Here is a 72,089-nt window from a genome sequence, read left to right as displayed (position 1 = left end):
ATTAGTATTAGTTATTTTTTTCAAAAGGCCACCATTTGCCATGGTTCAAAGGCAGCATTTGGTATCCAGCCTTAGCCCAGCTTTCTCTTAGCTCCATCTAGTGAAGGGAAGGATTTTGGTTAATCAGATTTCTCTGGCATTTGCTGGTGTACATGTTGGGAAGGGAGGCATTTCCTTTGGTTCCTGTCTTTCTATTACATTTGCAGATGGTTTTCTTCTTGGCTTTACTGGGGCGAAGGCAGAAACAGGAGCTGGTTATTTTTGGGTCTCTGTGTAGATGTGAGAGATGCTATCGGAATGTGCCAAAATCTTATCACGGACTTAAACATCACCTGAGGAAGGAAACATGAAGCTGACTTCATCCTATTCATTGCAGGGTCTATTGTATGTTTTGTATTAATTTAGGATTTTATAGTATCACCAAAGTTGACAAGTTCTATGTTATTGCTAGGTGGGGTGAGAGCTGTATGTTGATTATCATACTCCCTTTAAGGCTTGGCTACATTTTACAGTTCGTGTGGCGAGGGAGAACCAACCAGAATAAATGCTCTGTGGTAGCTTCCTCATCATTTACTAATGAAGGAGGTCTGCCAGGCTTATCAGGGGAATTTGCTATGCTTGAAGTGCTGAGAAAACCCTTGGTACAGCTGCAGGCTTCCATCCCATTCTTCAGCTGCTTTCTGGAACTTGTGGTGCACTGCCCTTGGTACACACCTCTCCTGTATTCAAGACATTGTGTTCTCTCTCAGTTCACACTACCTTTTGCTGGACTGTGACCTTCTATCGCCACATCCCACTGTGATGCAGACAGTAGTGGTGAGAGCCTACCAATGTCATAGAAAAACGCCAGTATGGTTTGTTACATCACAGATGTTTACTGAGTAAACGTTTAACACTTTAAATTGTATTTGTGCCCCTCGCCCCATATCCTATCCCCGATCCTTTACTTTTAGCAGTCAGTAGTTATGGAGGTTGGGGACTAAGCTGGCACTTAGTGGGGATTAACTCTGTAGCTTTTAAGTGAAAGTTTCTTAAGGTTTCTTTAATATTTTGTGGGTTAGTCTTTTCTGCCCAGGAATGCACTGGAGGAATCAAGTATTACAGAGAAAAAATAATATGCTTAGTTGAGAAGACAATGTTCATCTCCAAGGACATAGTTTTTCTACCTACCATTTATATATAGATATACTATATATTAAGATATATTAAAAGTTGGAGAGATTTTAAATAAATTCATAGACCTTAAATGCTACTATAAAAATATTTTGTTCCTCTCTTTGTCTTTAAACATGAAACTATAAAAGGTTTTCAGGAGACTGATAACGCTCGAGAATCAGTTGAGCATCAGAAACAAATAGGCTTCACAAGTTATCACAGCTTAAGGAAACATATTCTTTATCCATACCAGAAATGGCAAAGGAAGAAAATGATGGGCATTTGCAATGAACTCTACAAATTAGCTGCAGATGCTCAGGCTTGCAGTGCACCAGACATTCAGCCATCTCAAAGGTGCTACAACTCCTCACCACATCGGAAGCCAGACATGGTATTCAGTCTCAGGCTTACTCCTCTTTCTGTGTCCTTTTCTTCAGTGAGCGACGGCAGTCTGCTTCAGAGGAACATGGTTCTATTATGTATAGAAACATGAAATTGTGATTTCTTTTCCCTTCATGCCTCTCTTAATTTTTGTTTTGAAAACAGATCACCATTACTTAATGAGAATTTCTCAGTGTGATTCAAGACTTTCTTAATGACATTGTCTGGCCTTAGGGTCTCGCACCACTCTTCGCTGTCAGAAGTTGGGATCATGTGGGTGATGTCAGCTCCTTGATCACCTACCCTGATGCTAAGCTGAGATTCCCTGAGTACCTTCACAGAGGATTCAAGCCAAAACATAAGTCCATCCCAGTGGGCTGAAGGTCCCCCTGGAGTCAGGGAACTTTGTGAGTACCATTAATGAGCACTATCTTGGATATAACCTCATTGCCCAAAGTTGAGAGACAGGTGGTAGACACTGCTCCTTGACCACCAAGAGTATTGCTAAGCTGTGTTTCATCTGTGTCTTACACAGCCTCAGAATGGTGGGTTTAATTCACAAGTCCTTTAATGCAAGATGTGATTCAGGATTGAATCTGTCCCCTAGGTGTACATATACCATGATGAGGTACATCATCATGAACTGTGTATATGGCCATTGTTCTACTGAGTGCTGCATCTCATGGACTAGGTAATGTGCTATCAGTCTTGTTGTAGGTCACCTTCCATGCTCTTTGGGGAGTAGATTTTACTCCTGTGGGAGGTGTGGTTGAGGCTAGCTTGCCTTCATCTACAGCACCCAAGCAGCTCTGCTTATAGCAATTCTAGCAGCTCTGTTGGCCTGGTATTAGTGATGGCGCTTTCCCCAGCACGGGGTTTCATCCTAATGGGGCCATATTTTTTCAAGTCCTCTGTAGTGAGGCACTTTTCTGAGTTCACACAAGTAAGTGATACCGGTCTCTACCCTCAAGGGGTCACCTCTGTCCTATTTTTGCAACTCAGAGTTCTATTAAAAACTTTATAGTTGATGGCATATCACCTGAGATTTGGTAATTGCTAATTCTCCTTAGTAAAACACAGATCTTGGTAAAACAATGAGATTCCCAGGAGTACCTTGACTTCCTTGTCTTTTTAACTTGATGATGATGATGATGACGATGAAGACAACAACAACAATGACAACTATGTTTAAAACAACACCAACACCAAAACAAGGTCTGAGGATGTAAGCTTGTGGTCAAGAGCTCTTATTGTTCTTCTGAGGACCTGTGTTTGGTTCTCAGCATTCCTGTGGCAGCTCACAACTTCCAGGGGGAGTTGGAAATCTGACTTTTGAAGATTTCTGCACATACACAGACATGCACATATACCTAGACACATACACATAAAACAAATAAATACTTTTAAAATGTACCAAATTAATTTCTACCACTGCAGTCCAGGGGGCTATGTCACTTCCTTGGCTTAATGCCACAACTCATTGAGCCCTTTAGGATACTGCTTCTTCTCTGCTAAAGAACAGGTTTTGTTTTGTTTTTGTTTTGTTTTGTTTTGTTTTTTGCACTGACAGTCTCTGCTATCCTAAAATTTCTGTCCAATGTCAAATGTATGGCATTATATACTCATGGGATTATTCTTCAGAACTATGGGGAGTCCCAAAAGAAAATGATCAGTCTGGGAGCAGCTGTTAGAACAGGTACAGCTCTTGTGGAGGGTCTGGGTTTAGTTCCCAGCATCCATCTCTGGTGGCTCACAACCACCATTTCCAGTCTCCAGAGATCTAATGCTAGCACTAGCAAGCATGTGTTGTGTACACACACACAGATGCAGACACACATGGACAGAAACACAAATAAGTTAAAAAAGGAAAGGGAAACCATGAAAAACTATCAATATCAAGTTAGTAAATTGCCTTTTGTGTTTTCTATGGTTTGCAACCATGTGACTGAAAGGGAGTCTTTAGCTGTGTTTTCGCATCAGTCTCCAATGGCCTCCTTTTGAAATCTCATTTCCCTTTATCTCAGAATGTTCATCTAGCTTTGTTGGTTGACCTTATCAGGACCTTATATGTAAAGACAATGGATTGACATTAGCCCCTCACTACCTCTTGAGCTTCTGATGTCTTATGAATGTTGTCATAATCACTGTGCATTTTTATATGAAACTGCCCCATTGTGTATAGAAAACAATGTTTCCTTATAGCCATCTCTACTTCTGGTTCTTGCTATCTTTCTGCCCTTTTTTTTGCAATATCCTCTCAACCTTGAGGGTAGGATATGAAATAAATTTCCTATTCAAGGCTGAGTATGCCAGTTTCTTAATCTCTTCATAATGAGCAGTTGTATGTCTCCATGCTCATTTTCATCTACTGCAAGGTAAAGCTAATCCAACGAGGGTTGGGAGATGCACTAAAACATGGTATAATAATGAGTCAGTAGGAGTCTGTTTAATACTATGTCTATTCATCAGAACAGTAGTACTAGACTTCCCTTAGAGCCTATGGTCTATCTAACCACAGGTTCTTAGCCCTAGTAATTATATCAGGTGTGAGCCTCATCTCATGTGAGCCTTAAGTCCATGCATGATATTGAGCTTTAAGAGTTGCATGACTTGGGGTTGGGGGTTTAACTCAGTGGTAGAGCGCTTGCCTAGCAAGCGCAAGGCCCCAGGTTCGGTCCCCAGCACCAAAAAAAAAAAAAAAAAAAAAAAAAAAAAAAAAGAAAAGAAAAAAAAAAAACAGAGTTGCATGACTGTCCAACCTTTTGATATTGTGAGATGACCTGTCATTTACAAATACATTGAACCATATTCATAGTTATAATGCAACTTATGCAGTCCATGGACCACAGGTCAGGCATACTCGATTATGGAAATCACTTTATGGTATAAATGGAGATGAAGTCATTGGTAACTTACTGCCTACTCAGAAGTGGCACTTTATCATTTAATACTCTATATGTACAACCATGCATTTAAAACATTTTAAACTATGTATCTAGGATGTAATTTTTCATGGAGAGATGGCTCAGTGGTTAAGAGCACCAACTGCTCTTCCAGAGGTCCTAAGTTCAATTTCCAGCAACTGCCTGGTGGCTCACAACCATCCGTAATGGGATCTGATGCCCCTTTCTGGTGTGTCTCATATACATAAAATAAATAAATAAATCTTTTAAAAAAGGCTCTAAAGGTTTAATTAAAAAACAAATCATATTTTCCTTTTGTTAAAAATAGATTTCTTTTGTCATGTAATATGTCCCGGTTATAATTTCCCCTCCTACTTCTAGTTCTTCCTTCCTTCCCACCCCTCCCCTCCAGATCCACTCCTTTTCTGACTCTCACTGGAAAACAACATATTTCTAAGAGATAACAACCAAACATGGAAACCTAAAAGGACGAAAAGAGTCCCAAATGGAGGTACAAGAGTCAGAGACACATTTATTTCTCACAGTCAGGAGTGCCATAAAAATACCAAGCTATTTCCTCTTATTTATATGCAAAGGACCCATATAGGCCCCGTGCTTGGGCCTCAGTCTCTGTGAGTTCCTATGTGCTTTGCTTAGGTGATTCAGAGGGCCCTGTTCTCCTGGTGTCCTCCATCCCTCCTGACTCTTACAATCTTTTTGCTTCTTCTTTCTTGGAATTCCTTGATCTCTGAGAGGAGGGATTTGATGGAGACTTCCCATTCAGTGTCTCTCTCTCTCTCTCTCTCTCTCTCTCTCTCTCTCTCTCTCTCTCTCTCTCTCCATGCATTATAAAGCACTGATCTAAGAGTATAAGAGAATGTCATTGGGAATCATTTTATTAGTTTTTGTTTTTTGAGACCATTAGTGTTTTATCTTACCCAAAGTCTCTGTGATACCTAGTCTCTGGTTCTTGGTTATCCAAGCAGTGCCTAGTATAGGATCCTTCTCTTGGAGTGGGCCTTAGTCAAATCAGACATTGGTTGGCCATTCCTACAATTTCTTTGCTGCTGTTGCCCATGCATATTTTGTGGAGAGGGTAGATTGAAGGTCAAAAGTTAATGGGTTAATGTCTATTTCTTTTCCAGTAGACTGCATAGTGTCTTTTCCTATCCCAAAGATACTAAACCATAAGGGTGAGGGCTCCATGTGAGCACCAGCTTGTCCTTTATATGTTCAATGGGCTGTGTGGGTATTGTCTTCGATAATGGGACTGGTTTGTAAGTTTGCAGAGAACAACTTTTTGTCTTAGCCTGGGGTGTTTGGAGGTTCTCATAGGGTACCCCCTGGTCACCAATTCATCTGAATGCAACCTAGTCCTGTCACTGGAAGCCTGGCCTGGGTAGAAGAGATGGCCAACTGGGACTCCATATCTCCCATTACTAGGATCAGCTTCATAGGTTCCATGAAGTTTCTACTTCGCTAGGTTTTCATACTACCCACAAATGCTCCCTTTTACCAACTGTCTCTCCCTGCACACTCTATCTCTACCCCACCTTCTCCTCACCTGGCCCTGCCCACTCATGTCGTCACTTGCCTCAATCCCCCCATAAAATCTATTCTATGTCTTCCTCCCAGGGGCCTTCTTCCACACCTCTTTACCTAACTTTTGCCTACAAACTGTAGTTTGTTTATTATTTACTTATTGGCTAATATCTACTTCTGAGTCAACGTTTTTATTGCTGGGTCTGTATCACTTTGCTCGGGATAATTTTTTCTAGTTCCATATATCACTTCTCGGGCTGGGGTTTCAGCTCTCTGTGAGGGCAGCAACCAGAAGGGTCTGTCCCGCCTTCTCCAGGGTCCCTGTGCACAGGTTCCTAGATAACGCTAGGTATTTTCCTCTAGAGTCAGAAATAGGGGCAGAGAGTAGTCTCCTCTGGCTTCCCAGGCATTTCTGCCCCTCTGAAGACCTAGCTCTCCCTCCCACGGGATTTGGGTGCAGGGAGATGTTTGACCGGGTCCCTTCAGATCCGGGCCGCAGTCTCAACCGCAGGGCTCCTGCAGCTTGAGTGCCCCTATCTTCCTGTTCCCAGAGGCCCTATACAGTTTCCTCTTGGGCCAGGGATGTGGGCAAGGGTGGGCAGTACTGGAGGTCTCTCCTGCCCTGCAGTCTCACGAATGACCACCTGTCTGGGCGATGAACTCCCTCTCACACTGGGTTTGGGAGTGGGGAGCTGTGGGCTGGGATCAGCAAGGTTCCAGCTCCAGCTAGAAACTTGAAGTGTCCGGTCCCAGAGGAATTTTGCCTTTGTGTGTCCTGAGTCCACCAGGCAGGTCACTTGGAGCAGAAAAGTTGGTCTTACCTCTGGTCTCGGGCCTGCTGGGTTTCAGCTCTCCGTGAGGGCAGCAACCAGAAGGTCTTGAGTCCTTTATATATTTTGCATATTAGTCCTCTTTCATATATAGAGTTGGTAAAAATCATTTCCTATTCAGTAGGCTGTTACTTTGTCTGATTAATGGTGCCCTTTGCCTTACATAAAATTTTCCAGTTTCATGAAGTCCCATTTATAGTTTATTGATCTTAGTACCTGCACTCTTGTTGTTCTGTAAAGAAAGCTATCTCCTGTGTGAATTCATTCAAGGCTATCCCCCAGTTTCCCTTTTATCAGGTCCAGTGTCTCTAGGTTTATATTGAATTCTTTGATTCACTTGGACTAAGTTTTGTGCTGAGTGAAGTATGGCTGTTTGCATCTATCTATACGCAGATACTATTCAGTTTGACATTTTTTTTTTGAAGATTCTGTTTCCTTTTCTAGTGTGTGTTATGGCTTCTTTATAAAAACTCAGATGTCTATATGTGTGTATTTATGTCTGGATCTTCAATTAAATTCCACTGATTAGTGTGTCTATTTTTATAACAATACCATGTGGTATTTTATTACTGTATCTCTGTAGTATAACTAGAAGTCAGGAATAGTGATACCTCCAGAAATTCTTTTATTATTCAGAATTGTTTTAGCTATCCTGTTTTGTTTGTTTGTTTTCTTTCATATGAAATTGAGAATTGTCCTTTCAAGATCTATAAAGGATTGTGTTGGAATTTTGATGGGGATTGTGTTGAATATGTAGATTGTTTTTGGTAGAATGGCCACTTATACTCTGTTAATCCTGCTGATCTATAAGCATGGGAAATCTTTCCATCTTCTGATACCTTCTTCAACTTCTTTCTTCAGAGACTTGGAGTTCTTCCTACAGAGTCTTTTACTTGACAGTTGGAGTTACTCCAAGATATTTTATATTATTTTAGGCTATTGTAAAGGATATTATTTTCCCTGATTTCTTTCTCTGTCCATTTGTATATAGGAAGGCTACTGATATTTTGAGTTAATTTTGTATCCAGAAATTTTGGTGAAACAGTTTACCAGCTATAGGAATTTCCTGGTAAAAATCTTAGGGTAATTTATATATCTTATCATATCATTTGCGTATAAGAATACTTTGAGAGTTCTCGCCGCCTGGTCGGGCGGGCACTCCTGAGGCAGCAGAGCGGAGGAGACCACCAACGCTGCCCACCCCTGCCCACATCCCTGGCCCAAGAGGAAACTGTTAACGGCCTCTGGGTACCCGTGAGAGGAGGGCCCAGGGCAGCAGGTCCACCGGCGTCTGAGACACCGCACCTGAAGAGACCGGCCGGATAAACAGTTTCTCTGCACCCAAATCCCGTGGGAGGAGAGCTAAACCTTCAGAGAGGCAGAACACGCCTGGGAAACCAGAAGAGACTGCCGCTGCACACAGTACTGATCCCAGAGGAAAACACCAAAGATATCTGGAACCCTGGTGCACGGAACCTCCCGGAAGGGGCAGATCTTCCTGGTTGCTGCCGCGGGAGAGCCCGTGGGCAGCACCAGCGGGAACTTGAGTCTCGGGTCCACAGGTAAGACCAACTTTTCTGCTACAAACGACTTGCCTGGTGAACTCAGGTCTCCAGAGGCGGAGTTCCTCTGGGACGGACACTTCCTGTGTTTGGCCAGACTCAGGGCGGATCCCTGCCCTCAGCAGCTCTCTGCTCCCAGGCCCCCTGGAGGGAGTTCTCGCCGCCTGGTCGGCGGGCACTCCTGAGGCAGCAAGCGGAGGAGACCACCTGCGCTGCCCACCCCTGCCCACATCCCTGGCCCAAGAGGAAACTGTTGCGGCCTCTGGGTACCCGTGAGGAGGGCCCAGGGCAGCAGGTCCACGCGTCTGAGACACCGCACCTGAAGGGACCCGACCAGATAAACAGTTCTCTGTACCCAAATCCCATGGGAGGAGAGCTAAACCTTCAGAGAGGCGGACACGCCTGGGAAACCAGAAGAGACTGCACGCTGCACACAGTACTGATCCCAGAGGAAAACACCAAAAGATATCTGGAACCTGGTGCACGGAACCTCCCGGAAGGGGCGCAGATCTTCCTGGTTTGCCACGCGGAGAGCCCGTGGGCAGTGAGCGAACTTGAGCCTCGGGTCCACAGGTAAGACCAACTTTTCTGCTGCAAGTGACCTGCCTGGTGAACTCAAGACATAGGTCCACAGGAACAGCTGAAGACCTGTAGAGAGGAAAAACCACACGCCCGAAAGCAGAACACTCTGTCCCCATAACTGGCAGAAAGAAAACAGGAAAACAGGTCTACAGCACTCCTGACACACAGGCTTATAGGACAGTTTAGCCACTCTCAGAAATAGCAGAACAAAGTAACACTAGAGATAATCTGATGGCGAGAGGCAAGCGCAGGAACCCAAGCAACAGAAACCAAGACTACCTGGCACCATTGGAGCCCAATTCTCCCATCAAAACAAACATGGAATATCCAAACACACCAGAAAAGCAAGATCTAGATTCAAAATCATATTTGACCATGATGCTGGAGGACTTCAAGAAAGATGTGAAGAACTCCCTTAGAGAACAAGTAGAAGCCTACAGAGAGGAATCGCAAAAATGCCTGAAAGAATTCCAGGAAAACATAAATAAACAAGTAGAAGCCCATAGAGAGGAGACACAAAAATCCCTGAAAGAATTCCAGGAAAACATAAATAAACAAGTAGAAGCCCATAGGGAGGAGACACAAAAATCCCTGAAAGAATTCCAGGAAAACACAATCAAGAAAGTTGAAGGAATTAAAAATGGAAATAGAAGCAATCAAGAAAGAACACATGGAAACAACCCTGGATATAGAAAACCAAAAGAAGAGACAAGGAGCTGTAGATACAAGCTTCACCAACAGAATACAAGAGATGGAAGAGAGAATCTCAGGAGCAGAAGATTCCATAGAAATCATTGACTCAACTGTCAAAGATAATGTAATGCGGAAAAAGCTACTGGTCCAAAACATACAGGAAATCCAGGACTCAATGAGAAGATCAAACCTAAGGATAATAGGTATAGAAGAGAGTGAAGACTCCCAGCTCAAAGGACCAGTAAATATCTTCAACAAAATCATAGAAGAAAACTTCCTAACCTAAAAAAAAGAGATACCCATAGGCATACAAGAAGCCTACAGAACTCCAAATAGATTGGACCAGAAAAGAAACACCTCCCGTCACATAATAGTCAAAACACCAAACGCACAAAATAAAGAAAGAATATTAAAAGCAGTACGGGAAAAAGGTCAAGTAACATATAAACGCAGACCTATCAGAATCACACCAGACTTTTCGCCAGAAACTATGAAGGCCAGAAGATCCTGGACTGATGTCATACAGACCCTAAGAGAACACAAATGCCAGCCCAGGCTACTGTATCCTGCAAAACTCTCAATCAACATAGATGGAGAAACCAAGATATTCCATGACAAAACCAAATTTACACAATATCTTTCTACAAATCCAGCACTACAAAGGATAATAAATGGTAAAGCCCAACATAAGGAGGCAAGCTATACCCTAGAAGAAGCAAGAAACTAATCGTCTTGGCAACAAAACAAAGAGAAGAAAAGCACACAAACATAACCTCACATCCAAATATGAATACAACCGGAAGCAATAATCACTATTCCTTAATATCTCTCAACATCAATGGCCTCAACTCTCCAATAAAAAGACATAGATTAACAAACTGGATACGCAACGAGGACCCTGCATTCTGCTGCCTACAGGAAACACACCTCAGAGACAAAGACAGACACTACCTCAGAGTGAAAGGCTGGAAAGCAACTTTCCAAGCAAATGGTCAGAAGAAGCAAGCTGGAGTAGCCATTCTAATATCAGATAAAATCAATTTTCAACTAAAAGTCATCAAAAAAGATAAGGAAGGACACTTCATATTCATCAAAGGAAAAATCCACCAAGATGAACTCTCAATCCTAAATATCTATGCCCCAAATGCAAGGGCACCTACATACGTAAAAGAAACCATACTAAAGCTCAAAACACACATTGCACCTCACACAATAATAGTGGGAGATTTCAACACCCCACTCTCATCAATGGACAGATCATGGAAACAGAAATTAAACAGAGATGTAGACAGACTAAGAGAAGTCATGAGCCAAATGGACTTAACGGATATTTATAGAACATTCTATCCTAAAGTAAAAGGATATACCTTCTTCTCAGCTCCTCATGGCACTTTCTCCAAAATTGACCATATAATTGGTCAAAAAACGGGCCTCAACAGGTACAGAAAGATAGAAATAATCCCATGCGTGCTATCAGACCACCACGGCCTAAAACTGGTCTTCAATAACAATAAGGGAAGAATGCCCACATATACGTGGAAATTGAACAATGCTCTACTCAATGATAACCTGGTCAAGGAAGAAATAAAGAAAGAAATTAAAAACTTTTTAGAATATAATGAAAATGAAGGTACAACATACCCAAACTTATGGGACACAATGAAAGCTGTGCTAAGAGGAAAACTCATAGCGCTGAGTGCCTGTAGAAAGAAACAGGAAAGAGCATATGTCAGCAGCTTGACAGCACACCTAAAAGCTCTAGAACAAAAAGAAGCAAATACACCCAGGAGGAGTAGAAGGCAGGAAATAATCAAACTCAGAGCCGAAATCAACCAAGTAGAAACAAAAAGGACCATAGAAAGAATCAACAGAACCAAAAGTTGGTTCTTTGAGAAAATCAACAAGATAGATAAACCCTTAGCCAGACTAACAAGAGGACACAGAGAGTGTGTCCAAATTAACAAAATCAGAAATGAAAAGGGAGACATAACTACAGATTCAGAGGAAATTCAAAAATCATCAGATCTTACTATAAAAGCCTATATTCAACAAAACTTGAAAATCTGCAGGAAATGGACAATTTCCTAGACAGATACCAGGTACCGAAGTTAAATCAGGAACAGATAAACCAGTTAAACAACCCCATAACTCCTAAGGAAATAGAAGAAGTCATTAAAGGTCTCCCAACCAAAAAGAGCCCAGGTCCAGACGGGTTTAGTGCAGAATTCTATCAGACCTTCATAGAAGACATCGTACCAATATTATCAAACTATTCCACAAAATTGAAACAGATGGAGCACACTCAATTCCTTCTATGAAGCCACAATTACTCTTATACCTAAACCACACAAAGACCCAACAAAGAAAGAGAACTTCAGACCAATTTCCTTATGAATATCGATGCAAAAATACTCAATAAAATTCTGGCAAACCGAATCCAAGAGCACATCAAAACAATCATCCACCATGATCAAGTAGGTTTCATCCCAGGCATGCAGGGATGGTTTAATATCTGGAAAACCATCAACGTGATCCATTATATAAACAAACTGAAAGAACAAAACCACATGATCATTTCATTAGATGCTGAGAAAGCATTTGACAAAATTCAACACCCCTTCATGATAAAAGTCCTGGAAAGAATAGGAATTCAAGGCCCATACCTAAACATAGTAAAAGCCATATACAGCAAACCAGTGGCTAACATTAAACTAAATGGAGAGAAACTTGAAGCAATCCCACTAAAATCAGGGACTAGACAAGGCTGCCCACTCTCTCCCTACTTATTCAATATAGTTCTTGAAGTTCTAGCCAGAGCAATCAGACAACAAAAGGAGATCAAGGGGATACAGATCGGAAAAGAAGAAGTCAAAATATCACTATTTGCAGATGATATGATAGTATATTTAAGTGATCCCAAAAGTTCCACCAGAGAACTACTAAAGCTGATAAACAACTTCAGCAAAGTGGCTGGGTATAAAATTAACTCAAATAAATCAGTAGCCTTCCTCTACACAAAAGAGAAACAGGCCGAGAAAGAAATTAGGGGAATGACACCCTTCATAATAGATCCAAATAATATAAAGTACCTCGGTGTGACTTTAACCAAGCAAATAAAAGATCTGTACAATAAGAAGTTCAAGCCCCTGAAGAAAGAAATTGAAGAAGACCTCAGAAGATGGAAAGATCTCCCATGCTCATGGATTGGCAGGATTAATATAGTAAAAATGGCCATTCTTCCAAAAGCGATCTACAGATTCAATGCAATCCCCATCAAAATACCAATCCAATTCTTCAAAGAGTTAGACAGAACAATTTGCAAATTCATCTGGAATAACAAAAAACCCAGGATAGCTAAAACTATCCTCAACAATAAAAGGACTTCAGAGGGAATCACTATCCCAGAACTCAAGCAGTATTACAGAGCAATAGTGATAAAAAAACTGCATGGTATTGGTACAGAGACAGACAGATAGACCAATGGAACAGAATTGAAGACCCAGAAATGAACCCACACACCTATGGGCACTTGATTTTTTGACAAAGGAGCCAAAACCATCCAATGGAAAAAGATAGCATTTTCAGCAAATGGTGCTGGTTCAACTGGAGGTCAACATGTAGAAGAATGCAGATCGATCCATGCTTATCACCCTGTACAAAGCTTAAGTCCAAGTGGATCAAGGACCTCCACATCAAACCAGATACACTCAAACTAATAGAAGAAAAACTAGGGAAGCATTTGGAACACATGGGCACTGGAAAAAATTTCCTGAACAAAACACCAATGGCTTATGCTCTACGATCAAGAATCGACAAATGGGATCTCATAAAACTGCAAAGCTTCTGTAAGGCAAAGGACACTGTGGTTAGGACAAAACCGCCACCAACAGATTGGGAAAAGATCTTTACCAATCCTACAACAGATAGAGGCCTTATATCCAAAATGTACAAAGAACTCAAGAAGTTAGACCGAGGGAGACAAATAACCCTATTAAAAATGGGGTTCAGAGCTAAACAAAGAATTCACAGCTGAGGAATACCGAATGGCCGAGAAATACCTAAAGAAATGTTCAACATCGTTAGTCATAAGGGAAATGCAAATCAAAACAACCCTGAGATTTCACCTCACACCAGTGAGAATGGCTAAGATCAAAAACTCAGGTGACAGCAAATGCTGGCGAGGATTCGGAGAAAGAGGAACACTCCTCCATTGTTGGTGGGGTTGCAGACTGGTACAACCATTCTGGAAATCAGTCTGGAGGGTCCTCAGAAAATTAGACATTGAACTGCCTGAGGATCCAGCCATACCTCTCCTGGGCATATACCCAAAAGATGCCCCAACATATAAAAAAGACACGTGCTCCACTATGTTCATCGCAGCCTTATTTATAATAGCCAGAAGCTGGAAAGAACCCAGATGCCCTTCAATAGAGGAATGGATACAGAAAATGTGGTACATCTACACAATGGAATATTACTCAGCTATCAAAAACAATGACTTTATGAAATTCGTAGGCAAATGGTTGGAACTGGAAAATATCATCCCGAGTGAGCTAACCCAATCACAGAAAGACATACATGGTATGTACTCATTGATAAGTGGCTATTAGCCCAAATGCTTGAATTACCCTAGATGCCTAGAAGAAATGAAACTCAAGACGGATGATCAAAATGTCAATGCATATCGCTCCTGAGAGACACAGCCAGAATACAGCAAATACAGAGGCATATGCCAGCAGGAAACCACTGAACTGAGAACAGGACCCCCGTTGAAGGAATCAGAGAAAGAACTGGAAGAGCTTGAAGGAGCTCGAGACCCCATATGTACAGCAATGCCAACCAAACAGAGCTTCCAGGGACTAAGCCACTACCCAAAGACTATACATGGACTGACCCTGGACTCTGACCTCATAGGTAGCAATGAATATCCTAGTAAGAGCACCAGTGGAAGGGGAAGCCCTGGGTCCTGCTAAGACTGAACCCCCAGTGAACTAGACTGTTGGGGAGAGGGAAGCAAGGGGGGAAGGGTTGGGAGGGAAACACCCATAAGGAAGGGGAGGGGGGAGGGGGATGTTTGCCCGGAAACTGGGAAAGGGAATAACACTAGAAATGTATATAAGAAATACTCAAGTTTAATAATAAAAAATATAAAAAAAATGAAAAAAAAAAGAATACTTTGAAATTTTTCTTTTCAATTTGCATCCCCTTGATCTCCTTCAGTTGTGTTAGCTAAAACTTTAAGTAGATAATGGAGAGAGTAGGTAACCTTGTCTTGTTCCTGAATTTGTGGAATTCCTTTGAGTCTCTCTTCATTTAAGTTGATGATGGCTCTAGGCTTGCTGTAAATTGTCTTTATTATGTTTAGGTATGTCACTTTTATCTCTAATCTCTCTGGGACCTTTATCATAAATGGGTGTTAGATTTTGTGAAAGGATCTTTCTGCATCTAATGAGATGATCATGTGCTTTTTTTTTTCTTTAAGTTTCTTTATATAGTGGATTACAATTACTGATTTTCATGTACTGAACCATCCCTACATCTCTAAAATGAAGCCTACTTGATCATGGTAGATGATCTTTTCGATGTGTTCTTGGATTCAGTTTGCAAGTATTTTATTGATAACTTTTGCATCTATGTTTATAGGGGCTACTGGTATGCGGTTTGAGTAACAAGGTAACTATGGTTCATAAAATGAATTAAGCATGCTCCTTCTGTTTCTATTTTGTGGACTAATTTGAGAAGTATTGGCATTAATTCTTCTTTTAAAGTCTGGTAGAATTCTACATTAAAAACCTTTGGAATTGGTTGGAAGATCTTAATGACTGATTTTATTTCACTGGGGATTAAAGGTCTATTTAAATTGTTTGATTAATATTGATTATATAACCTTTATAAGTAGTACTATTTATAAAATTATGAATTTCTTTTACATTTTTCAAATTTTGTTGAGTATAAGTTTTTAAAGTATGTCCTTATGAATCTCTGGATTTTTTTTTTTTAGTGTATGTTGTTATGTCTCCATTCTTATTTCTTATTTTTTCAACTTGGATAGTCTCTTTCTGCTTTTTAATTAGTTTGGATAAGGGTTTCTCATCTTGTTGGCTTCCACAAAGAACTAACTCTTTACTTTATTGATTCTTTGTATTGTTCTCTTTGTTTCTATTATATTAATTTCATTACTCATTTGATTATTCCTTGACATCTAATCCTCTTGGGTGTGCTTACTCTTTTTTGTTTTAGAGATTTCAGGAGTGCTGCTAAGTTGATAATATGAGATCTCTCCATTTTTTTTTTAATGTAAGCACTTAGTCCTATGAACTTTACTCTTAGAACCGATTTTATTGTGCCCTAGCGTATAAGCTTTGATATGCTGTGTATTCATTTCATTGGATTCTAGAAAGTCTTTAATTTGGTGTTTTATGCACCAGATTTCCTGGATATTTTGCACCAGGAGTTTTTAGATTAATATTTCTCTTTGAGCAACAGTTTAATTTTTCTTTTTTATCTTTAATGCCTGACATTCTCTTCCATCTCTTGTATTCTGATAATGAAACTTTCCTCTGTAGTTCCTGTTCAAATTCCTAAATTTTTCATTTCCAGGACTCCCTCAGTTTTAGTTTTCTTTCTTGATTCAATTTCCAATTTCAGGTCTTGAACAGTTTTATTTACTTCCTTACAGTGTTCCTTTGTGCTTCCCTAGATTCCTTTAAGGGGTTTATTTATTTCTTCTTTAGAGACCTCTGTCATAGTCATGGTCTTTCTTTAAGGTATTTTTATTGTGCCTCAGCTATACTGGAATATCCAGGACTTGCTGTTGGAGGATAGGTGGGCTCTAGTGGAATACTAGGATGAGTTGAGGGAAAGATGGCTGGAGGAGAAGGTCTCTGTGATCCACTGGAGATGGAGTCAGAGAGGAAAGAGAGACCTCTTTTTCCTGCTACAGAACTATGGATGAGACTTGGGGGATTGGATCTCAGGACTTTAGGATAGGTGTGGGCTTACCTTTAGCCTAATTGTCCTGGGAGAGCAGCCCTTGGGTTAGCAGGGATGCCTGCAGGAGTTGGAGTCTGGGACAAAGGAACAAGAGGGAAGGGTGTTGGAGAGCATGGTCTATGGGATCCCCAAGAGATGTGGGCATTGGGGAAGGAAGGCTGCAGCTGGTGTTGTATTTCAGTGCTTGGGACAAGACTGCAAGATTGGGCCTCAGGACATAGATTGAGAGGAGGAGGTCTCTGGGGAGTCTACTTGGTTTTCTGGCAGGTGTGGCTTGTAGATTATGTAAGATATATTTTTAACTGAACATATAAATGTGCCTCATTTAAAAAATATCCCATATACTTTTTCACTGGTCCATTTAATTATCAATTTATCAATACAGAACATGCAGGTTTATTTCTAATCACTCCATGCCAGATAATACTTTAACAAACACCTATATTTGATTCAGACTTTGTGTAAATATTATTTTAAGATAGACTTTTAAAAATATAATAGAAGGATTTCACCTTGTATTGACAAAGTGTGATCTTTAAGCCTGTACTGATTATAGGGAAACCATCTAAGAAAGTAGAATCTCTGGCTTGGATGGAGACATACTATTCCAAGAGTGTCCCAATAGAATAACAATTGGCTTCTGATGGAGACTCTGAAAGCCAGAAGGACTGGATAGATGCCAGACCAGACTATTATACCCAGCAAAACTATCAACACACAGAAAAAAATTATAATAAAAACATTTTAAAGCAATTTCTGTCCACTAACTGAGGTCTACAGAAAGCACTAGAAGGAAAACATATACACAATGGAGTACTACACAGCTATTAAAAACAATGACTTCATAAAATTTGCAGGCAAATGGATGGAACTAGAAAATATCATCCTGAGTGAGGTAACCCAGACACAAAAGAACACACATGGTACGTACTCACTAATAAGTGGATATTAGCCCAAAAGCTCACAATACCCATGATACAACCCACAAATCATATGGAGGAGCTTAGAAGGAAGGAAAATCAGGGTGTGGATGCTTCAGTACTGCATTGAGGAGGGAACAGGATGATTGTGGGAGGTGGAGGTGGGGAGAGAGGAAAGGGAAGAAATAAGGGGGGCAGCATCAGGAACTGGAGGAACAGAGAGAAGTACAGATTGTCAGGAAATAGAACAAAAATATGTAGCAGGGGTATGAGGAACTGGGAATAGCCACTGAAGGGTCCCAGGCACCAAGGAAACATGAGGCTTCCAGGACCCAATGGGGACAATTTTAGCTGAAATACGCAGAGAAGGTGGGGGAATAGAACCTGCTATTCCCACCTCCAGTAGATAGGCATGGCCCCTGGTCAAGGGATGGGGCCAGCCATCTATTTCAAAGTTCTTGCCTGATATCAATGGGAAGGGGAGGTTTGATGCCCCAGTGTAGGGAGATGCTGGAGTGGTGGGGCAGGAGATTGTAGGTGGGTGGGGGAGCATCCTCATATAGGCAAAGGGGAGAGGGGAGGGTGGATGTGGGATAGGGGGTTGGGGAAGGGGTAACTGAGAAGTGGGATATCATTTGAGATATAAATGAATGGAATGATTAATAAAAAAAGGGCACAAGTAATACATAATCTCAGAACTATTTGTTAGAAGGGGGCACACTATAACAATAATAATAATTTTTGGTATTAATAATCTCAATTCTGCAATAAAAAGATACAGACTAACACATTGGGTTATAAAACAGGATTCATCTTTCTGTGGTATCCAAGAAGCATACCTCACCTTCCGGGATAGATACTTCCTCAGTGTAAAAGAATGGAAAAGGTATTGCAAGCAAATGGACCCAAGATTCAAGAAGGTGTAGCTATTTTAATATCTAACAAAATAGAACTCAAACTAAAACCAATCAGAAGAGATAAGGAAGCATACTACATACTCATGAAAGGAAAAATATAACTCTAAAGATTTATGGACCAAACACAAAGGTACTGGAGTTCATAGAAGAAAGGCTACAACATCTAAGATCACATATTAACCCTCACACTATGATAGTGGGTGACTTCAATAACTCACTCTCACAAATATAAAGTTCATCTAGATCCCACTCTCACAATAGACAGATTATCTGGACAAAAACTAAGCAGGAAATCTGGTGTTAAATAACATATATGAAATGGACCTAACATCTATGTACATCTACAGAACATTTCTCCCCCAAACTAAAGAATATATTTTCTTATCAGAATCTCATGGAGCTTAAAAAATATAGGGAATATAGGAAAGTTTGAATCACACCCTGCATTGCATCTGACCAACATGGTGATTTATAAAACAAATGACAACACAGGATGATGAGTGTGTAGGGAAATGAGCAAGTTTATTGACTGTGAGAGTGAAAACGTATACAGCCCCTATGGAAATCAATGTAAAGTTTCTGTACTGAACATTGATCTACTACAACTCCAGTAACATCATTTGTGTGTGTATGCCCGAAGGACCATATGTCTTATACCACAGAGCTACTTGTTCATTTGTCTTCACTGTTGCTCTAGTCATGATAGCCAGAAACTGGAAGCATCCTAAACGTCCATCAGTGGATATTGATGGTGCAAATATGGTCCAAGATAATAGACTGTGATTTAGCTGTTAAAAAAACCAGAAATTATAAAATTTTTAGGAAAATGGAAGGAGATAGAAATGACCATCCTGAGTGAGGTAACACAGACTCAAAAGACAAACACTATGTTTTCTCTTATATGTGGAAGTTAGCTTTTAAGTTTTAGATATGTTTATTTCAATTTGTTTCAGAAGCAAGGAAGGGGTAGAGTGGATGAGGGAATCATGCAAGGAAAGGGAAGTAAAATACAGTAGTATAAAGGGATAAGGAGGATACTAAAATGGGGGGGGTAAATGAAGTGGGAGATGGGAGAGCAAAGAAAAGGCAGACTAAGGTGAGGGACTACTAATTCTAAAGGCTTTTGAGAAACAATAGGACCTACAACCCTCCAAACTCAAATCCTGCCTGGAGAGAGCTGGTTTCACAGGAGTGCTCTCCTAAGCCCACAAGTGATACCCCAATTTCACTCCAATAACTGTCCAAAGAGGGATCCACTAGGAGTGCACAGGGCACAGGAACCTTGGAGCAGCCTGGGACAGCGTCTTTCCAGTCTCCATCTACACTCAGTGCTAAAGCCGTACCTCAGCCTTCCCAACCCAAATCCCGCCTGCAGAGAGCTAGTCTCCCAGGAGTGCTCTCACTCCTATCACAGGCCCACAGGCCCACAGGAGGGACAAGCTCCAGTCAGAGACAGCAAGACCAACTCCCATCAGATATAACCAGATGCCCAGAGGTAAGCACAAGAACCTAAGCTACAGAAACTAAGGCTACTTGGCATCATCAGAACCCAGTTCTTCCACCACAGCAAGTTCTGGATATCCCAACAAACTGGAAAAGCAAGATTTGGATTTAAAATCACATCTCATAATGATAATAGAGGACTTTATGAAGGACATAAATAACTACCTTACAGAGACAAAGGACAATGCAGGTAAATGGGTAGAAGCCTAAAAGAGGAAACACAAACATCCCTTAAAGAATTACAGGAAAACAAAACCAAACAGATGAAGGAATTGAACAAAACCATCCAGGATCTAAAAATGGAAATAGAAACAATAAGGAAATCACAAAGAGAGACAATCCTGGAGATAGAAAACATACGAAAGATCTCAGGAGTCACAGATGCAAACATCACTGACAGAATACAAGAGATAGAAGAGAGAATCTCAGGGGCAGAAGATTCCATAGAAATCATCGACTCAACTGTCAAAGATAATGTAAAGCGGAAAAAGCTACTGGTCCAAAACATACAGGAAATCTAGGACACAATGAAAAGACCAAACCTAAGGATAATAGGTATAGAAGAGAGTGAAGACTCCCAACTTAAAGGACTAGTAAATATCTTCAACAAAATTATAGAAGAAAACTTCCCTAACCTAAAGAAAGAGATGCCCATAAACATACAAGAAGGCTACAAAACTCCAAATAGATTGTACCAGAAAAGGAATTCCTCCTGTCACATAATAGTCAAAACACCAAATGCACAAAACAAAGAAAGAATTTTAAAAGTATTAAAGGAAAGAGGCCAAGTAACATATAAAGGCAGACCTATAAGAATTACACCAGACTTCTCACCAGAGACTATGAAAGCCACAAGATCCTGGGCAGATGTCATACAGACCCTAAAAGAACACAAATGCCAGCCCAGGCTACTATATTCACAAAAACTCTCAATTAACATAGATAGAGAAACCAAGATATTCTATGACAAAACCAAATTTACACAATATCTTTCCATCAATCTAACCCTACAAAGGATAATAGATGGAAAAATGCCAATACAAGGAAGGAAACTATACTCTAGAAAAAGCAAGAAAGCAATGTCCTTGCAACAAACCCAAAAGAAGAGAAACACAAAAACATAATTCCACCTCTAACAACAAAAATTACAGGAAACAACAACCACTATTCCTTAATATCTCTTAACATCAATGGACTCAAATCCCCAATAAAAAGACATACACTAACAGACTGGTTACAGAGAGAGGACCCAGCATTTTGCTGCATACAGGAAATACACCTCAGTGAAAAAGACAGACACTACCTCCAGAGTAAAGGGCTGGAAAACAATTTTCCAAGCAAATGGTCCCAAGATACAAGCTGGAGTAGCCACTCTAATATCAAGTAAAATCAACTTTCAACTTGAAGTTATTGAAAAGATAAGGAAGGGCATTTCATACTGATAAAAGGAAAAAAATCTACGAAGATGAGCTCTCACTTCTGCTCTAAATGCAAGGGAATCCACATTCATAAAAGAAGCTTTACTAAAGCTCAAAGTATACATTGCACCACACACAATAATAGTGGAATCTTTCAATACCCCATTCTCATCAATAGACAGATCATGAAAACGGAAACTAAAAAGAGAGACAGTGAAACTAACAGAAGTTATGAACCAAATAGATTTAACAGATACTTATTTATAGAACATTAAATCCTAAAACAAAAGAATATACCTTCTTCCCAGCAACTCATGGTACGTTCTCCAGAATTGACCATAATTAGTCACAAAACAGGCCTCAACAGGTACAAGAAGTTTGAAATAATCCCTTGCATCCTATCAGATAACCACGGACTAAGGCTGGTCTTCAATAACAACAAAAACAACAAAAAGCCCACATGTACATGGAAGCTGAACAATGCTCTACTCAATGATAACCTGGTCAAGGAAGAAAAAAAAAGAAATGAAAGACTTTTTAGAATTTAATGAAAATGAAGGCACAACATACCCAAACTTATGGGACAAATTGAAAGCAGTGCTAAGAGGAAAACTCACAGCTCTGAGTGCCTCCAAAAAGAAACAGGAGAGAGCATACACTAGCAGCTTGACAGCACACCTGAAAGCTCTAGAACAAAAGAAGCAAATTCACCCAAGAGGAGTAGACAGCAGGAAATAATCAAACTCAGGGCTGAAATCAACCAAGTTGAAACAAAAAGAACTATACAAAGAATCAACAAAACCAGGAGCTGGTTCTTTGAGAAAATCAACAGAATACATAAACCCTTAGCCAGACTAACCAGAGGGCACAGAAAGAGTATCCAAATTAACAAAATCAGAAATGAAAAGGGAGACATAAAAAACAGAAACTGAGGAAATTAAAAAAATCATCAGATTCTACTACAAAAACTTATACTCAAAAAAAACCCCAAAAACCCCAGCCCCTCCCCCCCCAAAAGAAACAAAAAAAAATCCCCCCCAAAACAGGAAAATCTGGAGGAAATGAACATTTTTTTTAGACAGATACCAGGTACCAAAGTTAAGTGAGGATTAGATAAACCATCTAAACAGTCCCATAACCCCTAAAGAAATACAAGCAGTCATTAAAATTCTTCCAACCAACAAAAGCCAGTACCCAATGGGTTTAGTGCAGAATTCTATCAGACCTTCAAAGAAGACCTAATACCAATCAATACTCTTCAAACTGTTTCACAAAATAGAAACAGAATGGACCCTATCCAATTCGTTCTTCAAAGCCATAATTACACTTATACTTAAACTATACAAAGACCCTACAAAGAAAGAGAACTTCGGACCAATATCCCTCATGAATATTGACGCAAAAATACTCAATAAAATTCTTGCAAACTGAATCCAAGAACACATCAAAGTGATCATTCACCATGATCAAGGAGACTTCATCCCAGGGATGGTTCAATATTCAGAATTTCATCAATGTAATCCACTATATAAACAAACTCAAAGAAAAAAAAGCACATGATCATCTCATTAGATGCTGAGAAAGAATTTGATAAAATTCAACACCCCTTCATGATAAAAGTCTTGGAAAGATCAGGAATTCAAGGCCCATACCTAAACAGTAAAAGCAAACCAGTAGCTAACATCAAACTAAATGGAGAGAAAATTGAAGCAATCCCAGTAAAATCAGGGACTAGACAAGGTTGCCCACTCTCTCCCTACTTATTCAATATAGTTCTCAAAGTGCTCGCCAGAGCAATGAGACAACAAAAGGAGGTCAAATGGATACAAATTGGAAAGGAAGAAGTCAAAATATCACTATTTGCAGATGATATGGTAGTATACTCAAGTGACCCCAAAAGTTCCACCAGAAAACTCCTACAGTTGATAAACAACTTCAGCAAAGTGGCAGAATATAAAATTAACTCAAAGAAATCAGTACTCTACTCAAAGGATATACAGTCTGGGAAAGAAATTAGGGAATCGACACCCTTCACAATAATCACAAATAACATAAAATACACGGCGTGACTCTAACCAAGCAAGTGAAAGATTTGTATGACAAGAACTTCAAGTGTTTCAAGAAAGAAACGGAAGACCTCAGAAGATGGAAAGATCACCATTGTTCAATGATTGGCAGGATTAATATTGTAAAATTGGCCATATGCCAAAAACAATCTACAGATTTGATGCAATCCCCATCAAAATTCCAACTCAATTCTTCATAGAGTTAGAAAGAGCAATTTGAAAATTCATTTGGAAAGGCAAAAAACCCAGGATAGTGAAAACTATTATCAACAATAAAAGAACTTCTGGGGGAATCAACATCCCTGACCTCAAGCTGTATTACAGAGCAATTTTGATAGAAAATGACTGGTATTGGTACAGCGACAGGTAGGGAGATCAATGGACTAGAATTGAAGACCCAGAAATGAACCCACACACCTATCACCATTTGATCTTTGACAAAGGAGCTAAAACCATCCAGCATTTTCAACAAATGTTGCTGGTTCAACTGGAGGTCAGCATGCAGAAGAATGCAAATCAATTCTTTCTTATCTCCTTGTACAATGCTCAAGTAGAAATGAATCAAGGACCTCCACATACTACCAGGTACACTCAAACTAATAGAAGAGGAAGTAGGGAAGAGCCTTGAATACAAAGGCACAGGGGAAAATTTCCTAAAGAGAACGCCAATGACTTATGCTCTAAAATCAAGAATCAACAAATGGGACCTCATAAAATTGCAAAGTTTCTGTAAGGCAAAGGACATTGTCAATAGGACAAAATGACAACCAACAGATTGGGAAAAGGTCTTTACCTTTATCTGATAGAGAGCTGATATCTAATATATACAAAGAACTCCAGAAGTTAGACTCCAGAGAATCAAATAGTCCTATTAAAAAATGGGGTACAGAGCTAAACAAAGAATTCTCAGCTGAGGAATATCGAGTGGCTGAGAAGCACCCAAAGAAATATTCAACATCCTTAGTCATCAGGTAAATACAAATCAAAACAACCTTGAGATTCCACCTCTCACCAGTCAGAATGGCTAAGATAAAAATTTCAGGTGACAGCAGATGCTGGTGAGGATGTGGAGAAAGAGGAACAATCATCCATTGTTGGTGGGATTGCAAGCTGGTACAACCACTCTGGAAATCAGTCTGGTGGTTCCTAAGAAAATTGGACATAGTACTACATGAGGACCCAGCTATACCCCTCCTGGGCATATACCCAAAGGATGCTCCAACATATAACAAGGACACATGTTCCACTATGTTCACAACAGCCTTATTTATAATAACCATAAGCTGGAAAGAACCCAGATGTCCTTCAACAGAGGAATAGATACAGAAAACGTGGCACATTTCCACAATGGAGTACTACTCAGCTAATAAAAAGAATGACTACATGAAATTCTGAGGCAAATGGATGGAACTAGAAAAATATCCTGAGTGTGGTAACCCAGTCATAAAAGAACTCACATGATATGTACTCACTGATAAGTGGATATTAGCTCAAAACTTGGAATACCCCAGAAACGATCAACTGACTATGTGAAAGCTCAAGAAGGAAGACCGAAATATGAATGCTTCAGTCCTTCTTAGAAGGGGAAACAAAATACTCATGGGAGGGAATACAGGGACAAAGAGTGGAGCAGAGACAGAAGGAGAGATCATCCTGAGACTGTCCTACCTGGACATCTATCCCATATGCAGCTACCAAACACAGATACTATTGCTAATGCCAAGAAGTGCTTGCTGACAGGAGCCTGATATGGATGTCTCCTGAGGGTCTCAGCCAGAGCCTTACTGATACAGATTAGAATACTTGCAACTAACCATCAGGCTGATCATAGGGACCCCAATGGAAGAGTTAGAGAAAGGACTGAAGGAACTGAAGGGGTTTGCAACTAGAAGAACAACAATATCAATCAACCAGACCCCCTAGAGCTCCCAGGGACCAAACCACCAACCAAAGAGGAACCCATGGCTCCAGCTGCATGTGTAGCAGAGGATGGCATTGTCTGACATCAAGAGGAGGAGAAGCCCTTGCTCCTGTGATGGCTCATTTCCCCAGTATAGGATAATGCCAGGATGTTGAGGTGGGGGTGGGTGGGTGGGTGGGAGGACATCCTCATAAAAGCAGTGGGAGGTGGGATGGGAGAAGGAACTGGGAAATAAAATATTCAATAAATAAAAGAAAAACAACATGGAATTCTATTACTGTAGAATATAAATGAATATATGTAAATAAAAAGTATTTCTGGAGACAATTCCCCAACTAGACATCATTTGTGATCACATAAAACCCTCATTATGAAGAATATGTTGCCTATTGTTGAATTGTTAGCCAAAGGGGTCCTAAACTCCTAATGTCCTAAACATTATAGACTATAGTTAAAGATGTTAATTATGCTCCGCAACCCGGCAGGAAGGCCGTATTGCTGAAGACACTACTTACTTATGTGACCACATTTGGAGAAATTTAGCTTTTGTCCAACCCGAAGTTTCAGCCCTTCTTGTTAGTGTTCATGGCCCTGGAACTCTCTTTACATACTGGGGGAGAAAAGTAATCAGCCATCTTATCTTGCTCTAAACCCTGTGACCTACAATAGCAGCTTGTCCCCAAAATATACAAGTTATGGGAGCAGCCAATGACTGATCTGATTTAAGTCTACTCCACGATATGGAGCCTATGCTTGACAATGTTAAAGTAGCCAAGAACCTAGACTAGCATAGGTCTTAGGGAGAAACCTTCTATTGTTCCGCTGAAGGAACATAGTAATACAATGACTCTTAAGGAAGGACTGGGCTAAAACCACAGGTCGGAGCACCATCCACTCCTCATCATAGAAGCTTCTTGCAGTAGATGATAATTAACGCAGAGACCTACAACTGGACAATGGACAGTGAGAGACCTTGGAGCATTTAGTCGTAAATGGAATGTCTTTATTAAACGTCTCTGTTCATGGCTCAGAGAGCTATGGGGAAGAGGATACAGAAGTATTCTAAGATGTGGTGGATAGTTCCAAGGAAAGAACATCCTCTCGATGCGACAGGGCTGATATCCATATGAACTCCCCCAGAGACTGCGACAGCATGCAGAAGATCTGCACAAGTTCAAACCGCATAATTTCCCAGCCTGGAGAAGAGAAAGTGAACACAAAGTTTTACCCTTGACCAAGAAGCTCTCTGCAATTGATACCTACTGGCAAGGGAAAAAAAGGAGTCGGTTTTCTTCAATGGGTGTCATTCTAGGACAGCCTCCATGCCAAGGAACGAGGTCAACACAAATCAGACACCATGTCCTTTGGTGTGATTTTTGTTTTTGTTTCGATCTCTTTTAATTAATTAATTAATTAATTAATATCCCAAACACTGTTCTCCTGTCCCTCCCTCACAGAGCCTCTTCCCCCACTCCCTTCCCCTCCTCTGAGAGGTGGGGTCCCCTTGGTATTCCCCCAACCCTGGCACATCATGTCTCAGCCAGATCAAGCAGTTCCTTCCCCACTGAGGCCAGACAAGGTAGCCATGAAGACTGAGCTGCCTGTCTGCTACATACGTGCCGACGGTTTTGTCCCAGCTTCTGTATGTTCATTGGCTGGTGGCTCAGACTCTGAGGTGGTTTGTACCCACGGTCTATGTTGTTTGACTCTGTTGGTCTTCCTGTGGGGTTCTCCTCTCCATCAGGGCCTCCAATCCTTCCCCAGCTCTTCCATAAGTGTTCTCGAATCTGTCTAATGTTTAGCTGTATGTATCTGCATCTGTTTCAGTCATGTGCTGGGTAGAGCCTCCCAGAGGACAGTTAAGAACATGAAGTTGGGGGTTGGGGATTTGGCTCAGTGGTAGAGCGCTTGCCTAGCAAGCGCAAGGCCCTGGGTTTGGTCCCCAGCTCCGAAAAAAAGAAAAAAAAACCATGAAGTTGGGAAGTTAGGGAGGTGCCTAGGATCTGGGAGGATCTGAAGGAAAGGAAAGAATATGATGGAAATGCATTGCATAAAAATGAAAATGAATAGAAATAAAAGAAAAAATCTATTATAGACTTGAAGATGAACCAGAATTAGCTTTGTAATCTCTTTCATTATTACAATTCATCTTCCCTCATCACCCAATATCGCCTTCTCTTGGTGACCCTTTCTAAATTTTATGGTATGAACTACATATGTAGGGCAGGAGTTTTTCTTTTTGAGTCTGGGTTTCCTCACTTCATATAGTGCTTTTCATATATGTGTTTGTCAAAATTTTTCATGAATTCTTCTTCCCTTAATAGCTAAATAATATTCCATTTTGTATATGTGCCACACTGCCATTGTCTATTCATCTGTTGAGGGGCATCCATTCAAAACTAGAGCTATGCTTAACACATAGACTTACAAGTATCTTCCTGGTAGGATAAGTAGTTCTTTGGCTCAAGAGTAAAAAAGTCGGTCATATGGTAGCCCAACTTTTAATTTTTCAAGGACACTCAAAATTGATTTCCACAATGGCTATATTAATTTGCACTCACACTATCAGTGAATAAGGGTTTTTTCTATCCACACCCTATCCAGAGTTTATTGTCAGATATATTGATGGTAGCCATTTGGAAAGTAGTTTTAACCTGCATTCCTTTTAGATCATGCTTCTCTTAAAATGTGCTTTTTATTAATTCTTTGAGAATTTCATACATTCTCCTACATACATATACTCACTCCTTATTCCATCTCCTCCCAATTCATATCCTCTATTTTTAAGTCCAATTTGTGCTGCCACACAGCACACAGGTGTGGGTCAGCCTCTGGAGTATGGGCTGCCACATCCTTGCATGGCTTGGGTCTTGGAATCCTGGATTAGGGGTTGTGAGAGAATAAAGAGAGGGCAGACAAATAGACATGGGTGCAAAAAGAATGGGTTTAGATTGCGCTCCTCGATGGAGAAGCCACAGCATCCAAAAAGCGCTGAATGTTTAGTATATGCTGCTGACCATGGAGGCTGGGTTTATAGTATACTGCTGACCATGGAGGCTGGGTTTATAGTATACTGCTGAACAACGTGGCTGGGCTTATAGTATACTGCTGAACAAGGTGGCTGGGCTTATAGTATACTGCTGAACAAGTTGGCTGGGTTTATAGTATGCAGCTGAACAAGGAGACAGGTTTAGCTAATCTCTATAGGGAGCAGTTGTTATAGAACAGTCTTCAAGCTATAAATATCTTATGGTGGGGACAAAGCTATGATCTACATTTTATGTTCTCACTGTCAGCATTTCCAATCACAATGGAGGAAGACTTTGCTGTCTTTCTGAACCTCACCTGGAAAAGTCTTTGCTATTCCCATGGGTGTAAAGCACTGGGATCCTTGACATGACTATGCTTGGGTCAGACAATACCCATCCATTCAGGACTTCTTTGCTTCCTGCATCCATAAAGAAAGCTGATGCTCCCTACCAGAAGCCATGAACTGGCCATAGCTCCTTGGCTAAAAGTCCCTCTCCCCTTCATGCTAGAACACTGACTGCTTTAACCTCGTGACTGGTCTTGTGCCGGCAACTCCAGCTGGTAGGAGTCCATGACTACAGAGGTCCTGTCATGTCTAGAGAGATTGCTTTAGTCCTTTCTGACCTCTGGCTTGTCTTCTGAGATAATCCCCGAGATTTGTGGGGAGGGTGTAGGTATGACATAAATATCTTGTCTGTAGCAGGCACCTATTGTCTGCCTTTGATCAGGCAGAGCACTTCACCAAGGAATATAGGATTAAGATGCTGTATCTTCCTAGGATACAAGATGACTAAATTAAATTTTAAAATGTGTATGATAACCTATAAGTAATAACAAGTAATTTATCATTTAAAAGTACAAGTCAGGGAAGTTCAAAGAAACACAGTTCTTGTAGTTGGCTGTCTTAGCTCAAAGTAATTAAGATGCACAGTGTGTTTTGGTAGCGATGTTCAAAATTCATTGTCCTGTATCTTATTACTTATGATCCAGAGAAACAATGACATGTTCTGTGTTATAATTTGCAAGTCACTGATGTATGCAATATTGAGAATAAATAAAGCTCTTTTAGCTTTTGGTATACACCAAACACAGAGCTTGGTAGTACCCTGGCTTACGCTTCAAATTTATGTGACTCTTGTAAAGAGGTCAAGATAACACTGCATTCTTCATGGGTCATCTGCACCTTAGGGGGATTAAATAATTGCCCACATTGTCACAGGCAAAGCAGGGATCACCAACAGATCTGTCTGTCTCTAACCACTTATGTTTAATCCCTAACATTATTTATGTAGACTATTTCTTTAATTGGGGTTCCTTGCATAATGCACAGGGTTTGGGGTATTGGTTGCAGGTGCAGACAACACCTGATTTATCTCAAGGGTGGCTGAAATCTGCATTCCAAAATAGTTTAAAATATGAAGTTTCTATCCATGTTGATTTTTGATCTCCCTGGAGATAACCCATAATTGCTCCAGCATGTAATCCTTAGCTCTTCCCTGATTGGTCAGGTTGTCTGAAGTGAGCTCTCATACCTATGTGGTGCATCTGCTCAGCCATCTGCAGTGCGAAATCCCATCAATCATCCTTACCTCAGGGAAACTGAGATTTTAGCTTTGGAAAATTACTGTCCTATGGAAAGATTAAATAACATGCAACTGAAAAAAAAGCGCTTTAATATCGTGTCTTACTGTAGATGAATTCCTGGATATGTGGATTATAGATTTAGGGTTTTAAATTACATGAATAATCTTCCAAGTAGTTCATGCTATGACTACGGGACTACATGGCCATGACTACTTTCTTCCGTTACAAATTATATTATTAATGTTGATTGTGAAGGTGTCTCAGAGAAAATGAACTCACATGTCAAGTGTAGAATGTTTAAGTCCGTAACTGTGATTTTTCTATGCTAGGTACTTAAGTTTGTGGTGAGAATTGGTGGTGGTCTAAAGGGGCCCAATGAAGCACGATCTTGATGGTAATTCTGCAGCTTCTTAGAAAGCAATCGAATCAATGAGGTAGTGAGTCTATTATGCAGTTATTCATTCTTTTTACCAGTCCCCAAAACTATACACACCTTTAACTCCTATTAACTCTTCTGTTACCAAGACACACAGGCTGAGTAGCTTTACTGCCTTATGCATGCAAGTGACAAATAGAGTGCAAAAGTCTGTCCATCATTCTTACCTAGGGAAAACAGATTTTAGCTTGGGAAAAATCATTGTCCTTTAGAAGGATTAAATAAGATGCAGCTAGTAAAACTACTTCACATTGTGATTTACTTTAGAGGAGTTCCCAGAAACGAGAGTCTTTTCAGATCTCCTTAAGTCCAAATATTACTTTTGCCCACATACTGAAGGGAAGCTTCCATAGGGCTATTTCCTTGTATCTGTTAAGGATAACTCGCAAAGCCGCTGGGAGTGGATGGGAGTGGATCAGGGCTACTTTTCCTTCCAAATTTGCAGTTTGGGTTGATTTGGGTGTATTGTGTATTATTTCCTGCTACCTTTGTTGACAGATTGTAGTGATATAAATAGAAACCACTTTCATTGACATGACGTGACCTTCCTTCTCAAGCCTGGCTCTTTTCCCAGTGTCAATGGATGGGGCTGTCATCTGCTTGGTGGCTTATGCCAGAAGCCTTGAAGCTATTTCAATACCTCCCCTTCTCTCTGGCTATATGCAGTCCATCATCTAATCCCATTTAGCTCTGAAGTAGTCACTCACATGGCCTTGCTTGTATCATCTTACCGCCTCGTCTAATCAATACTCTCCATAGTGTAGCCAGAGTGATATTCTCAAGAGTTACCTGTTCACATGTGAATTAATCTCACAAATATGTCTAGTGCCTGTGATGGATGTGGAAGGCATGCAGCAGACAGATATGAAAATGGGAAACATTGTTGTCAGTCTCCTCTAATTCTCTTTCACTTTATGTTAAAACACTGGTAGATGATTGATGTTCTCCGGTTTAAAAGTTTTCAGTGCTTTTCAAAATTTATCCCTATAGTTTCATTTCATTTTGTCCTTCATTTCTAAGCACGTCATTTTATTGTTTATGTCCTTTATAAGCTCCATCTGGTCTACCACCTCAGACCTTTTGCCTATGTTGTAATGTAGGCTAGGGACAGTTTCAGACTCTGAACCTTTTTATCATCAGGAGTATGGTTGGCTTTGACGACATGTTGTGGTCAGAAATGTGGTCATGGCAGGTCCCAGATACTTTTACTAAAGCATACGGAAGGCACTGCACTTCTCCATCCTTGCTAGGTATAGGTCACCTTTTCTGAAGTGAAGCCTTCAAGAGGCTGTGAAGTCAGAGGTCAATGTGCTGGCCACCACCAAAGGAGACCCAGAAGTCACATGGCCTCCCATCCTTCAGGTCCAAATGCTGATCTTCTCTTAATGATATCACCAGAATGTCACAAAAGAGGTCCACTTCTTTTTCCTGCTCAGTCACTGTCACTTCACAAGCAATCCAGGTAAGCCAAGCTTATCTCGTCACCTTGGCGCATGGGTGTAGTTTAGCCAACCTGGGATCTCAGTAGAGAATGCCACTCTTTGTACTGACTTCACTTCTGATTTATCCTCTCTGTGATTCAAAGGCTTTTGTAAAACATTCGGTTTTTAAAAACTGTTTCCTTTCTTAATTCAGGCAGATAGTAATGATCTTTAAACCATACCTAGGAAAGATAAGCTTAGATAATTCTTGTATCATTTTTGAAAAGCACAAACCTATAGAATTGGCCAGAATTTTTAAAACAAAAGAAGGTTATACAGTTTCTTCCTGCCCTACATCAGGCAGGACCCAGGTCTCCTCAATTCGTTGAAGAGCATGCTCCCTGGAGTATCAGATATGATGTTTTCCCAGAGCACTCTGGAATCCGTGGCTGAGCCTTCCATACTTTTGTATGGCACTAAAGAAGCAGGAGAACAATGATAGTGTCACATGGGTAAATGAAGGGTGGTTTAGATATGACCATCGTTGAAGGGATGGACAGTGGCAAGAGAAGCCTCGTTGATGTTGGTGACAGAGTTGGCACAATGCTACAGAATGTATGTATGTGGGAAGCAGCAGTAACTAGTCCATCTACAATTGGGTTTCACCTTTATGTGAAACAGCAATAAATGATAGAAAAGTGTATGTATACCCCAGTGAAGTGGAAGATAGTGGTTAAAGCTTAGGCTGGAACTGGCTTTTCTGTCCATTGGCTGAGAGACTTGGATACCATGGTAACAGTAGCCATTGTCTCATCCATGAAATAGGGTAGCCATAGCAGCCCCTTCATGTTTGCTGTGAGAATCAAAATCCTTTTAGTGCACACCAAGCCAGGAACCATCCCTCCTGACTTCACTGCCCATGCAAAAGTTGCTTTAGGGAGTTTTAAGCAGAATCTGATGCCTGGATCTGGCTAATGTAGGACAAATACAAACAGATTCTGGTAGATTGATCGATTATAGAGCCTCTTATGTATCAGGAGAACAGTTCAATTGCATTGTGCATTTGGACTCAAAGCTAGTGTAGCCTAGTGTATGACTTACAAGCATTTGCTTTCTGTTTAGATTCAGGGCATGTCAAACATTTAAAGTGCACACAGACTACCTGGCAGGCTTGGCTCTGTCTTAGTGACAGGTTCCCAAGTCAAGGACTACATCTGAGTAGCCAGAGCCTAGAGTCTGATGGAAGAAATGTGTAAATGGAAGTGCTGAGAGAAGCTGGGACAGGTTAGTGGAAAACTGTTGGTTTTCCCTAGAGAGCACACACATCAGATCTGTAATGGTCTGTTATGGTCTGACAGGTACTTTCAAATGCAGTTTCCTCTGGAGGCTGATAGGATGACCTGTGGAGGTTTGTTACTCTGTCCTTCTGTGATCAGATTATAAACCACTGTGTGGTCTGATAGTTCTACGAGTTCTCACACGCCTGCCTGGTAAGCAGTATTCTTTTATACTGTTGTATGAATTTTGATGCAACAGCATATTTCCAGTTTTCTTTTATTGACTGATTGATTATTTATTTGGCTCTGAGATTATTCATTGGCTGAGAGGCAGTCACAATACTGTGATATTTTTCTTTGTGATTTTATTTGACAAGATTCGCCTTTAAAACTTTACTCCACACCAGTAAATAAAATATCACTTTAGATGTAAAATACCAAGACATGTAAAATATTTAGGCACATGTATTTTTTAGCATTGCAATTGACACAGGGGTAAAATGTCCAAAGAACAGATGATATTGATGATAGAGGAATAGGCTGAGATAGGAGGATGGATACAAAGAACAAATTCTTTTCTGTTCTTGGAGCTTCAGATCATGCTGGAAAGCCTACTCACATGTCTGAAGTCAGTGGAGAACAATGTAGGGTATGTAGAACAATATTGCTCAACTGCTTGCCAACTCTTGTCAGCTACAGAATCACCTGAGTCACATGGCCAATGAAGTCTCCAGCTGAGATTCTGTCGTCAGACCCAAATCACTGATGTGGACAAGCCTTGGTGGCTTATTTATATGACCACTGAATCCAGAAGATGGGCAGAACAGAGGGAGAATGAGATAGTGAGAGCAAGCTCCGCATCCACGGAGAAGATGCCAGCCAAGGAGAGACTTGCTGTGAGTGCCAAGAAGAGAGAGGAAGACAAAGCTTTCCAAGGCAGTGTTAGGAACTAAGGATTCATGAGACTGTATGGATTAAGTAGGTACAGAGACAGGTTGAGACATACCACTCCAGGGAATTGTGTGAGGAGGAAGATGTAGAGGGAAGAAGCCCAACTTCTTGGGAAGAGAAAAATCCCAGCACTGAGAAGGAAAACTGCACCTGAAGTCCTACCCCTAATCAAGGAGCCAACTGCAATTTATGCCTACTGGAAAAGGGGAAATCAGTTTTCTCCAATTGAGGGTCACTATGTGTAGCAACCACACTCCAGAGCAGGGCCCATGCCCAGGAGTAGCTGGTCAACACAAAACAGGTCAGGCTTCATTGTGTGTGTGTGTGTGTGTGTGTGTGTGTGTGTGTGTGTGTGTGTGTGTGTGTGTGTATGCAGGGAGGTCAAGACAGGGTTTCTCTGTGTAGCTCTGGATGTCCTGATTGGTCTCTCTCTCTCTCTGTAGACTAGGTTGACTTCCAAATCAGAGATCTGTCTGCCTCTGACTTCTGGGTTCTGAAATTAAAGGTATGCATCACTTTGACCATCTCGTTCTTTTAATTCTGTCTTAAGTATTAATTCTTTTTTATAACATTCTCTCTTTCTTCCCTCTAAAGTTTAGAGCCTAGACTTTTCCATATACCCCTCCCTTCTCTCCTATAAATTCAAGTCCTCTTTTGTTACCAATTGTTATATTAACACACATATATTTATATATACATATATTCCTAAATATAACCTGTAGAGTTCATGTAATCTTACATAGTGTGTATGTTTTCAGGGACACTGTTACTGGACAGGCAGTGGAGGAAGACAAGCCACTGGCTTTCCTCAGTTACCCATTGTTTTTGTGTATGGTTGAGACCTCATGGGTCTTTCTCTGCCCAGTTTAGCATGTCCTCTTCGTCTCATTCTAAAGAACATCAGGTTGGGTGGATAGGGAGGTGAGGGGATCTGCAAGGAGCTGGAAAGGGGAAAGAATATGATGAAATACATTGTATATTGAAAAGGAAAAATTAATATAAAAGAATGTCACCCATTGGGAAAGCTGTTTGGTCTTATAAATTCTGATGCACAAGCACCTGGGAAGATGATTCAGTGAATAAATGCTTGCCACACAATTATGAGAAGCTAATTGAAGACCAGATTCCATGTAAAACTGTCCAGTATCACTAGTCATCTGATACCCCAGGACTCCGGTAGCAGGATGGGAGGTGGAAACAGGAGAATCCTTAGATACTCACAGACCAGTTACCCTTGGATACGCAGAAGAGAGCAAGGGATCTTATCTCAAACAAACTTGAAGGCAAGAACCAAACCGTGAGGTTGTTCTCTGACCTCTACACATGTGCCATGACATATGCATCATACTAACATAGATGCAGACACACTCAGGGAGGAGGAGACGGAGGCAGGGAGGGAGGGGGAGAGGGAAGGTTTACAGCAGATTAGAGATTAAATATTAGCATTATTTTTTAATGCTTCTAACAAAGTAGAATTTATCAAAATGCAAAAAAAGAAAGAAAAAGAAAAAATCTAAATATGTAAATATGCAAACAAGGGGTAGGAGATGCAGTAGGGGACACAGGTCACACATTGAAGGGCTCCATGTGATGCTCACAGGCTTGGAATTCATCCTGGGTGGCATCAATTCTTTTATGACATGGAATGACATGATACAACTTGCAAATCAGAAAGATTGCTGTCATTCTGTGAAGTAGATAACTGGGTTAATGCTCTCCTGATGCTACTCAGACAACGCAATTCTGAACCAAGGCTGTGACAGTGATAAAGGGTGAGTGCTAAAGAGTTAGAGTGTGGTGGGAGAGCTCAGGGCTCCCATATCAAACAGACCTACATTCAAAGACTTTCCATGTTAAAATTTGCCCCCCAGATGAATTTTATGCCTTGGCCCACCATACCGAATCTCTCTGGAGCTATTTCTTCATATTCAAAATGACCACAATAATCACCACAACATTCCTAGAACAGAAACTTACAATTTCAGTCCTCTGGGACTGGGCAATTGCTAGAGGCAGTTTTTGTGTCACAGCTGGAGGGCGAAGGAGTGTTACTGGCATCTGGCGGGCAGAGGCCAGGGATGTTGCTAAGCATTCTGTCATGCACAGTGCAGTCCCCACAAGAAAAGCAATCCGGTATAAACTGTCAATGGTGCCATGGTTCAGAAAACTGCACTAAGTGTCCTGTCATAGATGATGTAGAAATCAGGGAGGGAAACGAGGTAAGAAGACAACAATGGGTTTGGCTTTCAATGCGGTGGCTAAAGACTGGATGGCTATGGAGCTAATGAATAGATGTTTGGAGTGAGAGGAAAGGGAGGGAAGATAGAAAGAGAGATAGAAATTGAGTGGGGGCTAAGGAGGTAAGGGTAGGGATCGTGTAGGTGAGAAGACTTTGGGGTTAGGAATTTCAGGGGTGAGCTGTTCTTGTTGCTGGCCTCTAATGCACATGGCACAGGCAGATGGACTCTGACTGGGCTGCTAAGGTGGCTAAGACTCAAGGTTTCCAGGAGAGTTGGGCCAGGAGTTCCAAAGAGGACAGTAATCCACCTGCCTTCCATTCTTCTCTACACACGCAGCAGGGTTGCCTCTCTGGGAAGTTCATTGTTCAACTACCTGAAAGGAAAGAACTCTTGCTAATCTAACCAGAAGTCAAGACTGTCAATGAGCTGTGTTTGAATCAAGGGCTCGAACCACAAACCTAGCCATCTCCCACTTCCTGTTTCAGTGGGGACATGGCTAACTTGGCCTATGAATCTTCAGTTTTGAGTGCCTGCTTAGTAAAGTATACATACTCTGGAATCAGGCTCTGGATAAAGTGTCTTCGTTCTGATTGGTTTTTCTTCTAATATTTTATCCTATATTTGCTGTCAAGTTGGATTCTCAATTGCACTTCATCCACATGGTCAAACTTTGGGGACTTTCATCTGAAATTCTCATTCCCAAAGCTTCTCACTTCTCATCCTGATTCTCAGAAGAAGACACACCTCCCTTTACATCTCACACACTTATAAGAACATGGCAGGTAAGAATTCTTAACACTAACTATTCTTCACTAGACACCAAGCCTCTAGACACTGATTCCTGTCATAGGTACTATCTTCTTTTCCCAGTTCTCTTGCTGTGTGCATTAGTCTAACACCTGTAGAGAACATGGTATAGACTTTAGAAAGTTTATGTCACCTGCAGAATAATTTCTTGGTCACATGGTTGCAGTGTCTTTAGGAATTAATCTGATTTTATATCAGAAAAAAGGGAAGAGAGGGCTAAAGTCACCCCCAAAAGAGTCTTGAGAGTATCTGAGGGCCTCTGGTACTTTTTAGGGGGGCTCACCTCACTCCTCCCAGAGGCTGCATATTTCCATTCATTCTCCTTGCCCTCTGGGCTTCCCTTCTCACCCCATACCTGACCTGTTCCCCTTTTCCCTCTCACTACTTTTGCACCCAAGTCCCTCCCTGCCTCTGCCTCCATTGATTATTTTCTTCCTCCTTCTAAGTGGAATTGGGACATCTTCAGTTGGGCCTTTCTGCTTGTTAAACCTCTTACAGTGGGTGGGTTGTATCTTAAGCTTTCTGTACTTGATGGCTAACATTCACTTATCAGTGAGGCTATACCATGCATATCCTTTTGGGTCTGGGTTACCTCACAGGATGATATTTTCTAGTTCCATCCATTTACCTGAAAAATTCATGATGTCTTCATTTTTAATAGCTGAATAGTATTTCACTGTGTAAATGAGCCACCTTTTCTGTATCCATTCTTTGGGTGAGGGACATTTGGGTGGTTTCCAGCTTCTAGCTATGACAATTAGGCTGTTATGAACATAGCGGAGCATATGTCCTTATGGTATGGTGGGGCATCTTTTGGGTATGTGCTCAAGAGTGGTATCTGTCTAGAAAATCTTCCATTTCATCTCAATTTTCCAGTTTTGTATAGGTTTCTGTAGTAGGTTCTGATGACATTTTGAATTTCTTCAGTTTCCGCTGTTATGTCTCCCTTTTCATTCCTGATTTTGTTAATTTGGATACTCTCTCTGTGCCCCTTAGTTTGGCTAAGGGTTTGTCTCTCTTCTTGATTTTCTCAAAGAAACAGCTTTTGGTTTTGTTGATTTTTTGCATCTTTCTCTGTTTCTACTTGGTTGATTTCAGCCCTGAGTTTGATTGTTTCCTGCCATCTACTTTTCTTGGTGTTTACTTCTCTCTGTTCTATAGCTTTCAGGTGTGCTATTAAGTTGCTTGTATGAAGTCTTTCCATTTTCTTTATGAAGACCCCTAGTGCTATGAATTTTCCTTTTAACACTGCTTTCATTGTGTCTCATCAGATTGGGTATGTTGTGTCTTCATTTTCATTGAATTTTATATAGTCTTTGATTTCTTTCTTTATTTCTTCCTTGATAGCTGATAATTGTTCAGTTTCCATGGGCATGTGGGGTTTCTGTTGTTTTTGTTGTTATTGAAGTCCAGTCGTAGTTTGTAGTGGTCTGATAAAATGAATGGGATTGTTTCAATATTTTTGTATCTGTTGAATCTTGTTTTGTGTATGGTCAATTTTGGAGAAGGTTCTATGAGGTGTGGAGAAAGAAGGTATATTCTTTTTTTGGGGGGTAAAATGTTCTGTAGTTATCTGTTAAATCTATTTGGTTGATAACTTCTGTTAGTTTCATTGAGACTCTGTTTAGTTTCTGTTTCAATGTCCTGTCCATTAGTGAGAGTAGGTTGTTGAAGCCTCCCACTTTTAATGTGTGAGATTCAATGTGTGTTTTGAGATTTAGTAAAGTTTCTTTTAAGAATGTAGGTGCCCTTGCATTTGGGGCATAGATGCTCAGAATTGCAACTTCCTCTTTCTGAATTTTTTCTTTGATGAATATGAAGTGTCCTTCCCCATCTCATTTGATAACTTTTGTTTGAAAGTCTACTTAATCAGTTATTAGAAGGGCAACTCAAGCTTGTTTGTTGAAACCATTTGCTTTGAAAACCTTTTTCCAGTCTTTTACTCTGAAGTAGTAGCTGTCTTTGTCACTGAGATGTGTTTCCTGTATGCAGCAAAATGCTGGGTCCTGTTTATGTGTCCAATCTTAGTCTTTTGTCTTTTTATTGGGGAATTGAGTCCATTGATGTTGAGAGATATTAAAGACAAATGATTGTTAGTTCCTGTTTTATTGCTGGAGGTGGTATTACTTATGTGTGAAGCTTTTCTTTTGGGTTGGTTGTGAAATGTTTAATTTCTTGTGTTTTCTTGAATGTAGTTACATCCTTGTGTTGGAGATTTCCTTCCAGTATCCTCTGTAGGACTGGATTAGTAGAAAGATATTGCTTAAATGTGGTTTTGTCATGGAATATCGTATTTTGTTTTTTAATCTTTGGTGATTAAGGTTTTTTGGGGGGAGGGAGTATAGTATTCTGGGATGGCATTTGTTTTCTCTTAGGTTCTGGAAGACATCCAGAATCTTCAGACTTTTAGAGTCTTTGCTGAGGAATCTATGTGTAATTCTCATAGGTTTGTGTTTGTATGTTGCTTGACTTTTTTTCCCTTACAGCTTTTAATATTCTTTCTTTGTTCAGTGCATTTAGTGTTTTGATTATTATGTGATGAGAGGAATTTCTTTTCTGATCCAATCTATTTGGTGTTCTGTAGGCTTCTTGTACATTTATAATCATCTCTTTCTTTTGGTTAGGGAAGTTTTCCTCTGTGATTTTGTTGAAGATGTTTTCTGGCTCCTTGAGCTGGGATTCTTCACCCTCTTCTATTCCTATTATTCTTAGGTTTGATCTTTGCATTGTGTCCTGAATTTCCTGGGTATTTTGGGTTTTACACTTTGTATTTTCTTTGACCAATGTGTCAATATTGCTTATGGTATCTTCTACACCTGAGATTCTCTCTTCTATCTCTAGTATTCTGTTGGTGATGCTTGTGACTGCAGCTCTTTATCTGTTTCCTAACTTGTCCATTTCCAGGGTTGCCTCCATTTGTGTTTTCTTTATTGTTTCTATTTCCAATTTTAGTTCTCAGACCATTTTGTTTAATTCCTTTACCTGCTTGATTATATTTTCCTGTATTCCTTCAAGGGGTATATTTTTTCTTTAAGTGCTTCTACCTGTTTGACTGTGTTTTCCTGTATTTCTTTGAGTTATTTATATTCTGCTTAGAGACCTCTATCATCTTCACAAGATTGGGTTTTAGGTCACTATCTTGCTTTTCAGGCATGTTAGGGTATCAAGAGCTTGCTGTGGTAGGAGAACTGGGTTCTGATGGTGCCAATTTTTATCGGGTTCTGTTTATTTTCATTACTTTTAATCATGTGGAGGGGTGGGTGCTCATATGTGGGTATGTACATGTGAATGCAGTTGTCCAAGGAGGTTAGAGGCTAGAGGCATTGAATTCCTTGGAGCTAGAGTTACAGGTTGTTGTTAGCCACCTAACACATGTTCAAGGAACTGAATTTAGGTCCTTTGTAAAAGCAGCAAGTGCTCTTAATAGCTGAGTCATCTCTCCTGCCCCTAAACTATGTTTTTAAATAGAAAGACCTGATTATGATTTTTTCCCTTTAGTTTTTAAATTTGTGCTTCTCACTGAATATTTGTTTTGGAATGAAATACGTGATTGACAGTCATCGATCCTGACACTTAGTGTTACTTCTCTGTTGCCTTCCAATCTCTACTGCTGGTTTTGTGAACTCAGTTATCAATCCAGTTGTCTTCGTAATATTCATTTAATCCACTTTTATGCATTAAGTATAATTTTCAGTTTATTTAACAAGCTTCTTGAAGCTTCGATTTCAAGGATATACTCTATTTTTGAAAAAAAAACCTCACTTTTTTTTATTCCTGCACCCCCCACACTATTATTTTTTTTTTTTAAAAATTGCCTCTCCCCATCCTTTTCTTTCTCTTCCATAAGCTCTCATTTAAAGAATGTTGAACTTCTTAGTTGGTTTTCCAAGATTTTAACTTTTTTAAAAAAATGATTTGTCAGTTTCCTCATTGTTTTTAACTGTTGATTTCATTTCTCCAAGCATCTTAGGACTCCAGGTTACCAATCGCCTACCTTGTATAGTGTCTTAACTCTCCCAGCATTATAAACAGGCTGCTCTTGCTTTCTCTTTAGATTACCTCACAGTGGCTGCCATCCTGCAATTCTGGTTTTTCTGCAGACCTGTTGCTTCTCCATGGTTGGCCTGTTCCCCATGAGAGTGACACAATTTTGGAGTAGATTTATAACCTGTTTTTGTTGATTTGTCAGGAGGAATCTTGCTCCTTGAAGCCTAGGATATAGAAGAATTCTCTAGATGAATTATTTATTTGCTTATACCATGTTATGCATATGTACTGCTGCTCTGGGAGAGAGTTTTTTGCTACCTTTTCAGCTCAGAGGTCTTCAGACCACAGAGGTACATGCAATTAAGATTAATGGTCTGCTAAATAAAATTACACCATGTGTATGCACCACACAGTATCATTTGGTGATGGACGGCTTGGCTGGTAATGGGATCCATGTGCCCTGAAATCAGAAGAGGATCAATCAGTCAGGAGAGAATGGGGACTGGCAGAAGGGAGAATACAGAAGGAGGACTAATGGGAACACAATTATAAAAACGCCACAACAAAACACATCCCTTTGTATAGGAATCTAAACTATGGACTTGAGAAAACATTGCTAGTCAGTAGCTTAAACTTGTCATTTAGATTCTTCCCTTTGAACTTTCCCAGAGTCAGAAGCAATACTCTCCTTTTCTTAGTGTAGACAGATTTCTAGAATTTTGAAACTGACATCATATGCCACAAAAGAAGCATATATTAGTATATATAGAAAGACTAGAAATACTTTATAAAAAGGCAAATATGACCTGTATCCTACCCCAGGCTGACAACCACTTTGATACCTTGATATTTTCTTTATTGGATATTTTTTATTCATATTTCAAAGGTTATTCCCTTTCCTGGTTTCCCCTCTATAAGCCCACCCTTCCTCTTTCTTCTATAAGGGTATTCCCCCTCCCCAACAATCTCCCCTTCCCACCTCCCTACCTTGAAATTCCCCTACACTGTGGGGTTCAGCCTTGGCAGGACCAAGGGCTTCTCCTCCCATTGGTGCCCAAGAAGGCCATCTTCTGCTACATATGCATTTGGAGCCATGGGTCTGTCCATGCATATTCTTTGGGTAGTGGTTTAGTCCCTGGGAGCTCTGGTTGGTTGGTATTGTTGTTCTTATGGGGTTGCAAGCCCCTTCAGCTCCTCCAATCCTTTCTTTAACTCCTCCAATGGGGACTCCCTTTCACCTCTGTACTTGTCACACTCTGGTTGAGCCTCTCAGGAGATAGCTATATTAGGCTCCTGTCAGCATGCACTTTTTAGCTTCATCAATATTGTCTAGGTTTGGTGGCTTTATATAGATGGGCTAGATCCCCAGGTAGGGCAGGCTCTGAATGGCCAATCCTTCAATTTCTGCTCCAAACTTTGTCTCCATAACTCCTCCTATGAATATTTTTATTCCCCTTTTTAAGAAGGACTGAGGCATCCATACTTTGGTTGCCCTTTTCCTTGAGATTCATGTGGTCTGTGGATTGTATCTTAGGTAATTTGAGCTTTCGGGCTAATATCCACATCTCAGTGCATACCATGTGTGTTTTTTATGATTGGTTACCTCACTCAGGATGATATTTTCTAGTTCATTCCATTTGCCTATGAATTTCATGAAGTCATTGTTTTTGATAGCTGAGTAGTACTCCATTGTGTAGATGTACCACATTTTCTGTATCCATTGCTCCGTTGAAGGGCATCTGGGTTCTTTCCAGTTTCTGGCTATTATAAATAAGGCTGCTATGAACATAGTGGAGCATGTGTCTTTTTTATATGTTGGAGCATCTTTTGGGAATATGACCAGGGGTGGTATAGCTGGGTCCTGAGGTAGTGCATTGTCCAATTTTCTGAGGAATCTGCAGACTGATTTCCGGAAAGGTTGTACTAGCTTGTAGTTCCACCAACAATGGAGGAATGTATCTCTTTCTTCACATCCTCGCCAGCATCTGTTGTCACCTGAGTTTTTGATCTTAACCATTCTGACTGGTGTGAGGTGAAATCTCAGGGTTGTTTTGATTTGCATTTCCCTGATGACTAAGGATGTTGAACATTTCTTTAGGTATGTCTCAGCCATTCAAAATTCTTCTTTCATGAATTCTATTTGGCTCTGTACCTCATTTTTAATAGGGTTATTTGGCTCTCTGGAGTCTAACTTCCCGAGTTCTTTGTATATATTGAATATTAGTCCTCCATCAGATGTAGGATTGGTAAAGATCTTTTCCCAATCTGTTGGTTGCTGTTTTGTCCTAATGACAGTGTCCTTTGCCTTACAGAAGCTTCACAGTTTTATTAGGTCCCTGTCGATTCTTAATCTTAGAACATAAGCCATTGGTGCTTTGTTCAGGACATTTTCCCCAGTGCCCATGTGTTTAAGGTTCTTTTTCACATTTTCTTCTATTTGTGTGTATCTGGTTTTATGTGGAGGTTTTTAATCCTCTTGGATTTAAGCTTTGTACAGGGAGATAAGAATGGACTGATTTACATTCTTCTACATGCTGACCTCCAGTCGAACCAACACCATTTGTTGAAAATGTAATCTTTTTTCTACTGGATGGTTTTAGCTTCTTTGTCAAAGATCAAGTGACCATAGGTGTGTGGGTTCATTTCTGAATGTTCAATTCTATTCAATTGATCTACTGTCTGTCTCTGTACCAATACCAGACAGTTTTTATCACTATTGCTTTGTAAAACAGCTTGAGGTTAGGGATGGTGATTCCCCCAGAAATTCTTTTATTGTTGAGAATAGTTTTCTCTATCCTGGAGTTTTTGTTATTTTAAATGAATTTACAAATTTTTCTTTCTAAGTATATTAAGAATTGAGTTGGAATATTGATGGTGATTGCATTGAAACTGTAGATTGGTTTTGGCAAAATGGCCATTTTTGCTATATTAATCCTGCCAATCCATGAGCGTGGGAGATCTTTTCATATTCTGAGATATTCTTCAGTTCCTTTCTTCAGAGACTTGAACTTATTGTCATATAGATCTATCACTTGCTTTGTTAAAGTCACAACGAAGTATTTTATGCTATTTGTGACAATTGTGAAGGGTGTCGATTCTCTAATTTCTTTCCCAGACTGTATATCCTTTGAGTAGACAAAGTCTACTGATTTGTTTGAGTTAATTTTATACCCAGCCACTTTGCTGAAGTTGTTTATCAGGTTTAGTAGTTCTCTGGTGGAACTTTGGGGTCACTTAAGTATACTATCATATCATCTGCAAATAGTGATATTTTGACTTCTTCCTTTCCAATCTGTATCCCTTTGACCTCCTTTTGTTGTCTGATTGCTCTGGCTAGGACTTCAAGGAGCACTATATTGAATAAGTAGGAAGAGTGTGGGCAGTTTTGTCTAATCCCTGATTTTAGTGGGATTGCTTCAAGTTTCTCTCCATTTAGTTTGATGTTGGCTACTGGTTTGCTGTATTGGCTTTTACTATGTTTAGGTATGGGCCTTGAATTTCTAATCTTCCCAAGACTTTTATCATGAAGGGGTGTTGAATTTTGTCAAATGCTTTCTCAACTTCTAATGAGATGATCATGTGGATTTTTTTTCCTTTGAGTTTGTTTACATAGTGGATTCCGTTGATGGATTTCCATATACTGAACAATTCCTGCATACCTGGGGTGAAGCCACTTGATCATGATAGTTAATCATTTTGATGTGTTCTTGGATCCGGTTTGCAAGAATTTTATTGAGTATTTTTGCATCAATATTCATAAGGGAAATTGGTCTGAAGTTCTCTTTCTTTATTGGGTCTTTGCGGGTTTAGATATACGCATAATTGTGGCATCATAGACAGAATTGGCTAGTGTTCCTTCTGTTTCTATTTCGTGGAATATTTTGGACAGTATTGGTATGAGGTCTTCTATGAAGGTCTGATAGAATTCTGCACTGAACCCATCTGGTCCTGGGATTGCTTTGGTTGGGAGACTTGTAATAACTGCTTCTATTTCTTTAGGAGTTATGGGATTGTTTAGCTGGTTTATCTGATCCTGACTTAATTCTGGTACCTGGTATCTGTCTAGAATATTGCATTTTCCTCCAGATTTTCAAGTTTTGTTTAATATAGGCTTTTGTAGTAGGATCTGATGATTTTTTAAATTTCCTCAGAGTCTGTTGTTATTTCTCCCTTTTCATTTCTGATTTTGTTAATTTGGATACACTGTCTCTGCCCTCTGGTTAGTCTGGCTAAAGGTTTGTCTATCTTGTTGATTTTCTCAGAGAACCAGATCCTTGTTTTGTTGATTCTTTGTATATTTTTTTTTATTTCTTTTCATCCCTGAATTTGATTATTTCCTGCCATCTACTCCTCTTGTGTGTATTGTCTTCTTTTTGTTCTAGAGCTTTGAGGTATGCTGTCAAGCTGCTAGTTTATGCTCTCTCCAGTTTCTTTTGGGAGGCACTCAGAGCTATGAGTTTTCCTCTTAGCACAACTTTCATTTTGTCTCATAAGTTTGGGTATGTTGTGACTTGATTTTCATTACATTCTAAAAAGTCTTTAATTTCTTTTTTTATTTCTTCCTTGACCAAGTTATCATTGAGAAAAGCATTGTTATCATTGAGGAAAGCATTGTTCAACATCCTTGGATATGTGGGCTTTCTGTTGTTATTGTTGTTATTGAATATCACCCCTAGTCCATGGTGATCTGATAGAATGCGTGGAATTATTTCATTCTTCTTGTATCTGTTGGGGTCTGTCTTGTGACCTATTATATGGTCAGTTTTGGAGAAGGTATCATGAGGTGCTGAGAAGAAAGTATATCCTTTTGTTTTAGGATGAAATGTTCTATAAATACCTGCTAAATCCATTTGGTTCATAACTTCTGTTAGTTTCTATATGTCTCTTTTTAGTTTCTGTTTCCATGATCTGTCCATTGATAAGAGTGGGGTGTTGAAATCTCCTACTATTACTGTGTAAGATGCAATGAGCGTTTTGAACTTTTAGTAGGATTTCTTTTATGAATGTAGGTGTTCATGCATTTGGAGACTAGCTATTCAGGATTGAGAGTTTATCTCGGTGGATTTTTCCTTTGATGAATATGAAGTGTCCTTCCTTATCTTTTTTGATAACTTTTGGTTGGAAGTAGATTTTATGTGATATTAGAATGGCTACTCAATGTTGTTTCTTGGGACCATTTGCTTGGAAAATTGTTTTCTAGCCCTTTACTCTGAGGTAGTGTCTATCTTTGTCACTAGGGTGTATGTTTCCTGTATGCAGCAAAATGCTGGGTCCTCTATATATATCCAGTTTGTTAGTCTATGTCTTTTTATTGGGGAATTGAGGCCATTGATGTTAAGAGATATTAAAGAATAGTGATTGTTGTTTCCTGTTATTTTTGTTGTTTGTGTAGCTCTCTTCTTTTGGGTTCAATGCAAGGAGATTCCTTTTTTGGTTTTTCTTATATTTTTGGTTGTGAGCTTAGCCTTTAACAGCTGAGCCATCTCTCCAGCCCCTTTTTGGTTTTTCTAAGGTGTAGTTTCCCTCCTTGTGTTGGAGTTTTCCATCTATTATCCTTTGTAGGGCTGGATTTGTGGAAAGATATTGTGTAATTTTGGTTTTGTCATCTAATATCTTGGTTTCTCCATCTATTTTCCTTGAGAGTTTTGCTGGATATCATATCCTGGGCTGGCATTTGTGTTCTCCTAGGGTCTATATGAAATTTGCCCAGGATCTTCTGTCTTTCATAGTCTCTATTGAGAAGTCTGGTGTAATTCTGAGAGGTCTGCCTTTATATATTGCTTGACCTTTTTCCCTTACTGCTTTTAAAATTCTTTCTTTGTTTTGTGTATTTGGTGTTTTCACTGTTATGTGATTGGAGGAATTTCTTTTCTGGTCCAATCTATTTGGAGTTTTGTAGGCTTCTTGTATGTCCTGGGCATCTCTTTCTTTAGATTAGGAAAGTTTTCTTGTATAATTTTGTTGATATTTACTGGCCTTTTTATTTGGAAATCTTTGCTCTCTTCTATAACTATTAAACTTCAGTTTGATCTTCTTATTGTGTCCTGGATTTCCTGGATGTTTTGGGTTAGGAGAGTTTTGCCTTTTATATTTTCTTTGACTTTTGTTTCAATGTTTTCTATGGTATCTTCTGCCCCTGAGAGTCTCTCTTCTATCTCTTGTATTCTGTTGGTGATTCTTGCATCTATGAATCCTGATTTCTTTCCTAAGTTTTCTATCTCCAGGGCTGTCTCTCTTTGTGATGTCTTTATTGTTTCTATTTCCATTTTTAAATCTTGGATGGTTTTGTTCATTTCCTTTACCTGTTTGCTTTTGTTTTCCTCTAATTCTTTAAGGGATTTTTGCATTTCCTCTTTAAAGGCTTCTACTTGTTTACCTGTGTTATCCTGTATTTCTTTAAGTGAGTTATTTAGGTCCTTCATGATGTCCTCTACCAACATCATGAGATGTGATTTTAAATCCAAGTCTTGTTTTTCCGGTGTGTTTGCATATCCCATGTTTGCTTTGGTGGGAGAGTTGGGCTCTGATGATGCCAGGTAGCCTTGGTTTCTGTTACTTAAGTTCCTGTGCTTGCCTCTTGCCATCAGGTTGTCTCTAGTGTTAGCTTGTCTTGCTGTCTCTGACAGTGGTTTGTCCCTCCTGTAAGCCTGTGTGTCAGCACTCCTGTAGACCTGTTTTCTCTCAGTCAGATCTGAGTACAGACAGCCGTGGGACCTGGTCAGCTCTGGGTGCAGGCAGAAACAGGTAGGGTCTTGTGCAATACAGCTCCTGGGTTTGTGTGTCTTGAGGGCTCTAGGCAGGTTACTTGGAGCAGAAGAGTTGGTCTTGCCTCTGCTCTTAGGTGTGTTGGCACTGATGGTGACTGTCTTCAGCTCTGGACTCAGGCAGAAACCAGAAGGTTCCAGAGGGCACTAGGCAGGTTCCTCTTGGGTCAGGAATGTGAACAGAAGTGGTGGTCTCCCCTGAGCTCTCAGGATTTTCAGCACTCCTGAGAATCAACCTCTCTCCCCCTCAGGATTCGGATATAGAGAGCTTTAGGACCAGTTCAGTTCCAGATGCAGCTAGAAATGGAAAGTGTCTTGTCCCGGCCTGCTCCTGCATTTATGTGTCGTGAGACCACCATGAGGGTTGCTTGGAGCAGAAGAGTTGGTCTGCTCTTAGGTGTGTCGGCGCTCCTGGCTACTGGCTTTCAGCTCTGAGTGCAGGCAGAAACCAGATATTTTAAAGGTTGTATTGATTTGTATCTATATGCACAGAAAAAAATTAGGTCATATACTGCATTATTGTTTATAACTGTTTTTTACTTAAGATAGCATTTAATACTTCCAATAAAATAGAATTTTAATTAAAATATTAACTTATTTATTGGAGAGAGTTAACATTTATTTCACTTTAGTATATTTCATATTAAAACCATGGCTTAGGGTATATTCAGTGGCAGAGTACTAGCATGCCATGTTTTGTGCAAGGTCTTTGAAACACACACACACACACACACACACACACACACTCGCATACACTTCATGTTGTACACACAACATACCTATGCACATTCACACACACATACGCACATGTGCACACACATGCACACACACAGAGGCACCCCACACACAGTTTAAATGCCTGGGGTTAGGGAGAGAGTTAAGTTGGTAAAGCGCTTACCGCATAAGCATTAACTCTTGACTGTGAGTCTCACCACCCACAGAGAAAGCCTAGTACAATGGCATGTGCCTCTAATTCCTAGGCTAACAGGTCCAGACAGGCAGATTGCTGGTACTCAGTGTTTAGCCAACCTATCCTAATCTGACAGTGAGCCAGATGTTCAGTTAGAGATCTAGCCTCAAAACAAAACCACAAAGACCAAGGCAGACAGTTCCTGAGGAATAACTCCTGAGAGTGAACTCTGGCTTGCAAAACACACATGCACATGCACACACACTCATGTACATGCACACACACCTATGCATATATTCAAACATATTTAAATAGTTTTCTATATAATGTCTTCTTTCTTTCTGTCTTTTAGGTTTTTTCTTCTTTCTCTTTTTTTTAAGTGAGGAGGTTTTTGTATTTTTGTTTTGAAAGAGGGAGGGTTGGGGAGAGGGAGAAGGAAAGGGAGAGGGAGAGGGAGAGGGAGAGGGAGAGGAAGAACTTGATTTTTTAATCTTCTTGCTTTAGATTCTTGCACTGGGCAACATCTGAGAACAATTTAATTGCTATTGGTAGAAAATGGTACAGATGTCTAGTAGGCAGAGACCAGGCAGGACACCAAGCACTCTACTGACTAAAGAATGGTCTTATATCAGTCAATCAATTCAAAATGTCGGTGGGGTCAAGGGTAGGATATGGTTCTATAATGCCATTTTAATAGGTGTTAATAAGATTGGTCTGTTGTTCTCTAATCACCGCAATCTTTAGTGATCAAAACCTTTAGCAACTGTATTCTGAACTTTAGTGAGTTTACATTACATCTTAAGCAATGATACATGCAGCCTTTAATGATGTTCATCCAGTGTATCTGCTCTCTAAAGATCAACTTCTTTGTTTTGTTGGCAAATCTAGGGCCTTGACTCTGAGCAGTAGTATTGAATAATGAGAACAATGGGAATTCCTCTTGTGGAGATGCGCTGTAGTTTGTTGGGTAACCTTGGGTTCATGATTGAATTCAAGCATTGCTGTTTAGGGATTTTGAGAACTGGATATACTTTTCTAATCTTAATTTAGTGCCTGTAGTATGGGCACCACAATATTTTACTATTAGAGCTTTTGGTGGCATTTGAGAGTCTGTGGGGAAAATGTCAAACACTACTATATAATTTGCAAGTTTTAAAGCATTGGAATATGTGTCTTATTGGACAAGCATATGTAGAATATTTTGACTAATATTAGATCTCAAAGGGCCAGGAAGAGGCAGGTCTTGCTGAGAGTCTACCAGGGTTCAATCAATTCCTTCAGATTGAATTATGGAATTCCTTAGGGAATTGACTTTCTCTAGACAAACATGACACTGTTGAGTGTACTAAGACAGTAATAACTAGTAGCCTAAATATATTACTAAATGAGTATGTGCTGAACTTTGAAAGGGTCCTAGACCCAGAAAGATAAAAGTCACATGTTTTCTCTGATCTGCATATATTAGCTTTGAATCTTCTGATATGTATACTAATTTTGAAATAAAGACAAAGGTAAGGAAATTAATAAGAGGCTATAGGGAGAGTCTTTCAAAAAAAGGGGAGACTTTATGCACTGTTATAAAGGTCAAAGGAAAAATGGAATGGAAAGGGTTAAGGAGTTTGAGTTTGAAGAGTAGAGAAAGTAAGGTAGAAGAGGGGATATGGCAGGGGATAAATACCACACACACAAAAAGCCCACTCCCTGGGATGGGTTCCTTCTTTTATAATTGTTGGCGAGTGAATTCTCATAGTCCTCCAATCACTATAAATCATTGCCATTGCTCTTGTTCACCATCTAGAACTTGAATATAAAACCCTATTGCAAAAGATAACATATACTTTAGTAGTAGTACATGATAAAATCAAGCTGGTGCCCCATGGAAGCTTCATACCTGCTGCCTAGATTTCATGGCACTGGACTGTTCTATGCAAGCTACTAGAGAGGAAAATAAGCATCAGTAATACCCAGTTATGAACCCTCTGAGTTACGATAATGACTGGTCTGACAAGACATACCGATTGGGTGTAATAGTGGCATGAATGTCATGGGAGTAATCAACAACTTTCTGATTGGATTTAAGTCCTGCTCTACAAGATAAAATCCATACACAGAATCACTATTGGGCCAAGAATGTAAGGCTAGACAGGGTATAGGCCCTAGAGGAGAAGCTACTACTATTTTGAAAAGTGTATATAGTTTAAACTGACATCTAATGACCTACTATAATGCACATAGATCATTGTATCCTTCAATCCTCAATTGATAAGGTTCTATTTTTGGTATTAGTGACTACACAGTGACCCTCAACTGTCCCAGGTACAGAGAAGAAAAGACTGTAGAATGCTCGCTCCTAAAAGGAGGATATATACTGCGTGTACTCCTCACAATGTTCAGGGATTATTGTAGAAGAGGAATTGGAGAGTGTAAGAGTCAGAATGGTAGATGACAACATAGAAACATTATCTTCTGGACACAGCAGGGACATTTCACATGTTAACTCACAGCAGGTGTGACAACACTTATAAAACTTGTGCAAATTTAAGACAGGTCAAGACTATGGGAGAAGAGTTAGACACAATTTCCCTCTCGAGCTTCAGAGATTTATTAATTATTAACTACTAGGGGAGGGAAATAGGTTTTTAAAAAGACTTTAGCCCCTGCGAAGTTGAAGGCTTCTTTAGTGGAAGACCATAGATCTAAGAGTATTTGAGCAGCACAAATTTGTCTTTAATGGTTTTTTTTTTTAAAAAGGACATAATTAGGTGTGTAGGAAAAAGGGAGTGAATCTAAGAAGAGTTCTTGGATGATGCAATGTGAATATCATCAAAATGTTTCTTAAAAGTCTCAGGGAAATTTTAAAAAAGAAAAGGAATTTGAAATCTATTTATTATTTTTAGGTATTTTGTTGGAATTGTTTTGAATCTATGAATTGATTTTGATAGAATGGTTATGTTCACACTGCCAATTCTGCCATCCATTAGCATAGGAGATCTTCCCATTTCCCAGTATCTTCATCAATTTCTTTCTTTGGAAATTTAAATTTTTTATATTAGAGGTCTTTCATCTCCTTGGTTAATTTTATTCCTAGATGCTTTTTCTTTGGGGCTATTGTGAATAGGGGTGTGGCAGCGATCTCTTTCTCGGCATGCTTGTTTTCGGTTTATAGAAAGCTACTGAATTTTGTAAGTAGATTTTGTATCCTGACATTCTGTTGAAATTGCTGATGATTTCTAGAAGTTTTCTGGTAGAATTTCTGGGATTTCTAATATATACTTTCCCTTTTTCTATTTGTATTCCTTTAAACTTTTTTTTTTTTGCCTTATTGTTCTGCTTTGGAATAAAGGTGGCAGGGGTAGGGGAGTGGAAAACCCTGTTCATTCCTGATTTTAATTGGCTTGCTTCTAGTTCTTCTCCATTTAGGATGATGTTGGCTGTGGGTTTGTCATATGTAGCCTTTAGTATGCTGAGCTATGTTCCTTCAAGTTCTACTCACTCACTTTGGTATATTTCTATAATATGTGCATGAAAGCAGGCAGATATATGTACGAACATATGTGAATATGTATATTAACATTTTAGTTAAATTTATTTTTGGAGAAGTCTTACCAGAAAACCCAGTATCTTTTAGCCTGTCTCAAGTATACAATTGGCCTACTTTGTTTATCTGATGTTAGCATCAGGGTTGGTAATGTCCACTGCTTGGCTTTTAGTCTGTGAAGTCCACTGGGGTTTTGTAGAGCTTTAATGACATTAGAAAAAGCTTGTACACTGTTATGCTGTGACCCATTTGCTGCTAGTCATATGTGACCTCATGCTGTCATGTTCAAAGAGAGGACATGTTTTGTAGCTGTAGGATAGACTTCTACTCCTGCAACACACCAGCAACGTGACCCTCCAGAGCCTCCTCTGTGAACAGAGCCAGACCTATGATGCCTCCAGCTCTGTAGTACTGGGAATTGGAGACTGCATGTAAAATGTACTTAAAACCATCTGTTTGACACTGAGGCTTTAAAAAGAAAAGCCATAGACTATTTATGCTCTCATCTTATAATGAGATGTTATCTACAGGCCCCAGGCTGTGTCCTGGTTACATTACTGCTCCACAAAAGTAAAAAATTACTTTTTGTGGTTACATTCAAAATTATTTGTCATCTTTTTTTGGCTATATATATATATCCACTGATCTCATCAATAGACAGCTGTACATGCTGGCTTTTAAATACAGGGAAGTCATAGTGCTTTATCAAATAATGCTACAGCTTCTAGAGTTTGTTAATGGCTCATTGCCACAAAAGATTCTCCCTGAGAAAGTAAGTGTGTGTGTGTGTGTGTGTGTGTGTGTCTATGGTATAATGTAGGAGAAGGCTGCTTTGCTTTAGGTATTCCCAAAGTCCCCACTTTTTCAGGAGGAACAGAATTCCGAGTGCAAATCTTAACTATGTTCGAATAGGATGATTTGCATGTTGATTTACACAGGGTCACTTTTCTAGCTCAGTGCCTATGAGAGTGAATGCAAAATATGACCAGAATACCCTAGAAATGCCGTCCTTAAACCATAATTCTAAGGGATGGAGAGGCAGCTAAGTGATTAGAAAGATTGGCTTCTCTTCCAGAGGATTCACGTTAATCCCCAACACCCACAAGTTGGCTCATACCCATTTGAAACTCCAATTTCGGTGGCTCTGATGTCCGCCTCTGGCTTTTGTGGGTATCATGCACGCAAGCAGCATACACGACTGCAACGCAAGCAAAACACCCATCCACATAAAATTCAGAACTGAAATATATATTCATAATTCCTCTCAGGAAAATTCTTTAGGATGGAAATAAAGCTTAGCAAGGCTTAAAAATAGTGGCGCTCCAATAGTGCCAAATGAAACTGTTTTCACTATGGTTTGAGGAGAGCAGTGAGACCCAAATGAAGTAATACTGGGTCACCAAGAGCTCCGAAAAACACACGATGGAGTCCTTTAGGGCAGGGACATGCATATCTTTGACCTCTGCAATTTCTGTAGCAATCTCGAGATGTCCTCTGTGCGTTTACCAATGATAAACTGCTGCCTGAGAGGATGAATGCGGCCCTGTTGGTCACACTGACAAAGGGCAGACTCAGGCCACATTAATTAGGGCCGTGCCATATGTCACTGGGAGTTCAGGACAGATCAAAACTTGCTCAGCCTTTTATTTCCCGAGAGGGCAGAGCTAATTGTGGCTAAGAAATATATCACTCTGGACTGAATTCAGTTCCTGAAAGGAAGACGCTTACATGTTTTTATTCAGAAACCGAGTGTGCTATGTGTCTTAGTTAGGCTTCCCATTGCTGTGAAGATACTACAACTATAGGAACTCTTCTAAAGGAAAATACTTTGTTGGGGATTGCTTACAGGTTCAGAGGTTTAGTTCATTATTGACCTTGTGTGAGGCATGGAGACATTCAGGCAGGTACCATGGTTATCATGAAAAGAAATGGCTCACTGTGACATTTTTATATACATATGTATTATTTTATCCTTATTCACTCCCTTATGCACATTACTATATACTGTCCTCCATAGCCCCTCTTGTCTGTCTGTCTCTCATCTATCTATCTATCTATCTATCTATCTATCTATCTATCTATCTATCTATCTATCTATCTATCTATCTACCTATCTATCTATCTATCATCTATTTATCCTGTCTGGTTTTGTGTGTCAACTTGACACAAACTGGAGTTATCACAGAAAAAGGAGCCTTAGTTGTGGAAATGCCTTCATGAGATCCAGCTGTAAGGCATTTTCTCAACTAATGATCAAGAGGGGAGGACCTACTGTGGGTGGTGCCATCCCTGGGTTGGTACTCTTGGGTTCTATAAGAGAGCAAGCCGAGCAAGCCATGGGAAACAAGCCAGTAAATAACATTCCTCCCTGGACTGTGCACCAACTCCTCCTTCCTGACCTGCTTGAGTTTCAGTCCTGACTTCCTTTGGTGATGAACAGCAATGTGGAAGTATAAGCTGAATAAACCCTTTCCTCCCCAACTTGCTTCCTAGTCATGATCTCTGTGTAGGAATAGAAACCCTGATTAAGATTCTATCTATCTATCTATCTATCTATCTATCTATCTATCTATCTATCTATCTATCTATCTATCTAAACATCTATCGATCTATCATCTATCTATCTATCTATCTATCTATCTATCTATCTATCTATCTAAAACATCTATCTATTCTCTTTCTTTCTCTCTCACATATGGTATGTATGTATTTTTTAATCTCCTTTGTCCCCCTCTCTTCACTTTAGTGTTCTTTCCCAGCTCTGAAAACCTTCATGTCATATGCATAAACACACACACACACACACACACACACACGAGAGAGAGCGAGAGAGAGAGAGAGAGAGAGAGAGAGAGAGAGAGAGAGAGAGATTTAACACAACGATTTCTGACTGCTCCAAATATCCTGAAGCTGTCAATATCGTTTTCTTTATGACTGAATAAAGTCTATTGTGTATATGTGCCATCCTTTATTTAACCATTAATTTCTTGATGGACACTTAGCTTGCTCCTAAATATTATAAAGAAAAGATGATGGAAGATGATGGCTAAAGATGAATACCTTTTCAAGTATTTTTGACCATTTGTGTTTCTTTCTTGAGAAGGAAGAAATTCTTCAGTTCATTAGCCCTTATATTGCTTGGATATTTTGTTTTGGAGTTTTCTGCAGGTTCTGGACATTAATCTCCAATATATAGTTGGCAAAGATCATCTATTCTATAAGCTTTCTCTCAACTCTAGTGATTATTTCCCTTTTTGTAAAAAAACCCTTTTATTTTCATGCAATATCTTTTGCCATTGTTTTGTTGGTGACTCCTCATGCTAATGGACTCCCTTTCAGAAAGTCTTTACCTATGGTTGTGTCTTGAATTACCTATGTTTTTCTTCAGCATTTTCAGAGTGTCAGTTTTCTTAAGGTGTTTGATCTATTTTGAATTGGTCTTCTGTAGAATGAGAGATGCAGATCTGGTTTCATTCTTCTGCATGGGGATCTATCCATGTTTCCCAGCACTATTGAAAAGGCTATCTTTTCTCTAATGTAGTTTTTGACATGTTTGTCAAAGACTAAGTGGTAGTAGGTATGTGAAGTCACTACTGGGTCCCTCATCTTACTCTACGGATCTTTTCCTCAAGGATATTTCACAGAACAAATTCTAAGATTTAAAAGTGAGACTCCATATAATTTTTAAAGCCACCCTCAAATGGGTATCAAGCTTTTTAAACAATGGTATGTATCAAAATCTCATATTAGTAACAGTAAGTTAGTCATTCCTTTCAATTTCATCTTTATTTTTAAACTGATCTTCAGTTTTTCTCTGGTATCATTTAAATACCAATTTTATTAATTCTGGCATTCTACCATATGCTATTTCCAACACATCTTTGATGTTGATGTGGCTGACATTATCTTTATACTACAAATGACAAAAAGTGATATTTAGAATAGGTAAGTGCCTTGTCTAAGACTCAAACTTTGAGTGGAGCCATGGTATTAACTGAGGTCTTTTGACCTTGCATTCTTTCCATTGGAAGACTTATGTCTTTGAAAGAGGCTGTAGAATGAAAAGTATTTTAAAATCTTCTAAAGAATCTTAAGAACATTTCCCCCATAGCGTTTAGTCTTTAAAAATGTTTTAATGACATCCCAGTTGCTGGGATTATAGCCATTCACCACCATGCCCATTATATGTGATACTGGGGAATCAAACTGAAGGTCTCAGGCAGGCTAGGAAATACTGAACTGAACTGTATCCTTGGTCTCATATTTGAACTTAAAAATTGTAATCTGAAGACAGACAAATCTTATAGAATTTTAGGGAAAAGCACATCTCGAGGTTCAGACTATGTATAGTTATGTGAAGGAAAAAGAATTTCTTTGAGCTTTTGTGCAGACAATAGATTAGAATAGGATGATAAAATGAAGCAAAACAGGAAAATAATTATCATAGATGTTCCCTATCCTCACGTGTAGTGACTTATTTGTGAATTTCTCTTCTTCATGACTCTCTGAGGACCAAAGAAGAATCAAAATAACACCTGAATTCTTTGCCGAGGAGGGTTCTATAGATATCTAATAGGTATTATCAAAGTTTCTTAAATAAAGAAACCTGTAAGCCAATTGAACATGTCTTCTCAGGATCACCATAACATAGTAACCCACAGCAAATGTGCTTCTAAGATGACTGGAGTGCATTATTCACACAAAAATAGAGACATGGCATCCATAGATGCTATAGTTTCCATTGCAGTCTGTAAAGACATATGTAAAATCCCACTACTACTTTATCTTTAGTTTATTATTGTGGTTATTGTAGCTACCCATCCATCCACCCTATTTATTTTGAATAACTTGTGTACAAAGTCAGTATGCATCTGAGAATGCTAGCCTATAACCTACATGATTGTCATACTATGTCTTGCCTCTCTGCTGAGGGATGTTAGGGTGCCTCTGTCATGCTGCTGGGAGAGGACATGGCAAAGTCAAAAATGGGAAATCCACAGTGGTTCCTGGTCACCTCTCCGGGTACCCAGGCAACATTGGTATACTGCTAGGAGGGGAAGTCAGAATAGGATTCCATGGTCTACGTTTCCTCTCAGGGCATCTACATACCAGCAGGAAGGGGAACAGGAAGGGGAAGAGGAAAGCAGACCTTGGGATGAACAGGATCCTGATAGCTAAGGAGTGAGGGTCCAGAGTACCAGACGGATTGGAGGAGAGAAAGTCTTCCCCAGGAGTTTTAGACGCTCCTCTTTAAGGCAAAGTCCTTTCCCATGGCAGTTCTTAATGAAGCAATTCTCTGAGATGATCCTTGCTTGTTCATACTGCTTATATATCGTTTGGGGAAGGGATACCAAGGATGGGAAGGTCATTGACTAAAGGCTAAGGCTATCTTGATACCTCATTAACATGGAGGATTGAGTGCCCATGGTCTTCTCAGGGGTGTTGTGGTTATAAGTTTCAGAGCAGTTGCAGAGAAAGGTAGGGAAAGACTCCACTCCTGCTGTTCTCAAATTTCTGAGATTCCCAGGGTTTGAGTTCGTTCAACTTTACCAGTTCTACCAGTTCTTTTTTTTTTTTTTTTGTGGAGGTGTGTTCTTCTTCTTCTTCTTCTTCTTCTTCTTCTTCTTCTTCTTCTTCTTCTTCTTCTTCTTCTTCTTCTTCTTCTTCTTCTTCTTCTTCTTCTTATTTTTTATTTTTATTAACTTGAGTATTTCTTATTTACATTTTGAGTGTTATTCCCTTTCCCGGTTTCCAGGCAAACATCCCCCTCCTCCCTCCCCTTCCTTATGGGTGTTCCCCTCCCCACCCTCCCCCCATTGCCGCCCTCCCCCCAACAGTCTAGTTCACTGGGGGTTCAGTCTTAGCAGGACCCAGGGCTTCCCCTTCCACTGGTGCTCTTACTAGGCTATTCATTGCTACCTGTGAGGTCAGAGTCCAGGGTCAGTCCATGTATAGTCTTTAGGTAGTGGCTTAGTCCCTGGAAGCTCTGGTTGCTTGGCATTGTTGTTCAGGGGTCTCGAGCCCCTTCAAGCTCTTCCAGTTCTTTCTCTGATTCCTTCAACGGGGGTCCTATTCTCAGTCCAGTGGTTTGCTGCTGGCATTCGCCTCTGTATTTACTGTATTCTGGCTGTGTCTCTCAGGAGAGATCTATATCCGGCTCCTGTCAGCCTGCACTTCTTTGTTTCATCCATCTTGTCTAATTGGATGGCTGTATATGTATGGGCCACATGTGGGGCAGGCTCTGCATGGGTGTTCCTTCTGTGTCTGTTTTAATCTTTGCCTCTCTATTCCCTGCCAAGGGTACTCTTGTTCCCCTTTTAAAGAAGGAGTGAAGCATTCACATTTTGATCATCCGTCTTGAGATTCATTTGTTCTAGGCATCTAGGGTAATTCAAGCATTTGGGCTAATAGCCACTTATCAATGAGTGCATACCATGTGTTTTTTTCTGTGATTGGGTTAGCTCACTCAGGATGATATTTTCCAGTTCCAACCATTTGCCTACGAATTTCATAAAGGTATTGTTTTTGATAGCTGAGTAATATTCCATTGTGTAGATGTACCACATTTTCTGTATCCATTCCTCTGTTGAAGGGCATCTGGGTTCTTTCCAGCTTCTGGCTATTATAAATAAGGCTGCTATGAACATAGTGGAGCACGTGTCTTTGTTATATGTTGGGGCATCTTTTGGGTATATGCCCAAGAGAGGTATAGCTGGGTTCTCAGGTAGTTCAATGTCCAATTTTCTGAGGAACCTCCAGACTGATTTCCAGAATGGTTGTACCAGTCTGCAATCCCACCAACAATGGACGAGTGTTTCTCTTTCTCCACATCCTCGCCAGCATTTGTTGTCACCTGAGTTTTTGATCTTAGTCATTCTCACTGGTGTGAGGTGAAATCTCAGGGTTGTTTTGATTTGCATTTCCCTTATGGCTAAAGATGTTGAACATTTCTTTAGGTGTTTCTCAGCCATTCGGCATTCCTCAGCTGTGAATTCTTTGTTTAGCTCTGAACCCCATTTTTTAATAGGGTTATTTGTCTCCCTGCGGTCTAACTTCTTGAGTTCTTTGTATATTTTGGATATAAGGCCTCTATCTGTTGTAGGATTGGTAAAGATCTTTTCCCAATCTGTTGGTTGCTGTTTTGTCCTAACCACAGTGTCCTTTGCCTTACAGAAGCTTTGCAGTTTTATGAGATCCCATTTGTCGATTCTTGATCTTAGAGCATAAGCCATTGGTGTTTTGTTCAGGAAATTTTTTCCAGTGCCCATGTGTTTCAGATGCTGCCCTAGTTTTTCTTCTATTAGTTTGAGTGTATCTGGTTTGATGTGGAGGTCCTTGATCCACTTGGACTTAAGCTTTGTACAGGGAGATAAGCATGAATCGATCTGCATTCTTCTACATGTTGACCTCTAGTTGAACCAGCACCATTTGCTGAAAATGCTATCTTTTTTCCATTTGATGGTTTTGGCTCCTTTGTCAAAAATCAAGTGCCCATAGGTGTGTGGGTTCTTTTCTGGGTCTTCAATTCTGTTCCATTGGTCTATCTGTCTGTCTCTGTACCAATACCATGCAGTTTTTATCACTATTGCTCTGTAATACTGCTTGAATTCAGGGATAGTGATTCCCCCTGAAGTCCTTTTATTGTTGAGGATAGTTTTAGCTATCCTGGGTTTTTTGTTATTCCAGATGAATTTGCAAATTGTTCTGTCTAACTCTTTGAAGAAATGGATTGGTATTTTGATGGGGATTGCATTGAATCTGTAGATCGCTTTTGGTAAAATGGCCATTTTTACTATGTTAATCCTGCCAAACTTTACCAGTTCTTACACCTGTGTGGTAGCATGATCCTCCATGCCCTAACAAGTGACCTGTGTCAGATGCAATGGAAAATTCAAAGTTTCATAAAATGGCTGGGCTAGATATGCTACCAGGAGGAAGAGTTCAGTAGATGATTACTACCCTAAGAGAGTGACTCAATCAGCTTTGTAACATTCCAAACACCAAGAGACAGGAGCTCCTAATAACATTTGACTGAGTGACGGCAGTAAGGTGTATGTGTTGGGGGGTTTGTTATACTCATGGATCTCTCTTCTCCCAGCTTTGAATAGTCATGGTGGAGGCCAATAAGACCAGTCCAATCTGAGAACACACTCCAAATCTTTAATTGTGTCAAATCTGCAATGAGGACTCAGTTATGGACTAAAGTGAGTCATATGACCAAGCCCAATATAAATGACATAAAGATGAACGGAACTATGGAAACGATGGGGAGAAAACTATTTCTGAAATATAACCCAAATTACATAACAGCGCAAGAGAAGAGCAACAGCAGCAATATGATGTGGTGTGTGATCCTTTTCTTATAGTACTATGGTTGCTAGAGGGAGCCAAGCATGAAATAGAGAATAGCTGTCACATCCCAGAATTCTTTGCAGCGCCCCCCACACACCCAAAGTCCCTGGGGAAGAAAAGGATACATAGTCTTGGGGGAAAGAGCTTTGGCAAAGCCATTGGAGAAGTATGGGCTGAATTCCAGGTGACAGTTGACAACTGTGGGACCACTTGTGAGTGTGAACAGCAAGCAAGCTTCCCAGGGCCTACATGCTTTAGAACAAATGCCACGAAGCCCCTCAGAGGGTACATTATGTTCAACATGCCTCTGTCTCTATAATTTCATGGATGAGTTTTGGAGAGCAGGTCCTGCATGCCTGTATCTTACTCGGCGTCAGGCAGTCTTGGTCTACAGAGGCAATGGCATGAATAGGAAGGAATGTTGGTCAGACAAAATGGCAGTAAGGCATCTGCTTCTGAAATGAAGAGGTCTTTGTTCTCTGTGCTAGCCTTGAACATGCTTCTGTAAGCCAATAAGTTCTCCTCTGGGTCTTTCTTCCACTCCCTGGAACTGTACCTGACATTATAGTAAATTCTTAATGAAATTTTTTGGCCAAATGAATAATCCATATTTAAAATTTCATGTCTCTAAAATTCCTATAATAAAGCTGACTCGAGGAAGGGAACGGAGTGACTAACATTTCTTTTAAAGTAAAATGAATTAAACATTAATTCTAATGGCGCACTATCAGATTTCATATTCCTCCTTCCAAGAAAAATATGAATTCGAAGTAAATGAAATCCCAGGGAAAACATTTGCTGAGCAAAAAGATAAATGCTCGTGTGTTGCTCTTTATGTAACCTGTAATTCCTATTTGAGAATGAAAAGACTATCCAGACAGCCATCACTTCGATTCTTCCCATGGACAAAACCCCCACGTATCGTAGAACTTGCAGGTTTTAGACTCTCCTGGTGAGTCACAGCTTCCCATGACCCCTCAGTGGATCTGCTGCTTGTCAATCACTTTGATGGGCCCCTTATTTATCCTCATGCTCAGTTGTGAACCTGGCTTTTAATGGCCGAGCCATCTCTCCATCCCAGTTTATTTATTCTGGATGAAGAAAATAAATCCTTCCATTGACAGAAATATAATTACTGCCCAAATATAGATATTTTCTTTTGTTCCTTTTTAACCACAGATAAATGGTATGGAAGTCTAGTTTTGCTTAACTTAAAAGAAATGCAAAAACCCATCCTAGTGGCAGGAGGAACGGAGGAAACCATACAAATGTGGCACTTTCTTTAGGACTCCCTACTAGACAAACAGGAGTATTAAGCAGTGCTACTGTCTCTATTGCTCCTTAGGTGTCAACTTACTATGGGTTTTCAACCTCCTTAAGAAACTAAAAAGGCTCTTAAAGAGATAAGAAAGGCTAGAATCTGTCTCTTTTTCTGTCCTTCATGGCCCTCCCACTCCCATCCTGAAAAACATGAAAAACATAATTCAATGATTTTTCTCTAGCCCTATAGGACATTTAAGTTATTATAAGTCGGATTTTGACAGTTGTATGGTGGTTGGTCCCTGGAGTTTGGAGAAAGAGATGCTTTTGTCAAAATCTCAGCACTACCTTTGGGCCATTTACTTAAGCTGTGCCTTGCTCAAGTTAGGATTAAAAGTGTTATAAAGATTGAGTTATATCAGTACTTTACAGAGATACCTGGCAGGTAGTATCATTGTCTATGGCAGAAGTGTAGGGGTGTGGAGAAAGAGAGGCATCAAGATTAACATATGCAAGAAGTCAGTTGGCAGAGAGAGACTGGTCCTCAGTTACAGAGCATTCACCAAAAGGCCTGTCTTATGCAAATCGAGAAGGCTGGTGCTATGTAAATACATGTAAAGGATCAGTGGCACCTCGGTGTTTGAGCATCTCTCTTTCCATATCACTGGCCCATTTCCATCCTATAGGTCACTCTTTTTTCTTCGTTAATTGTCTCTATTTTGATTGCTATCCATATGCTCTTGGTTCAATTTATTGTCCTGGGATGCAGAAAATCTCACTGGCTGCCCCCTTGGACTCCCATCTACAACTGTAATAATCACGCCAATAACATTTCTCTTTGTTGGCATCAGGAACTGGCTTTACAGTCAGGAACTGGCTTTATGGTCACAGGTCACCGTCGAATCCAGGGACTATTGCATTCGTTACCATGGCGATCGCCATACATTCCCAGTGTCCATCTGGTCCACCTGCCCACCTTTACCTCTGCCAGTGGTCTGTGAGGTTACATCACAGCCCAAATAAAAGGCAGACCCCTCCTTACTTTACTTCTCTTTCCTTCTTCTTTGTTGCCCCCTTTGTCCTTTCCCCCACAATAAACCTCTCCGTGGAACTGTACTGGCCTGGTGTGATCGGTCCGGAAGAGCTACCATTCTAATACAACACTCTCGACTTGTTATTCTACGTCTGTTGTTTGAATATAGATACCCTCGAGGTTACAAGCTCATCAACCTCTTTCCTTTTGCCTTTGCACCTGACATTCCATCTTTAGAAACATCTATTTGGATTTGGGGACAAACAGTAAACTCTTTAATAAAAACTGTTCATCAGACAGGGAGAAGTTTCTAAGCTTTTTAAAGATGCTCCCGTCTTCCCCTAGCTTTGGTGTGTTTTATGTTTTCCTCTGGGCAGCAAGCTCAGTTTGAAATTGTAAAAAAAAGGCCCATGAAACTCTGATCTTGCATTAGGGTGATTCTGGAGGCATCTAATTTGCATGTTATTTTGCATATTGAAAGCCATCTTTTCGGAAACACAAGGCCATCGGTTGGAAAGTAACCATTTCTACAATTCAGCATCAGTAAGGAATGTCCTGCAGCAGGAGTGAGAGGCCATACTTACAGTGTGAATCCAATAAAAATCTAAACACGATCAGATCAGTTTTCACTTAGAATGGAACTCACTGTGCACGTGGTGCTCCTTTGGGCGCTCGTCGTGTTTTCTTTAGTTTCTTGTGTGTTTGGCCGTCCTTCATTAAGATAGCTCATCTCTCTTAGTGGAATCACAGCAGAAATGTAAACTTTTGGGGCATCAATAATCTACTTGCTGTAGAATGTCTTCATTTTGCTACAATGACTTTAGGCCACAGGGTTGAGTGATGAGAGTGGAGACAAGTAGAGGAAAACGCGTAACAGTTAAAACTTTGTGGTCTTTTTTTGGGGTTGGGGGTTTAGCTCAGTGGTAGAGCGCTTGCCTAGCAACGCAAGGCCCTGGGTTCGGTCCCCAGCTCCGAAAAAACAAACAAACAAACAAACAAAAAAAAACTTTGTGGTGCTCCAAGTGGGGCCCAGTACTTATACTTAAGACTTTGAAAAGCATCCATGGTTTAGATGATTTATTAGCATAGTCAATGGGTCACGATTCATCATCTGGATGTTTTGTTGAAGAGGCGTGGCTTCAACATGTTAGGAGGTCCTGGCAGAGTAATCACAAGTTAACAGAAATCCGGGTGTTTCCTCTCAAGAATTTTTGGTCTCAATAGTAAAAGAATTCAAGAATGAACTTAAAGGAAAGCTTGAGGACAATTTCAACAGAGTCAAAAAGGAAAACACCTAATTTAGGCAGGCTGTCAATCTCAGTGGCCGCCAGTGAGGGAGGGTGGAAAAGAAGAAAGCCTTTTGATCTTAGTCAGAATTGAAGTCAGCTACATGGTGGGGAGGTTTGCTTCAGAGAAAGAGTAAAGAGGCCCAAGTACCAAGGAAAGAATACTTAGGCACTGGATAGCATCAGAGAAAAGGTACAGCAAGAAAAAGTTATCCGACAGAATCTCATGGAGACTTGTAGGGTCTGTGTTATATAAGAAGGAAAAATGTGTTATCTCCACGGATACTTATTCTTTTTACCTCTTTACCATCGATTAAGGTACACCCACCTTCCTGAGGGGTGGTCTTGCCTTCCTGAGGGGTGGTCCTTCCTTCCTGAGAGGTGGTCCCTCAAGCAAGTCATTGAGCTTTCTGACAACTTGCGCTACTTGGTCCCAGCTGTGGTGCTATTGAGGGAGAACATGGAACTTTTAGGAGGAAAAGACTTGCCTGAGGAAGTATGTCACCTTGTGTGGGGTGGTGATGGAGGAGGATTGAGAGTTCATAGCCTCATTTCAATTTCCAACTTCCAATTTGCTCTCTCTGCATCCAGTGTGTGAATGGAGATGCTCTCTCTCTCTCTCTCTCTCTCTCTCTCTCTCTCTCTCTCTCTCTCTCTCTCTCTCTCTCTCAGCTTCCCACTCTCACCCTCTGATGTTATGTTTGCCTCTCCTGCCATTACAGAACTACTCCTTTGGAACTCTAAGCTAATTTAAATGCTTTTGCCTGTAAGTTGCTTTTGGTCATGGTATCCCAGCAACAACGTTAACTAATACAACAAAACCACAAATAATATCTGTAGGAGGTAGAGGCAGGAGTCTGATAGAACGCAAAACTGTTAGTGTTCCTATACCCTTACATGCTCTGTTACTCTGTTAATTCCAGATAAAAGACAGATGGAGATGCTGTGCAACTGTGTTGCTCTGGGATGTTACTCTTGTAACATTTTCACTTCTCTGAAGGAAATACAGAAGGTGGAAAGAGCTAGTTCTATCCAGTCTTGGTAACACCTAGTAAAACAAAAAAAAATCTGTCTTCCCAGGTTAGCCAGGGCTCCATAGTGAGTCTCTGTCTCAAAAAGCAAATCAAATAGAAACATCACAAAAGTGAAGTGAAAATAAAGATAATCATCCTATTCTCTCTCCATTTTCACAGCCAGAGACCCAGCAGTTCTCCACTGGGCTGGGGAAAGCTTTCGTGTAAGCTCCTTGCTTGCCTTTTATTTCAGAAGACCCAGAGCCACTGCTGATTTTAAGGCTGTCTTGAGCGCACCATTCCTTATCATTAAAACTTGAAGTTGCCTCTCAGTTGCTTCTTTTTTCAATTAGGATAAAAACCTCCATTCTTCTATTTTTTTAAAAATAAATTTAAGTGCATTCACATAAAATTCATTTATTTTTAAAAACTTGTGAAACTCAAACAATTATGAAAAGCAAGTTAAGTAAGAACTCCCAATTTAAATAATCTACAACCTCTAAAGTCTTTCTAGTGTGTGTGTTACTGTGAGTGTGTGTTATATATCAGTGTATGTGTATGTTAATGTGCATGAATGAATTTGCTAGTGTGTCTTATATGAGTGTGTGTGTGTGTGTTTGTTAATGTGCATGAATGTGTGTGTTAGTGTTGTGTTAGTGTGTCTGTGTGTCCTGTGTTATATATGTGAGGATGTATATGAGTATGTCTGTGTATATGAGTGTGTATGCTGTATGTGAGTATGTTTGTGTGTGTGTGTGTGTGTGTGTGTGTGTGTGTGTGTGTGTATGGACAATTATTTATGGTGTAATCCTTCCAAACTTAGTAGCTTTAAGTGAACAACTACTTTGTATGATGGTATTACATTGTGTGTCCATACTTCAGGCCGACCGCGATTAGAAGCTTCCTTTGCTGCACATGGTAATCACTGAGGTTACTTGGCTAGCACATGACCAGCCTTGTTTAGGGGGATCCAAACCTGGCTCTTTTGTTGTCGTTCTGCCTACCATGTGGGCTGTACTGCTTCTATTGATCCTTCCCTTCACCAGTAGTGTAAGGCTCTCTGCATCTGGTCTCTCCTGCAGGCAGTGGACAGGCATATAGCACGCAGCCACTCTAAACACTCTGCTAGTCCCTTCACTGGTCAGTTTCTGCTCCTTGGAGAGAAGATTCTATGGCTCTTGCTCCTGTTCTCCAGGTGTCTTCCAGTGTAGCCTGTCTGGAGTTGAGCTGTCTTCTCAGCCTTCTTCTGACCATGAAGGGTTGAGATACAATGGTGGCTTTACCTCTGGAATATCTCCATTAGTCCAAGCTAATAAAATTCCTTTATAAGTTGTGTGTGTGTGTGTGTGTGTGTGTGTGTGTGTGTGTGTGTGTGTGTGTGTGTATATAGAGGGGATCTTAGATACCAATTTATAATAGTCTCCTCCTCACAGAAGTCGCCACAATATTTCTTGCTTAGTCCTTCTGGCTTTGATGAATATGAAGATGCTATTGGCTGATACCTTTTGGATTTCAAAAACCTCTGTTGCCTCGTATGAGCACATGAGAAGGAATGCTTATACTAAGAAGTCCTCCAGCACACCTTGAAGAGCTCCGGGATGGCCCTGCAGCGACTATGTCTTTAGATCATGCCCTTTAGTTTGTACTTATATTATTGTGAGTGTGTGTATGCATTTATTTATTTATTTATTTAGCCTCCAAGCCATTTCTTTTAGACCAGCATGTTGGAGAGAGTGGAGACAGAGAAATACCTTGCTGAGATCTGACTAGGAAATGTTCCTCATCAGCTCCTGCATTAGAAGAGCTGGTCCTAGGTTGGTGATACTATCAGGGGGCAGGTTATACAAACTTTTGGCGGTGCAGCCTTGCTGGGGGAAGTACTTCTCTTGGGTTGGGCTTTGAGATATTCTCTCTCTCTACCCTCTTCATGCAATGGAATGGAATGGAATGTCTTTGCTTCTGTTCTTGTGGCTGTGCCGAGTCTCCCCACTATGCTGGAGTCTGTCTGGAACCATCGTCAAAACAAAGCTTTTTTTTTTTTAACTCCTCCTCCTCCTCTTCCTCCTCTTCCTCTTCCTCCTCTTCCTCTTCCTCCTCCTCTTCCTCCTCCTCTTCCTCCTCCTCTTCTTCCTCCTCTTCCTCTTCCTCCTCCTCCTCCTCCTCCTCCTCCTCCTCCTCCTCCTCCTCCTCCTCCTCCTCCTCCTCCTCCAAGTTGCTTTGACCATGGCTCTTTATCACAGTGATGGAAAAGTAACTGATATACAGCTTTGATTTTCAAACCAAGTGAGGGCTGACTACAGGTTTTCTTTAAATTCTACTGGAAAACTGAGCAATATTTTAGGTTGATCTTTTTTTTTTTTTTTTCTTTTCTTTTTCTGTAATATGCTGCCACGGGCTTTTAGAAGCAACCCGGCATGGCCTACATTGTGCCTGGTAAATTTCACAGCTGGATTTATGAGTTCTTTCATTGTCCTTCCTACATGGCATCTGGTCAGTGTAGCCAACTTCTCTTCCCTCTTTCAGACCCTCGCCAACATTCTCCACAGGCTCATTGCTCAGGCCTGGGAGCTAAGGACTCCCAGTTTTTTTTTTTTTTTTTTTTTTTTTTTTTTTTTTTTTTTTTCGGAGCTGGGGACCCAACTCAGGGCCTTGCGCTTCTTAGGCAAGCGCTCTACCACTAAGCTAAATCCCCCCCAACCCCAAGGACTCCCAGTTTTGATTTGTTTCCCTGGGGTAGAATCCCATGTCTGAGGCTGACTTCTTGTACATGTCACAAATTTAATGTGTAATTACCACCATTCTTCCTGTCTTCTCCCACTACTTGATACATTCTCTGTGATGTCCACACAAGATCTTGAATTGCTTTTCCTTATTCTTGCTTCTGAGCCTTCTGTCAGTGGAACAGGTTCTAAATAGACTGAGAGAGGGAGACTTTGCATGCTAAAGAATCCTGAAGTCAAATAAACTCCTTTAGACCTAAATTAATCCCAGAGATTCCTCTCTCTTCAGTCTCCTTAATGCTGCAGCATGACACAAAAATAATTGAAAGTAAAACAAAAAGGAAATTTAAGGAAAAGGTCAGAGACAAATATTATTTTACTTCTTGGTCGAGTTTGATAGAACTTGGCCCGTTTGCTCAATGTTTGTATCATGATGCCTAGTCTTAGAGTGGATTATGGGCTTTAGGAATTGATAAGAACACTCCCCTCCACACCTGTGACAACTAATAGACAGGATGGGGAAGGAGAGATTAGCAAGTGAATGTGAGCTATGTTCCAAATAACATTCTGGGTTGCAAATACTGTTTTATTTCAGTAAGTCTTGGTTAACTTTCTGAAGCCTTTACCATTAAAGTAGTTGTTCTTAAGGGGGTGGTACTGTGGGGATTAGGGAAGAACAGGAGTGGAAAAGAAGGGAGACATATATTAAAGGGGGGCCCAGAAAGAGGGCCTAGTGGTTAAGGGCACTACCTACTCTTCTGGAGGACGTGGGTTCAATTTCTAGCACCCATTGGGTTACAACAGTCTATAAGTACAGTTCCAGGAGATCCCTCTTTTGACTTTCAGGGCACTCCATGCACTTGGTCCTGGGCATATATGCAGGCAAAATACCCATACATATAAAAACAAACAAACAAACAAACAACAAACAAACCTTTAAAAAATCATCAGGAAAATGTTTTGACTGTTACAGCATTAGAGATCGAACCCAAGGATTTTATTAAGATAGGCATCCAGTTTATGTCTGAGTTACGTCCCCAGCCACTGGCTGAGACAAGGCCTTGTTGTGTAGCCTGGGCTAGCTTCAAACTCACCATGTAGCCCAGGCTGTTTTTTTTTTTTTTTTTTTTAATCAACCTTTTTTGCTTCTGCCTCTCAAGTGCTTATATTACTGCTGTTTTCTTTCGGAATACTGGTTCTTAAGCTTCCCAGGGAAGCCATGGTTGCTGTTGTGGTCCTTTGTGGCCTGGAAGTAATTTGGCTTTTTGTTCTAGTTGACCAAGCAATTCCAGTTGCTTTAAATTCTTTGCAGTTTATGGCTGCCCAGTGGATTTGTAATCACAAAAACTTTCTATCACAGAGCTTTGAGCAAGTTGCTTCTACCTCCTTGGCACCATTTTTAAAGAATCTCTACAGAGCCTTGAGAGTAATTTCTGTGCTCTTAAAAAGGCCATGGCTCCAGCCACATACGTAGCAGAGGATGTCATTGTCCAGCATCAATAGGAGGAAAAGCCCTCGATCCTGTGAAATCTTGTTTCCTTAATGTAAGGTAATGCCAGGGTGTTGAGGTGAGAGTGGGTGGGTGGGAGTGAGAGCATCCCCACAGAAGCAAGGAGAAAGGGGAGGGGATATGGGTGAGGGGGAAAAGGGGATAACATTTGAAATGTAAATACATAAAATATCCAAGAAAAATAAAATAAAAAAAGGCATTCCTATGGAAGAAACATCATGTATTGTCTGTGTGCCTGAATGCAGCAAAATTTGAAATAAAACTATACATTTTACTATAAGCTACACCCCAAGTTGTGGCCAGCTAGCGATTTTGCATTTAATGAGGGCTTATTCCAGTGTGAAAGACAGCTAAGGATGATGCATTTATAAAAACATAAAGAGAGGATATGTTCCAGGTTTCAGCACCAAGGTTGGTTGATAAAAAGATAAAGAGAAGGGGGATATGCTCTATGGAGGTCTGAGGAAAGGGGGTGACTCAGGGGCCCATGCTGAGTCATCCCTCCCCACTGAGGGATCAGCCACAGGATGGTATAGTATAGAATAGAGTTTATTCAGGGTAGTAGGGCAGAGAAAGAGAAGTAGGAAAGAGGAAGAGTAGAAGAGTAGAGTAGAGGCCGACCATGAGCACATGGAGAGAGAGGGAGAAGGGAATGGGGAGAGAAGGTTCAAAGGGGGAAGAGGGTTAGAGCAAGAGGGAGAGAGGAAGCGGTGAGCAGCCCCTTTTATACTGTCAGGCAAACCCTGCTGTTGCCAGGTAACTGTGGGGGTGGAGCTTAGACTGAATGCTAACAAAGGAGGTATTCAATTCAGCTGGAAATCCTTATCTCCTTTTCCTAATCAAAGATAGGGAAGAACTGAGATGTAGTTTTGAAGGTCACTGTTTGTAAGATCCTGCAAGCTTCCAAGCCTCCCTATCTTGTGGAGCAAGAGTAATAAGGATGATTTTCTTTCTTCCTCCTCCTCCTCCTCCTCCTCCTCCTCCTCCTCCTCCTCCTCCTCCTCCTCCTCCTCCTCCTCCTCCTCTTCCTCCTCTTCCTCCTCTTCCTCCTCCTCCTTCTTCTTTTTCTGGGGGGGGGGTTAGGGAAATGACCCCCATGGGGAGCTATACTTCTTTTATAGCCTTTGTGTTCTTCTTTCCTGAAAACTACATAGCAGAAGACAGTGGCATCTGGCTGCCACTGTTGAGAGAAGAGAACGCAGAAACGGCTCTGTTTTGATGCCATTTGATGAGGTATTGCAACTTGTTTATCCCATTCCCCAGCTAAACCTGCATGAGCACTTCCTCTGCGCTGGTGGCAGTCAGCTATCAGGTCCCACATGACTCACAGGAAGGAGTTTCACAAGGGAAGCAAATGGGCCATCACATGAACTGTTTATTATCAACTCAAAGATGAGATTTTTATTAAAGAGCTTCCAAGAACCTACAAGTGCGTTAAGAGAGAAAAGCCCAGCTTTGACCATGATTCACATCCAGGCAGCACAAAAAGTATATTAGCCTGGAAGTACTCACAGAACCAAGTGCTTTTTCTCAGCCTTGCCTTCTTCAGCTCCCCATCACCAGGAGGCGGTGGAGGGAACCTAGAGAGTGGCCAGGTGGTGGGAGAGCACCATTTATCCCCAGAGCTGCTCACCCAGAGCAGAATAAACATGTTTGTGGAGAAATGTGCAGAGGAAAGAAATTTCAATTTTAAATTACATGTATGCTATGTTTATGTGCCTACGTGTGCATGTGTGTGAGAGTGTGTTTGTGCGTGTGTGTGTGTGTGTGTGTGTGTGTGTGTGTGTGTGTGTGCATGAGCATGCATTCAGCTACTGCTTTCAGAGACCAGAAGGGGCATCAGATCACCTGGGATCAGAGTTACAGGTAGTCGTGAGCTGCCCGACACGGGTGCTGCCGGACATGGTGCTGGAAACCGAACTTAGGTCTTTTGCAAGAGCAGGACATGCTCTTAATCATCGAGCCACTCTCCAGGCCCTAAAATTTAAATATTTTAATGAAGATGTGTTAATTTTTATTACTGTTACTTGGGAAAATCTATATCTGTTTATGAAAATAAAGAGAATGGTCACAAGGGTTTTTAAAATGAAATAACCCATTAGAACAGAGGAGGAAAAGAAAATATTTCAGCCAAGGCGTCTTTCTTGTTTGATGCAATGACTGCAGAGTTGGAACCTAAAGGTGGATGTTGCAGGGCTTATTATAAAGGAAATATATGTAACCCCAACCAAAAATGTTTCTGGAGTAGAAGGTCATTTCTTGACTTAATTACAAAAGCAATCATAGCTGTAAAATTGTTGAGAAATAAATGGGCTGCCACTGTTTTCCTTTTTCCATTTTACTTTCCATTTTTATTTTGCAAGATATTTTGAGGAGTGACTTTTTTTCTGGCCCCACCTTCAGATAATATTTCAGTTTAGCTACACAGTGTTCCTCTGTTTTTAAATACATTACTTTAGAGAGTGGGGGTGAGGGGGAGGATCTGCAGATAAGGAGGATAGAATATTTTTTTCTGTAGACCTCACATTAACTTCTAGAGGCAGTGTCTGATTAAATTTTAACTAAAGTATGGGAAGAATGGTTG

Source organism: Rattus rattus, chromosome 4 (assembly GCF_011064425.1).
Source record: "Rattus rattus isolate New Zealand chromosome 4, Rrattus_CSIRO_v1, whole genome shotgun sequence".
Classification (NCBI taxonomy): Eukaryota; Metazoa; Chordata; class Mammalia; order Rodentia; family Muridae; genus Rattus; species Rattus rattus.
Note: the sequence above shows the minus strand (reverse complement) of the source record.